General features: G+C 44.4%; 1 protein-coding gene across 1 annotated transcript; it reads right to left on the bottom strand.

The window, feature by feature from the left end:
• Window positions 1-16,538: 16,538 nt before the first annotated feature.
• Window positions 16,539-55,846, bottom strand: LOC126456298 (uncharacterized). The gene is made up of 12 exons (XM_050092050.1): window positions 55,699-55,846; window positions 24,241-24,494; window positions 23,551-24,120; window positions 23,118-23,490; window positions 22,220-22,980; window positions 22,054-22,178; window positions 21,325-21,960; window positions 19,093-21,034; window positions 18,724-18,918; window positions 18,210-18,652; window positions 17,588-18,155; window positions 16,539-17,480 (listed from the first exon to the last, which is right to left on the bottom strand). The coding sequence occupies exons 1-12, from the start codon at window positions 55,844-55,846 to the stop codon at window positions 16,539-16,541; spliced, it is 6,957 nt and encodes a 2,318-aa protein (XP_049948007.1).
• Window positions 55,847-72,089: the final 16,243 nt, after the last annotated feature.

Genomic DNA, 72,089 nt, shown 5'->3' with positions numbered 1-72,089 from the left:
GAAACACGACAATAAAAAAAATAATAAAGAACAAAACAATTAGAAGTAAAGTAACAGAGTGAAGTACGTACTGCATGAATAAAAGAGTGATAGACCTACAAGCATAAGTTACGCAAGAGAATGAATACAATAGGACATTGTGTTTTTTGAGGGTGTGTTTGTCCAAGACGTTTAGAAATTTTGAAAGAAAGAGATTTTTTAATTGATTCAGTTTGTTCATCAAGGATATTTCGACGTGATGTTAGCTTCTGAATGGACATCTGTTACTCTTCAAGCGAGGAAATGGAAATGAGCGTATATCGCTAGCCGGTAGACCCCATTTGGGCAATTTCGGCCGCTAAGTGCAAGTCTTATTTCAATTGACGAGGCACTGGACGACCTGAGCGCTGGTGATGAGGATGAAATGACGATGAGAACAACACGACACATAGTCCCTGAGCAGAAAGAATTTCCGACCCAGCCAGGAATACAACCCGGCCCCGTTCGCATAGGAGGCGAGCACGTTACCACACAGCTAAGCTGGCGGACAGTGTTCAACCATATCCACCAGTAAATCTTTGGGGGCAATGGGTAGCGTAGTAAGGTTGACACTGATAACGTCCACAGTGTTCATGGTGGGGATCTGCGACGAAAAGCTGGACTTGTTTAGCTCTTCGGAGTTGGCTTCCGTTAACTTGTGCCTAAATCTCCTTTTTTTCGCCAGGATCACGGCCGCAGCGTCTAGCTGGACATGGTCCGGAAAATAATGTTCCTGCAGTGGTCAGAAAACTAGTTAAAGATACATTAAAAAGGATTTAATTAATAAAGCGAACTGATGCATAGCATACCTATCTAAATCTCCACGTTACGTTGCGTTCAAAACTAAAATCAGTGCGGATCAACTTACAATTAGAATACGGCTCGGTACCAAGAGGATTCCCGACCATTCAGTAGAGAAAATGTAATTACACGTAAGAGTCACATGAGTTTCGGACTGAAAAATCTGAAAAATGAAAGAAGAAAGAAAAAGTTCGCAGAGAGAATAAAGGAGTTCATAGCAAGATGAAACTTACAAGCACAAACTTTTCCAAAACGAGATACGGAGTTCAGTGTCTGAGTTTTAAGTGGGCTATGATTGATAACGTCTAATGTAAGTGACATGCTGCTAACAGCATTTTTGTTAAATTGTTAAGGAAATGATTTCATTCAAAATAGGCGGATGACTGTGGTAACAGAATAGCCAAACAATTCTCTCCTATTAATATTATCACTCCTTAGATATATTTGCGCCAGCTCTTGATAGAAACTGCTGAACTTTATCTGTCACGTCATCTGCATATTTTCTTTTCACAGTTGTGATCGACTGGCTTTCTTATGCTCTCCTCGCTTTGAAAGTGGGCCCAGAACTCCGTGCTTCTTTCCGCAGTATAACCTGTTTGGTGCTCAATTGCTGTAACTATCAGATTGAGCAAACGTGACCGCGCCTCCGGCACCTATGCACGATCGCTTGCTATCTCTAATTGCGATATCACTTTCGATGTCTGTTTACAGTCGCCATCAGTTCCCAGATACCAGCTGCCAAGCGTTTCCGAACTGATTTCACCGCACGTGCGTTTCACCGACACACAAACCTAGACCAGTGAAGTCTATCTTGTGTAGTTCCCGAATGCAGATGTTAGTCAGGAGACCTATCAAGCAGTTTCCCAGATTTTTATGCTGTTCTGTTCTAAGGAAAACGCGACATTACGCATTGACTTTCGAAACATCCCATGATGATATTTCATCTCGTTCACAATATTTCCCACGCAGCATTCATGGAAGCATCGTAAGGAACAACACATGGAAGGCGGCAACAGTCGGGCTATTTTCTAGCTTAGTGATGTATGGGACAATTATTTGAGGCAAAATGTTTCTGCTACTCTGACACATGCTCGTTGCATGTTCATGAGTGTGATTACGATGGCACAGTAATCAGTAGCAAAGACGATGCTGCGACGTTTGTAATAATGTAAAACAATCCAGAGCGTGAAGGGGAAGTTTGCTGTTCTGTTGCTCTCCTTTTGACACCATTCTCGGTCGTATAAATAATTAAGATATTCCGTTGACCACGCATTTCGCGTATGTCCTCGTCAACACTTCAAGATAATGATGACGCTTCTAATGTGTTTTATTCTTCCAACTATTCGAACTACAGATTCTAAACTGACATTTGATAAATAAATTATCAGTCTGTTTGGTGCTGACATGATTTAAATAAAATGGACTGTTTGCAGAAACAGTCTGAAAAGCATGTAAGGGTTTTGCATGGTAGGTTGTTCTTATAAATATCTGTTAAGAAAAAAATTTGGTATGTTGCGCCGTTGCCGAGTTAATTAGCACTGAAGTTAGCCATTCATGTCGATGCGCGTTCAAATGCAAGGGTCCCGCCAGAGACTATGTCGCCAAATGTGTTCATCCTTTGGTTTCCTAAAACCGAATAAGAGAGCGATTCTAACACCGATCATAGAAATATAGCGAGTATTGAACTAGGTCTCGTACGATATCATCTACGCTATGAAAACAACTGAAACTAATTATTGTATCTGCATGGCCGCTTGAATTTGCAAGCGCAACGGCCTAATTCGCGAACTTCAATGAAAATTAATTCGGGAACAGCGCAGTACATCGAATTTGTTTCTCAGGGGACCATTATTGCTCCGAAATACAGACTGATATCTGAGATAACCTGTAGAAATTGAGAGAAGGGTTATTATTATGGTGGAGTTAATAATGCTTGTTCGTGTCTTTTAATCTGAATATGAGTAACAACAAGAACACGGTATATACCGTGTATACCGTAGACAATATAAGCTGATGGAAGATTTAAAAACACGGTTTCAGCGCTGCGGATATCATACACGGTCCCGGCACAGTAATGTGACCAGCGCCTAGGTTCGCTGTCAATGTGGAGTAATCCATTATAGATGGTACGTGGCAGCACTAGCAGTGGAGGGTATATGAAGTGTGTCGGGGGAACGAGGTAAACAGTGCCGCCGTTGTCGTAATGTGCAAACGGAGCGCTTTATCTGTCGTCCACAAGGTCATGATTAGTAGCTTTCGGGGCAAGAGTAGAAGCATTTCCGAAACGGCTAAATTTTGAAATTGTTCGCGCGCCACCGTGGTTAAAATATACCGTATATTGCAAAATGGTGCTATCGAGAATCGATGACGAGGCAACTGTGGTCCACGACGGGCAATATGTCAAAGGGGAGAACGACGGCTGCGGTGATGTGTACGGGCGAATAGACGTGCAACTGTTGAGCAACTGACGTTTGATAAAGCAAGGGACTACCGACAGCGTCATCTCAACGATCTTCAGCGAACTTTGCTGCGTATGGGCCTCCGCAGCAGGCGCCTGGTTAATGCACCATCGTGACTACTGTTGTTCAGCGACGAAGGCCTAATTCACGCGCCAGTACTACAACTTGACTTTTGCTGAGTGGCGACAGGTCTCCTTTTCAGATTAATCACGTTTTTTGCTCCATCGCGCAGATGGCTTTTGTCTTGTACGGCATGTAACGCCTGTAAACAAAACACCTAGAGACAGTCGTCGGAAGGGTACAGGGCGAAGGAGGGAGCTTTATGGTCTGTGGAATGTTTTCGTGGTACTCTGGAAGGCACAAGTATGAATCTATCCTTGAGGACCATGTCTACCCCCACACGCAGATCTGGGGGTATTCCACGGCACGATGTCACTTACCAGCAGGACAATGCAACGCCTCCCAAATCTCGCAGTGTACGCGCTTGGTTCGAAGAGCACCAGGATGAACTAACCGTACTCTCCTGGCCACGAAACTCCCCCGGGTTTAAACTCAGACGAAGTTCGATCAGGCTGTTCGTCTCATTGATTCTCAACTGAGAAACCTAGCACAGCTGGTCAGTGGAGTCGATATGACTCCATATCACTGTTGGTACCTTCCAGAACCTCAATGATTCTCTTCCTGCCCGTCTCGCAGCGGTCGGCGCTGCTAAAGGTGGTTATTCATGTTTCTCACAGGTGGTCGCATCAATGTGACTGGACCGTATAGACGCGTTGCAAACAGCTGTGGGAAGGCAACGGGCACAGGCAGCAGATGAACTTGCTACCAGTTTTATTAATAATGTGTAGCTTCTTGGTATTGCCACTCGTTTGTTAGCACTCATTATAAGAAATGACTGCATTGTTTTAGCAAAATTTTTATATTTATTTCTTAGAAATGGATTTACAGACCAATGTTCATCCGAAACACATATCACTTAATAATTTCAACCACTAAGTTTTGAAATGTTTGTTAAGTTATATGTTACTAAAATGTACTACACCTTATTGATTCTCATCATGTATAACAATTTGTACTTGCTGATTAATTCATGAAGAACTTTTAATTTTTGATAAGACTTTACACTAATATTCGTATCTTAAGATCTACGGATGAATAAAGCTATAGCTACTACTACTACTACTACTACTACTACTTAATTACTGAAACTCTGCTTTGAAAATACTAATGATGAATCCGTAACAGTCTGCAGCACTAAATCCCCCGCAACAGAAGACAAGACAAATCCTCATTTCCTTAAATATTTCTCCTAACGTCATTCTCCAATCCTGTGTGACTTTTTCCAGAACACAATTAATAGCACCGGGAAAACACCATGTCCTTGCCTGACTAGTTTTAACCTCAAAACTTTGAGGAATTTCACAAAAAAATTTCACGTTGTAATGGAAACTTATTAGTGTTTGATTAATTAGAGCTTTGTTTACGCTACCTAAGACACGTTCTCTGAATAACTCATTGTCTTCCTACCGATTGAGTCATAGACTTTTCTAAAGCCAACAGCAAAGATCGTGAAATTCTTAGATCTTCTTTTCAGATACATTATTCTTGACTTTAAGATGAGACGCTGCTATGGGTATGACCATCTTTTTCTAAGACCAAACTAATATTCGCAAATTTGATGGCCGAGTTGTCGTTCTGCACTAGTTAAAATTCCAATAATAAGATTTTGTAGGTAGCAGGTAGGAGAGAAATGCCTCTGTAGTTGTTCAGATAGTTTTTATCACTTGCTTTGTGGAATGAGTGTAACGAGGCTTTGTTCTAGTTGTCGAGAATCTCTTCTGGTAATCAGATGTTTCGGACGATTTCGGTTAGCTTGTCCATAAATTTATTATTTGATTATTTTCAAATCATTGCAATTGTGGAATCTGTCCTAGGTATTCATTATTTTTCAGGCATTTGATGATTTCCTTAATTTCTCCTTTCCTTCGAAGATATGAATTCGGGTAATGTTTTCTTCTGTAAAGTTAAATTTTGATTTAGGACATTCACAATTCAGCAATTTTTTCAGTATCCTTGGTTCGTATGTGCTGTTTTCTCATTTTCGTTTTGAATTATGTGTTCATTGATTTTTAAGTCGTGATTTTATGTTTTAATTGGTTTTTATCACAATTTCGTGTAGCATTCCTGATCAGTTTGGCTCTTCCTTTCCTAGTTTCAGGGAATCTTGCATTCTCTTTTCTTGCCGTCATGCCATTTTTACCAAACATTTTGTTTTCATGTGACTGCTTCATTATGTTTCATATTTGACCACTCACGCTTTTTCATTTTCGACAAGAAAAGTGTTTTTTGCTGTTTGAAAAAGTGATTGATTACAGTTGCTTCCAAATTTATAAATTTTTGGTTTCAGATTATCGCTGGTGTGTCTTCATTGTTTGACTTTTCAGTGTCATGTTTCAAGGTCCCTGGTTTGGCTTATCTCTTGGTATTACTAGGTTGGAATTTAGCTTTGATTTAAGATAGGTAGTGATCACAGTCAGGCAGTAGCACCTGGCCGAGACACAAGCAGCAACAGGAAAGTAACTGATTCTCTGACACTTTACGAGTTCCTAACCAGAAGCGAATTATGTAGTTTCATCTCACTCCTTTGGTATTTTAGTTTCTGAATTTCTGTGTGTTAATTTAATATCTAATAGACTCAGTTCTCTTGTTTCCGCTAGTTTCGGAAAGTAAACCTATTTTGTGACATATTAAAATTCCTGATCAGGAGCGAATTATTTAGTCTCAATTGTGTGGTCTGGTAATTTAAATTTCGAGCATCTACGTGTTAATCTAATTTAGTAGACACGCTTCTGGCTTTTCTGTCAGTGTTTACAGTAGAGTTCCGTAACGCGTGTCAGTGGTCCTTTGCTTCTCTGTATAGCGTATTTTTCCATGGTCGTTAGTATGGATAGGAACTGTGATTGCTGTGAGTGGATGCGAGCCGAATTGGTGATACTTCGCTCCCAGCTGTAGGCTGTGGTGGCTTGTTACACAGGTTAAGGTTGCAGTGGATGGACATCACTGTTTTAGGCTGGCCGTCAGGATCCAAAGGACGACCAGAACGACCCACGAGTTCGCCGATCGGTCCGCTCCGGTGGCCAGCTCAGTTACTGCTCGCATTTCGGTTGACCCGTCACCCGTCGTCGAATGGGAGGTGGCCTCGGAGCGTAGCAGACAACGAAAGATTTCCTGGGTGGCCGAATATGAGATCTCCCCGGTTAGTCTCTCAAACAGGTTCCAGGTGTTGAGTGTGGCTGACACTGTCCATCAGCCAGATGCAGTCGCCTTCCTGTTTCAGAGAAAACTTCTCAGCCTGCAAGTTCCGGGCAGTCACACAGGGTGGGATTATTAGTATTTGGTAGCACCAATATTATGCCCCTTATGGGGCCACATAGGAACATCGCTGCTTGCAAGGGGAAAAAGCCAATATGCACTCCGTGTGCATACTGTATTGAGTCATTCCATACGTGGAACGGGTCCATCCAAATGCCGTGAAGAACACAGGTTGCAGCCAACTGCAGGTAGTGGCTCACGTCGTTTACAATGATGTGTGTCGCTTTGTTAGGAAGAAATTCTCTCTGGTTTAGAAAGGGTATTAGGAGTGGTAAAGGTTGCCAGTCTTATAAGCGTGATGAATGCAGAGCACACATTTGCAGCACAGTCGACAGGATCGACTGTGGACTTCTGGTATAGAGCTGAGCCGAGCATAGGGTCTAAATCAAATGCTGAGACGGTTCTACGACCGTGTAGGCTGCAGATTCCTCGACTAGCGCCACAAGGTGGTGGGGTTTCGGATTCCGCTAAATACGCCAAGAGTCCATTACGCGCGGGAGTCGGCTACACGGGTAGCAGAGGCTGTGCGGCGTAGACTGGAGGTTTTTTAGGTTACAGGGTGTCGGTGAAATACAAAAAGGGCTTCAGTCTCAAAGGGTGCAGGTCGCACGCAGGGAGAACGTATATTTAGAAACCATTGGTATATCAGCTGTAAATTCCAGAACGAAATTTTCACTCTGCAGCGGAGCGTGCGCTAATATGAAGTTTCAGCTGTAAAAATTGTCGTAGCTATGCTGGGAATGTACCAAAGCTCCAAGCGCTAACAGAAAGCACTAATGCTCAAATAATTATAGGCAATTAAAAGCTGGCTAAAGCTGGAAATAAGTTCAGCGAAATTAAAGGACCTAACGGTGTTCAGCAAACATAGGTTAAATACACTTGGCGGTGGCTTGTTTTTTGTTGTTAGTAGTTTATCTTGTAGCGAAAGTAAAGTAGATGGTTCCTATGAATTAATGTGGGACGTCATTTATTGGAAACCGGAAAAAAATATAACTGGATCTTAGGTGATACAGTTGCTGAAAAGTTCAAAGAAAACTTGAGTCTAATTTCAAAACCTACACGAGTCATACAATTATAGTTGGTGGTGACTTCATTTTACTCTCGATATGTTGGCGAAAACACATTTAAATCCGAAAATGTACTAAAAGCATTCTCTGAAAATTATTTCGTGCCATTAGTTTATGAACCCATTGAAACAGCAACAAATAATTGTGGGTTAATAACGAGAATCAAAACGGGCACAGTGATTAGTGAACGCAAGGTTGTCGTAGCGAGACTGAACACCGTAACTCCGAAATCCTCAAAAAATAAACAAGAAGTATAGAAATTAAAGAAAAAAGATAAAAATTTGCTTGCCTCATTCCTGAGACACAATCTCCACTCTTTCCAAATTAACAGTATAAGTGTGGATCAGATGTGGTTTGAATTCAAGGAAATAATATTGACAGCAATTGAGAGATTGATACCAAATAAATTAACAAGCGATGAAGCTGTTACCCCTTGGAACACAAAACATAGCAGAAACAATAAAAAGCATGCCAACTTCAAACGAATGCTAAATCCGCAAGATCGACGATTTTTTACAGAATCTCTAAATTTAGCCCAGACTTCAATGCGAAATGCTTATAATAGCTCCCACATGAAACTTTGTCTCGAAACATGGCAGAAAATCCAAAGAGATTCTGGTCGTATGTAAATTATGCTAGCGGCAAGACACAATCAATGTCTTCTCTGCACGTTAGCAATGGTAATACACACATCAAAAAAAGTTTTGCATCACCTCTGTTCCGAGACTTCCGGAATCTGTACAGAAAATTGGAATAGAGATCAACATAAACATCATTTCCGTCCTGTTTATTGCTCGTGAACATCACACATTGCACTTTGTACCACCGTACAGCGAGACCTTCAGAGGTGGTGATCCAGATTGCTATACACACCAGTACCTCTAATACCCAGTAAAACGTCCTCTTGCACTGATGCATACCTGTATTCGTCATGGCATACTATCCACAAGTTCATCAAGGCACTGTAGATCCAAATTGTCCACTCCTCAAAGGCGATTCGGCGCAGATCCCTCAGAGTGGATGGTGGGTCACGTTGTCCATAAACAGCCCTTTTCAATCAATCTCAGGCATGTTCGATAGGGTTCATGTCTTGAGAACATGCTGGACATTAGTCGAGTGATGTCGTTATCCTGAAGGAAGTTATTAACAAGATGTGCACGATGGGAGTGCAAATTGTCGTCCATGAAGACGAATGCCTCTCCAATATGCTGCCGATACGGTTGCACCATCGGTCGGAGGATGTCATTTACGTATCGTACAGACGTTACGGCGCCTTTCATGATCACGATCGGCCCCACATAAAGCCACCCCAAAACAGCAGGGAACCTCCACCTTGCTGCAGTGGCTGGATGGTGTGCCTAAGGCGTTCAGCCTGACCGGATTGAGGGCATACGCAACACTCACCGGTGAAGAGAACGTGATGCCAATCCTGAGCGGTCCATTCTGCGTGTTGTTGGACCCATCTGTACCGCGCTCATGAAGTCGTGGTTGCGGAGATGGACCTCGCCATGTTCGTCGGGAGTGAAGTTGCGCATCATGCAGTCCATTGCGCACAGTTTGAGTCTAAACACGACGTCCTGTGGCTGCACGAAAAGCACTGTTCAACACGATGGCGTCTAATACTCGTTCTGATGCATGGTTGTTTACATCATTGGGCGGGTTTAGTGACATCTCTGAACAGTCAAAGCGACTGTGTCTGTGAGACAGTATCCACAGTAAACGTCTGTCTTCAGGAGTTCTGGGAACCAGGGTGAGAATAAAGTTTTTTTTTATGTGTGTAATATCGATGACTGTGAGGCTAAAGCAGAGTCACTAAACATAGCCTTCCGAAATTTCTTCACCAAAGAAGGCGAAGTAAATATTTCGGAATTCGAATCAAGAACAGCTAACCAAAAAGTAACTTAGAAGTAGATATACTCGGAAGAGTGACGCAAAGAAAGTCACTCAATAAAAGCAAGTCTTCCGGTCGAGACTATATACCAATTAGGTATGCCGATGTAATAGCTACATGCTTAACAGTCATATACAACCACTCTCTCAACTAGTGATTCGTGTCCAAAGACCGGCAAGTTACACAGGCCACACCACTATTCAAGAAGGGCAATAGGAGTAATTCACTCAATTACAGGCCCATAACATTAACGTCGATATGTAGCAGTATCATTGAACATATACTGTGTTCGAACGTATGAATTACCTCGAGAAGAACGGTCTACTGACACACAGTCAATATGGACATAGGAAGCACCATTCTTGTGAAATACAACTAGTTCTTTACTCGCACGACGTGTTGAGTACTTTGAGAAAGGATTTCAAATTGACGCCGTATTTCTTGATTTCCAGCAGGCTGGTAGTGAAATTGCTTGTTTATGGAATATCGTCTCAGTTATGCAATTTGATTCATCATTTCCTGTCACAGAGGTCACAGTTCTTTGTAATTGACGGAAATTCATCGAGTAAAACAGAAATGGTATCTGGCGTTCCCCGAGATAGTGTTATAGGGTCTCTGTTGTTCCTTACGTGTATAAACGATTTAGGAGAAAATCTGAGCAGTCATCTTAGGTTGTATGCCGATTATGCTATTATTTATCGTTTTGTAAAGTCATCAGAAGATCAGAAAAAACTGAAAAACGATGTCGAAAATGTACCTGTATGGTGCGAAAATTGGCAATTGACACTAAATAAAGTAAGCGCGAGTTCATCCTTATGAATGGCGAAAATAATCCATTAAAACCCGGTCACACGATAAATCAGTCAAATCTAAAGGCTCTAAATTCCACTAAATATCTAGGAATTGTAGTTACCAACCAAAGACTGCGTTTTATTGGCAGAACAGAAGATGCAACAGATCTTCTAAAGAGATTGCCTACGCTTGTTTGTCCTCTTTTGGACTATTGCTGCACGCTGTGGGATACTTACCAGAAAGGATTAACTGAGTCAATTGAGAAAGTTCAGAGAAGAGCATCACGTTTAGTATTATCGAGAAATAGGGGAGAGAGTATCACAGGAATGGGGCGGACATCATTAAAACAATGGGGTTTATCCTTGCGACGGGATCTTCTCACGAAATTTCAGTCATCAACTTTCTCCCCCGGATGCGAAATATATTTTGTTGACGCCGTTCTGCTTAGAGAGACAGACGATCATCATAATAAAATAAGAAAAGTTAGAGCTTGCACGGAAAGATATAGTTGATCTTTTTTCCCGCGCGCTGTTCGAGAGTGGACCAATAGAGAATTATCGTTTAGGTGGTTCGATGAACCCTCTGCCACGGACTTAGTGCGATTTGCAGAGTTTGAGTTGGATAGCCTTTAACAATGTCCCTGAATGTTATCTCTGTCCCTCAGCAGTATTATAATGTACTTCGTTGGAATATTTTTGATAATTTCTTCACGTTATTCCCAAATTTTTTTGTTTCTTCACTGTTTTAATGGTCTACTTGACTGGTGCTTGGGCATCAACTACTGTACATATGAAGTGGAATATGAGTACTGTACCATTAGGCGACTGAAAATCTATTACGGAATCTAAAATTTTGCAGCTGAGAATGAAGACTGTTTTTCACGACTTGCCCTGCTTTTCATATAAGAATTCTATAAGCCTCTGATTTATAAGTATATTTGTCGGTAAACTTTATTTATTGTGTTTTTTTATAAGGTCTGTCACCTGTTTAACTGCGTCTGCTTCATTTTGTTCTGCCTGTTACCAGGAAGCTCCAACTCTTTCCAGCATGTTGGTGTAAGTTCCCAGATTCCGACGAATAGCTTGTGCTGTTCATGCAGCAGTGGATTGGATTCCATTTGGAGTAGTTTTCCATATTTGACTTTCTATTATGCTTTCCAGCTGACAGTTTCGTTATGAGGTTAGCATTGTTTCAGATAATCCAAAATAACTTCTGGGTTTTTAGCCGTGGACGTTTATGTCACTGGCCTTCATTAGGTCCTCCGCCTATAGGGAAAATTTGTTACCTCAAGGGAATATTCGTGAAAAGCCGCTGCCACTTAGTAGACGATAACTCCCCATCCCAGAAGTCATTCGATCCCCATCCACTTTGTGTACGGGTGCGTTGCCCGCTCTCCGCAACAGGGGGCGGGGATTTCCGTTCATCGAGGCTTTACACATTCGTCTTCAGTACTTTCACCATTTATATTTTACTGATTTATTTGTTTTCAAAATGTTGTCCAGTTGATTTAGTTCACAGCTGAATGTTCTGCAAGACAATTATTTCTTCCAGAAAAATTTTGAGTAATTTAAACGTGAATCGTAACGCGTTGGTTTGGATAGCTCGAAGGTAGGCGCATTTGCCAAGTTGGCAAGGTTTCATTTCTGCGTCCACATTAGCACGTTTCCATCCTCTAATGCACACAACTGCATTTGAATACGAGGGGAGTGTAGAGCCGTGATTTTGTTAACGATGAGGATCGAGGATGGTAGACAGGCATGTTGCCGGACAGTCTGGCGATCGAGAAAAGCACGCTCCCACATCTCCTCTAGCTCGCCCTATGTTGACGTTGGTAGTTTCTCCTATCACAAAACAATCTTCACTGGCTGCTGCAGAATCGAGCGTCACCGGAATATCGTTCTACAGATTTGATTGTGGGTTTCTGTCTGTGCACGCATGCTACAGGAGTTTCCTATCCAGCCTGATCATCACGGTTGGCTTTATTTAAACCATTCTAAATGAATACAAATCAGCAGCCGATGCGATCACAGGTAAATGATAGGTTTTTTCCACAATGATTAGAGACAAACAAAAAAATCACTTTTTAAGCTGGGAAATTATATGTCCATTTTAACTTACAGCGATGGGAGAAAAGATTATGACCACTAACTGCAGCAAGATGGAATGCCTCCTAGTGGTGTTCTGGACACATAACATGTGTTAAGAAAAGTATGAGAGAGAGCAGATATTAACTGGGTATATCCCAAACCATACTTCGACATGAAACCTCCATTAACTCACATGTATCACCTTCAGTCTCAATGTTTATAACAACACAGTTCTAATTACAGCATGCCCCACCACCCCACCCACATCTTCCGCCTCTCACTGCTATGATCACAAAGGTCGACGAGATCACAGATGAGAAGGTAACATCAGATATTCCATACCGGCACCGAGCTGTATAAAGCACTCCAAGTCAAGAATGATCATGGTCTCAAGCTCCTCATCTGAATTTCCACCGAATCTGCCCACACAATGGATCTCCAATTTCGAGAGGGAGACATTATTTACCTCCTCAATATCCTAAACTCAACCTCAGTCCTACCTTTCTCAAGAGGCCAAGAATGCATGGATCACCTCACTGCCATCTGTATAAAACCATCCACCAACTCCCACTGCAAAGTCCCTAAAGTCCTAAAACAGACCCCCAGTCTTGTCTCACCTCTCACCTTTAGCAACTGTGACCAGACCTAAAAATTGGGGTAAAGAGAGTTCTGGTACATCTTATTTGTGCAGGCTGCTTATATCCAGGGGCAAGCAGATATTCTGCAGTAAATTACACCCTACCCCTTACCTTAACCTATTGTTCTGCTAAGTGGCTTGCAACACCCAGAGGTCGGTTTATGACCCCTTGGGGATACTTTGACCTTCTGAGAAACCCACCTCCTTCTTCTCCCCTACCTCTCTGGAAAAAGGGACAGTTTTTGTGACCCCACCCAGGTTCATTTCTGAGCCTATTTCCCCCTCCTGTAAAATCCCTTAGTCGTTCCCTCCCCTCCCTACCACCCCCCATCTGTAAATTGACAGGAAAAGAGTGCTGTCTGTGCCTGACAGGCAGGATCTGATGATACAAAATTCAAATCAATGTCAATAATATGTTGTTCAGTTCAAACTGCAAACTCTTTATTTAACCAGTTTGCCAGAAACAGGCTCCGCAACTTGGGTAGAGCTCACCTCTGAAGCCCCCTCAACCACTTCCCATGATGTAATAGCTGTAAGCACCAAGGAATAGAATGAAATGTGGCATATCATCCGCCATTTTCTGTCTCATGCGCGTGTGTGTGCTGTTAGAGCGCCATGAGGCGCTGGGCAAAATACCAAGCACGTGCATGTGCATGCAATGGTGGTAAAAAATTGCCCAATGTGATAATTACAGACCACAGTACTAAATACCACCGACCAAAGACAGGAAGTCAGCGTCCTTTAATATTTGAAACCTGGGAAACTACCTCTGCTCTCTCTCAAGTGGCTGCAACTCCATTTGCACTACCCTATCAAGTTAATTGTTTAACAATTTACAAGAGGCAAATAGATCGCTTGAAACACTCACCGCCACCTTATGATTCTTCTTCTTAATAAAACATATTTTCATTGTTTGAGAATCACACATATACGCGTTTTGAAAATCAAGGAATCAAATTTCCATCACAAAAAGATCATAGTGCTAAATATACGTTTGAGGACATAAGCACCCTCCTCCACCACAATATTTCCAACCTACACTAAACATATTTGGCAAAAGTAACCTTCTCATAGCATACACTTGTTATCTCAAAGCATATGCTTTCCGCTACCTGTAGAGTGCAGAGAACAACGGTCACGTTGGTCACGCCAGCAGACTGTGGCCATCTCGAGATATCCTCATAGCAGCCATCCCAGGTGCTCAGACGCCATGAAGACTGTCACTATGACCGCCAAGGAGTCAATCGCCCAACTGACATGGGAGGAATGATCATACAATGCAAGCACTCACCATAGTTAGTCTTCTGACTCTGTTGGCACTGAACCAGGATACGAGTTACTTCACTATTCAGCCATACAGAAGGTGCCGTGAGCACCACTGTCGGTACTTGTCCCCGCATCTGCGGGCAAGAGCTGACATGTTGAAGCGTTCCTTGTACCCACCAGTTGTGCGAGGCAGAGTGTGGCTACCAGTCGGCTGAAGTTGTCGTCCATACACCTTGAATTTATCATGTGAATTGTAGGTTCCTCCCTTTTATGCGGGTCACTTTTGAAGACAGAAGAAATCGGAGCATACAAGCTTCACCTTGCTAAAGTATCATTACCTGTTGTGAATACCTTGTGTGATAGTACGGCATAGGCTACATTTCCTCTAACTATTCTCTCACCAGGTAAAATAATCTGTGTATCTGTTATGTCCTGCATCACCAGACAGGAATATTAAACTCATTTTTGGATCATGATGGAGTGCTAAGAGCATACTCTTCGTCTGTTACAGGTTGCCTCCTCAATTTCGATTTCTCTTAAGGTACCCGGATGCCTTGTCACATACGAAGACTCTTGAGGTAGCAGCACAGCTTAATACCACATATCAGTTAGCAAATTCGTTAATATAGCAGAATTTATTACGATGGTCATTGTCCCTATGTAGGTACAAGACTTAAATTTCGTGTCAAGATCTCGTCGCAATGAAAAAACGCCTGATTACTGCTCCAGCACGCAAATCGTATCTGTGGTGCTGTCACGCCTGGCTTCCACCCACTTGGCAGCATGTCATTAATATCAAATTAACTGAATAATTAATTAAATTGGTCATGAGAGTGCCTTTGCATGATGACTAATTTTTTTCCTGCAGTCGCATTTTACTCGTCAGGTAACCTTTACAGACGCTTCTGTGACGTCTCTAGGGGCTCTCTGTAGGCTAGGTAGTCATGTCCTCCGATAACACAATTGGCGGTTATCCTCTTAAACGAGCTGAACGTATCCAGTGCTAATCACGTGCTGTCTGTCAGTTGCCTTGTCAAGCTAGTGCAGGTAAGTCATTTAGAATTCCGGTGCGATCAGCATACATTTTAAGTAAGGACCACGAAGATAAGTTATGAGAAATTAGCACTCATAGAGAGGTGTACAGACAGTCTTTATTCCCTCGCTCTACGCCACACACCGTAAGATAGCTTGCGAAGTAAGCATGTCTGTGATGGTATAAATTTCGACTACCTATTAAGATGTTACTCCATTTATTCATAGGCACATAAAACACACGGAAGTTGTCTCTTATTTATCGAGAAAAGATGGAGCTTCTGCTACTGATTGTATCTCGGCAAAAATCTTCGTGTTAGCCCCTAGTGTTATCATAGCAGTCACTTCGTCAGACGCATGTGAGGGATTGTAATATGTTTGCGCACAACACTTAGAAGCAGCGTATAGAGTTCACTTCTCAACACCCCTTTAGTCAGAGTATCGCTTACCTGCCACATTCTCACGAATCTTTCTGTCTTCGATATGTATCATTTGAACCCACTTGATTTCGACTAGTAGGAGATGTCCCCCGCCAAGCTGCAGACCCATGCTAATTCTCTCGAAATCCACTGCACTGTTCCAATAGAAGAATTTATAGTCCTCTAGCCCTCCACGCTTCACTGACAAGGTAGATAGCTATCACAATGAGAGAAATAGCACATTAACGTGCAGGAGGAAAGTCACTACCATGCAAAGTATAAGTGGACTGCACAAAGAAATTCAGAAGCATTACACCTACAATTCATCGCTACTCAATGACTGTCTACAAATATCCCCCGGGTTGCCTCCTAATCTTAAACTATCTGCTTTATGGATTTAACAATTAGTTCTGTCCGCTGTTGAAATTATACTACCTGGGAGCACATGAGAATTTTAATTTGATCTCTTATTTCCTGCACAACGAAGTTATTAAAACACTCCACGTCAGCCTAGGGACATGCTGACATACCATCAGCTAAACATTCTTGAGGAATTTCCATACAGAATTATAGCGTTACAAGTTTGGCAAACGAATTACCATTAAATGTTTTCACTTCTTCAGTTTTAAACTCTGCAAACTGTTGTTCTGTTGCTATGTGCACAACACTGAGTCCACAACATTTAAAAACAATGTAATCATCCTGCTGCTGGCTGGATTGCTGCAGCTGCCTGGACCGCTGCCGCTGGCTGGATCGCTGCTGCATGCTGGATCGCTGTTGCTGGCTGGACTGCTGCTGCTGGCTGGACCGCTGCTGCTGGCTGGACCACCGCTGCTGGCTGGTTCACTGCTTCTGGCTGGACTGCTGCTGCTGGCTGGATCGCTGTTGCTGGCTGGATCGCTGCTGCTGGCTTGACCGCTGTTGCTGGCTGGACTGCTGCTGCTGGCTGGACCACCGCTGCTGGCTGGTTCACTGCTTCTGGCTGGACTGCTGCTGCTGGCTGGATCGCTGTTGCTGGCTGGATCGCTGCTGCTGGCTTGACCGCTGCTGCTGGCTGGACCGCTGCTGCTGGCTGAACCACCGCTGCTGGCTGGATCACTGCTGTTGGCTGGCTGGCTGGACCTCTGTGACCGCAACTGCTGATGCTGTTGCTGCTGCTGCTGCTACTGCTGTTGCTGCTGCTGGCTGAACCACTGCTGCTAGCTGGATTGCTGTCGCCGGCTGGATCACTGCTGCTGGCTGGACCGTTGCTGCTGGCTGGAATGCTGCTGCTCGCTGCACCGCTGCTGTTGGCTGGACTGCTCCTGCAGGCTAGATCGCTGCTGCTGGCTGGATCGCTGCTGCTTGTGGGATCGCTGCTGCTGGCTGCAGCGCTGCTGCTGGCAGGACCACTGCTGCTGGCTGGATCGCTGCCACTGGCTGTACCACTGCTGCTGGCTGGATCGCTGCTACTGGCTGGACCGCTGCCGCTGGCTGGATCACTTCTGCTGGCTGGACCACTGCTGCTGGCTGTATTGCTGCTGCTGGCTGGACCGCTGCCACAGGCTGGATCGCTGCTGAAGGCTGGATGGCTGCTGCTAGCTGGACCGCTGCTGCTGGCTGGACTGCCACTGCTGGCTAGATCACTGCTGCTGGATAGCTGGTTGGACCTCTACGACTGCTACTGCTGCTACTGGTGGTGCTGCTGCTGCTGCTGTAGCTGCTGCTGTCTGGACCACTGCTGCTAGCTGGATCGCTGCTGCTGACTGGACCACTGCTACTGGCTGGATCGCTGCAGCTGGCTGGACCGCTGCTGCTGGCTGGAACTTTGCAGCTGACTGGTTCGCTGCTGTTGGCTAGACGGCTCCTGCTGGCTGGATCGCTGCTGGTGGCTGGACCGCTGCTGCTTGTGGGATCGCTGCTGCTGGCTGCAGCGCTGCTGCTGGCTGGACCACTGCTGCTGGCTGGATTGCTGCCACTGGCTGTACCACTGCTGCTGGCTGGATCGCTGCTGCTAGCTGGACCACTGCTGCTGGCTGGATCGCTGCTGCTGGCTGGACCACTGCTGTTGGCTAGATCGCTGCTGCTGGCTGGGCCGCTAACACTGGCTGGATCGCTGCTGCAGGCTGGATCGCTGCTGCTGGCTGGACCGCTGCTGCTCGCTGAACCGCTACCGCTGGCTGGACTGCTGCTGCTGGCCGGTTCGCTGCTGCTGGCTGGACCACTGCTGCTGGCTGAACCGCTACTGCTGGCTGGACCGCTGCTGCTGGCTGGTTCGCTGCTGCTGGCTGGTTCGCTGCTGCTGGCTGGACCGCTGCTGCTGGCTGCACCGCCACTGCTGGATGGATCACTGCTGCCGCCTGGCTGACTGGACCGCTGTGATCGCTACCACTGCTGCTGCTGCTGTTGCTGCTGCTGGCTGGGCGGCTGATGATGGCTGGACCGCTGCTGCTGGCTGGACCACTGTTGGCTGGCTAGAATCTGCTGGCTGGCTGGACCACTGCTGCTGGCTGGACCGCTGCTGCTGGCTGGACCACTCCTGCTGGCTGGATCGCTGCTGCTGGCTGGACAACTGGTGCTAGTTGGATTGCTGCAGCTGGATGGACCACTGTCGCTGGCTGGATCACTGCTGCTGGCTGGATCGCTGCTGCTGGCTGGACTGCTCCTACTGGCTGGTTCGCTGCTGCTGGCTGGACCGCTGCTGCTGGCTGTATGGCTGCTACTGTCTGGACTGCTCCTGCCAGCTGGAGTGCTACTGCTGGCTGGACTGCTGCTTCTGGCTGGACTGCCACTGCTGGCTGGAGCACTGCTGCTTGCTGGCCGGCTGAACCTCTGCGACCGCTACCACTGCTGCTGCTGCTGCTAGCTGGACCAGTCCAGCCTGCTGTATCGCTGCAGCTGACTGGACTGCTGTTGATGGGTGGATCGCTGCTGCTGGCTGGACCGCTGCTGCTGGTGGGATCGATGCTGTTGGCTGCGGCGCTGCTGCTAGCTGGACTGCTGCCGCTGGCTGGATTGCTGCTACTAGCTGGACCGCTGCCGCTGGCTGGATCGCTGCTGCTGGCTGCACCACTGCTGCTGGCTGTCTGTCTGGATATCTGCGACCACTACGGCTGCTGCTGCTGTTGCTACTGTTGGCTGGACCACTGCTGCTGGCTGGATAGCTGCTGCTGGCTGGACCACTGCTGCAGGATGGATCGCTGCTGCTGGCTGGATCACTGCCACTGGCTGGATCACTGCTGGATCGCTGCTGCTGGCTGGACTGCTGCTACTGGCTGGGCTGCTGCTCCATGCTGGATTGCCGCTGCTGGCTGGTTCACTGCTGCTGGCTGGACCGCTGCTGCTGGCTGGACCGCTGTTGCTGGATGGATCGCTGCAGCTGGCTGGACAACTGATGCTGGTTGGATCGCTTCTGCTGGATGGACTACTGCCGCTGAATGGATCGCTGCTGCTGGCTGGATCGCTGCTTCTGGCTGGACAGCTGCTGCTAAATGGACCGCTGCTGCTGCCTGGTTTGCTGCTGCTGGCTGGACCGCTGCTGCTGGCTGAATGGCTGCTGCTGGCTGGACCACTGCTGCTGGCTGGCTGGCTGGCTGGCTGGCCTCTGCGACTGCTGCTGCTGCTGCTGTTTCTGCTGCTGGGTGGACCACTGCTGCTAGCTGGATCGCTAATGCTGGCTGGACCACTGCTTCTGACTGGAACGCTGCTGCTGGCTGGGTCGCTGCTTCTGGCTGGACTGCTGCTGCTGGCTGGACCGCTGCTGCTAAATGGACCGCTGCTGCTGGCTGTTTTGCTGCTGCTGGCTGGAATGCTCCTGCTGGCTGGATTGCCGCTGCCGGATGGACAGCTGCTTCTGGCTGGATCGCTGATGCTGGCTGGACTGCTGCTGCTGGTGGGATCGCTGCTTCTGGGTGGAGCGCACCATCTGGCTGGACAACTGCTGCTGGCTTGATTGCTGCTGCTGGCTGTATGGCTTCTGCCGGATGGACTACTGCCGCTGAATGGATCGCTGCTGCTGGCTGGATCGCTGCTTCTGGCTGTACCACATCTGTTAGCCGGACCACTGCTGCTGGATGGACTGCTGCTGCTGGCTGGTCTGCTGCTGCTGGCTGGACTGCCGCTGCTGGCTGGATCACTACAGCTGGCTGGCTGGCTGGACCTCTGCGACTGCTACCACTGCTGCTGCTGCTGCTGCTGCTGCTGTTGCTGCTGTTTCTGTTGCTGGCTGGATCGCTGATGCTGGCTGGATTGCTGCTGCTGGCTGGACCGCTGCTACTGGCTGGGCCACTGCTGCTGTTTGGGTCGCTGCTGTTGGCTGGTTGGCTGCTGCTGGCTGTACTGCTATTGCTGGCTGGATCGCTGCTGCTGGCTGGATCGCTGCTGCTGGCTGGACAACTGATGCTGGTTGGATCGCTTCTGCTGGATGGACTACTGCCGCTGAATGGATCGCTGCTGCTGGCTGGATCGCTGCTTCTGGCTGGACAGCTGCTGCTAAATGGACCGCTGCTGCTGCCTGGTTTGCTGCTGCTGGCTGGACCGCTGCTGCTGGCTGAATGGCTGCTGCTGGCTGGACCACTGCTGCTGGCTGGCTGGCTGGCTGGCTGGCCTCTGCGACTGCTGCTGCTGCTGCTGTTTCTGCTGCTGGGTGGACCACTGCTGCTGGCTGGATCGCTAATGCTGGCTGGACCACTGCTTCTGACTGGAACGCTGCTGCTGGCTGGGTCGCTGCTGCTGGCTGGACTGCTGCTGCTAGCTGGACCGCTGCTGCTAAATGGACCGCTGCTGCTGGCTGTTTTGCTGCTGCTGGCTGGAATGCTCCTGCTGGCTGGATTGCCGCTGCCGGATGGACAGCTGCTGCTGGCTGGATCGCTGATGCTGGCTGGACTGCTGCTGGTGGTGGGATCGCTGCTTCTGGCTGGAGCGCTGCAGGTGGCTGGACCACTGCTGCTGGCTTGATTGCTGCTGCTGGCTGTATCGCTGCTGCTGGCTGGACAACTGATGCTGGTTGGATCGCTTCTGGTGGATGGACTACTGCCGCTGAATGGATCGCTGCTGCTGGCTGGATCGCTGCTTCTGGCTGTACCACTTCTGTTGGCTAGACCACTGCTGCTGGATGGACTGCTGCTGCTGGCTGGTCTGCTGCTGCTGGCTGGACTGCTGCTGCTGGCTGGATCGCTGCTGCAGTCTGTACCGCTGCTGCTGGCTGGACCGCCACTGCTGGCAGGATCACTGCTGCTGGATGGCTGGCTGGAACTCTACGATTGCTAACGCTGCTGCTGCTGTTGCTGCTGCTGGCTGGACCACTGCTGCTGGCTGGGTCGCTGGTGCTCGCTGGACCGCTGCTGCTGGCTGGATCGCTTCTGCTGGCTGTACCGCTATTGCTGGCTGGATCGCTGCTGTGGCTGGATCTCTGCTGCTGGCCGGACGGCTGCTGCTGGCTGGACCGCTGGTGCTAAATAGACAGCTGCTGCAGGCTGGTTTGCTGCTGCTGGCTGGACCGCTACTGGTGGCTAGACTGCTCCTGCTGGCTGGACCGCAGCTGCTGGCTGGACCACTGCTGCTGGCTGGCTGGCTGGACCTCTGCGACTGCTACCACTGCTGCTGCTGCTGATGTTTCTGCTGCTGGCTGGACCACTGCTGCTTGCTGTATCACTGCAGTTGACTGGACCGCTGTTGCTCGCTGGATCGCTGCTGCTGGCTGGACCTCTGCTGTAGGCCCAACTGCTGCTGCTGGCTGGAACGCTGCTGCTGGCTGGTTCGCTGCTGCTGGCTGGACCACTCCTGCTGGCTGGATTGCTGCTGCTGGCTCGACCGCTGCTGCTGGTGGGATCGCTGCTGCTGGCTGCACCACTGCTGCTGGCTGTCTGTTTGGATATCTGCGACCACTACGGCTGCTGCTGCTGTTGCTACTGCTGTCTGGACCACTGCTGCTGGCTGGATAGCTGCTGCTGGCTGGACCACTGCTCCAGGATGGATCGCTGCTGCAGCCTGGATCGCTGCCGCTGGCTGGATCGCTGCTGCTGGCTGGATCGCTGCTGCTGGCTGGACTGCTGCTACTGGCTGGGCTGCTGCTCCATGCTGGATTGCTGCTGCTGGCTGGTTCACTGCTGCTGGCTGGACCGCTGCTGCTGGCTGGACCGCTGTTGCTGGATGGATCGCTGCAGCTGGCTGGACTGCCGCTGCTGGCTGGATCACTACAGCGGGCTGGCTGGCTGGACCTCTGCGACTGCTACCACTGCTGCTGCTGCTGCTGCTGCTGCTGCTGCTGTTGCTGCTGTTTCTGTTGCTGGCTGGATCGCTGATGCTGGCTGGATTGCTGCTGCTGGCTGGACTGCTGCTGCTGGCTGGGCCACTGCTGCTGTTTGGATCGCTGCTGTTGGCTGGTTCGCTGCTGCTGGCTGTACTGCTATTGCTGGCTGGATCGCTGCTGCTGGCTGGATCGCTGCTGCTGGCTGGACAACTGATGCTGGTTGGATCGCTTCTGCTGGATGGACTACTGCCGCTGAATGGATCGCTGCTGCTGGCTGGATCGCTGCTTCTGGCTGGACCGCTGCTGCTAAATGGACCGCTGCTGCTGCCTGGTTTGCTGCTGCTGGCTGGAACGCTGCTGCTGGCTGAATTGCTGCTGTTGGCTGGACCACTGCTGCTGGCTGGCTGGCTGGCTGGCTGGCCTCTGCGACTGCTGCTGCTGCTGCTGTTTCTGCTGCTGGGTGGACCACTGCTGCTAGCTGGATCGCTAATGCTGGCTGGACCACTGCTTCTGACTGGAACGCTGCTGCTGGCTGGGTCGCTGCTGCTGGCTGGACTGCTGCTGCTGGCTGGACCGCTGCTGCTAAATGGACCGCTGCTGCTGGCTGTTTTGCTGCTGCTGGCTGGAATGCTCCTGCTGGCTGGATTGCCGCTGCCGGATGGACAGCTGCTTCTGGCTGGATCGCTGATGCTGGCTGGACTGCTGCTGCTGGTGGGATCGCTGCTTCTGGGTGGAGCGCTGCATCTGGCTGGACAACTGCTGCTGGCTTGATTGCTGCTGCTGGCTGTATGGCTTCTGCCGGATGGACTACTGCCGCTGAATGGATCACTGCTGCTGGCTGGATCGCTGCTTCTGGCTGTACCACTTCTGTTAGCTGGACCACTGCTGCTGGATGGACTGCTGCTGCTGGCTGGTCTGCTGCTGCTGGCTGGACTGCTGCTGCTGGCTGGATCGCTGCTGCAGTCTGTACCGCTGCTGCTGGCTGGACCGCCACTGCTGGCTGGATCACTGCTGCTGGATGGCTGGCTGGAACTCTACGAGTGCTACCGCTGCTGCTGCTGTTGCTGCTGCTGGCTGGACCACTGCTGCTGGCTGGGTCGCTGGTGCTCGCTGGACCGCTGCTGCTGGCTGGATCGCTTCTGCTGGCTGTACCGCTATTGCTGGCTGGTTCGCTGCTGCTGGCTGGATCTCTGCTGCTGGCCGGACAGCTGCTGCTGGCTGGACCGCTGGTGCTAAATAGATAGCTGCTGCAGGCTGGTTTGCTGCTGCTGGCTGGACCGCTGCTGCTGGCTGGATTGCTGCTGCTGGCTGGCTGGGCCGCTGCTGCTGGCTGGACCGCTGCTGCTGGCTGGACCGCTGCTTCTGGCTGAATCGCTGCTGCTGGCTGGATCGCTGTTGCTGGCTGGACAGCTGCTGCTGGCTGGACCGCATCTGCTGACTGGACCGCTACTGGTGGCTAGACTGGTCCTGCTGGCTGGACCGCAGCTGCTGGCTGGACCACTGCTGCTGGCTGGCTGGCTGGACCTCTGCGACTGCTACCACTGCTGCTGCTGCTGATGTTTCTCCTGCTGGCTGGACCACTGCTGCTTGCTGTATCACTGCAGCTGACTGGACCGCTGTTGCTCGCTGGATCGCTGCTGCTGGCTGGATCACTGCTGCTGGCTGGACCTCTGCTGTCGGCCCAACTGCTGCTGCTGGCTGGAACGCTGCTGCTGGCTGGTTCGCTGCTGCTGGCTGGACCACTCTTGCTGGCTGGATTGCTGCTGCTGGCTCGACCGCTGCTGCTGGTGGGATCGCTGCTGCTGGCTGCAGCGCTGCTGCTGGCCGGACTGGCGCCGCTGGCTGGATTGCTGCTGTTGGCTGGACCATGGCTCCTGGCTGGATCGCTGCTGCTGGCTGGATCACTCCTGCTGGCTGAATCGCTGCTGCTGGCTGGACCGCTGCTGCTGGCTGGACCGCTGCTGCTGGTTGGACCACTGCTGCTGGTTGGTTTGCTGCTGCTTGCTGGACCTCTGCTGCTGGCTGGATGCTGCTGCTGGCTGGACGCCTGCTGCTGGCCGGATCACTGCTGCTTCCTGGATCGCTGCTAGTGGCTGGATTGCTGCTGCTGGCTGGACCACTGCTCCTGGTTGGACCGCCGCTGCTGGCTGGATCCTGCTGCTGGCTGCACCGCTGCTGCTGGCTGGTTCGCTGCTGCTGACTGGACCGCTTGTGCTGGCTGTATCGCTACTGCTGGCTGGACCGCTGCTGCTGGCTGGACCACTGCTTCTGCGGGCTGGCTGGCTGGAATGCTACTGGCTGTCCTGAATGCTGCTGCAGGTTGCAGGCTGGACTGCTCCTGCTGGCTGGACCACTGCTGCTTGCTGGACCGTTGCTGCTGGCTTGCTTGCTGGAAAGCTGCGACCGCTTTTGGTGCTGCTGCTGCTGCGGCTTGGCTGAACGTTTGCTGGCTTGCTGCCACGTACAACCATAACACTTCGATTAGTGTCAGGCACGAATCGAAGGGTGGTACTCATTTCGAGGTATCACCGGAGATGTATGTGGTAAGAGCCTCTACGTATGCATTTTTATTCCAGGTTATTTAGACGATGACCGATTACAGTCTGTAATGACCATCTTCAGATCTCATATATATACAAATATGTACATCTAGTGAGCAGTGTGTCTTTTAACATAAAACAACAATATGTATCACAAGATATCATCGTCACATAGTTTTAAAATATGTTGTAGAATAGGCCACATCGTCCACATATTGATTATTGCTAACTAGCTACTGAGGTACAGTATTATCCAGAAACCTGTTTGCCTAAACCCTCCCTAGATGTCGCTTCTGTGGGCTTGCTTACATATGTAGCCATGATTTACGCAAAAACATGATGTTATAAAAACACATTAGATATAATGTATGTAGCAGACTTACTAAAATTAATGACTATCATAGAAACTAATTGTGATACATTTAAAGATGAATGCAGTTACCCATGTAAAAATATTAAAAAACAACATACGAAGAGTGTAGGACCGACCCTTTTTTATGGGGAATTTACGGTCAACAGTTAATATAGCGTAATGCATTGCCTATGGCAACCTATAAATTGCTTATGAAAGATAAAATGTCTATATGACAGCTGAAAAAGAGACAGATCAATGAACGGCGCTCTCTGTTGGGTCGGCCGCTAGGATCTTATGTAGGTGTGCACCAATCGTAAGAACTTCACCAACAGAGGGCTTTTACATACATCGTGACATGTCTTAAACGACATATAAGCATTCAATAAATAAAATTATATAGTTTGGCTATATATTGCATGAGTAGGTAGGATATAATCAGTTACAGGATTAGAGCTACTACTGTGTGGAAGTAAGGGAAATGCCTACTGTTTTCAACATAACTCATCAAGTAAGGCTGGGTATAAATACGCGAGGCATTATTTGCTTATTATAGTATATTGTCAAACAAAGCAAAGTAGGCGTTGTGAATTTCTAACTACTCCAACAAGTCAAGAGCCCGACCCTTCTCTGCCCTGTGTGAAATACGCATACAACTCTCGATATTGTCTACAGTGTGGGCGGTTTCTGCTAAATGCATTCCTAATGTAGTTTTGTTATGTGCTTGCAAAGGCTCCCTGAATCTAATTCTAAAAGAGTGACCAGTTTGACCGATGTAAAATTTGTCACAACTACTACAAATGATTTTATAAACCCCAGAACCGTCAAATTTATCAGAGTCTTTGCTGCGTTTTAAACGGAGTTTCAGAGTGTTGTTAACTTGAAAACCACATCTAACCTTACATTTATTCAAACACTTTACTATTTGTTGGGACATTTTTCCGTAAAATTTCATTGGAATAGTTTTTAGGTGTTCTTTATTCTTCCTTTTTTCTAGATGATTGTGGGTCGACCTATTATTTACTTTCTTTTTTTTATCGTATTGTATGGACGCATAACATCTTAAGCTTAAAAACCGTTGTCTACTGCAATTTGCTTTAATATGCTAAGTTCTTGGCGCATTTCACTGTCGGCCAATGCTAATCTAAAAAGTCGGTGGATCATAGTGGTGAAAAAAGCCCTTTTATATCGAGGCGGATGGCATGAACTGGCTCCAATAATAATATCTGTACATGCAGGTTTTCTGGAAATCGAAAATTTATGTCTGTTATCAATCTTCTTAATCGTAAGATCTAAATAGTTAATTGAGCCCGCGTCTTCTATTTCTGTAGTAAACGCTATTTCTTGGTGCATGTTGCCTATGGCTGGAGCAAATGCGATAACTTCATTCTCGTCCCCCTCTAACAGTAACAAAATGTCATCGCCATAACGTTTATAATATATGGTCTTGTCTTTCAGTCGTGGAAACTTAGCAAAGAACTTACATTCTAAGTCGTCCATGAAAATGTCTGCTAACGTACCAGCCAAACTGTTACCCATCCCAAGGCCATCTTTTTGTTGATTCTAAAAGTTCCATTAATTCCGTGTATTCTGCAGTACTAATCTTGTTACGAGTTCGCTGATTACGTTTAACAATCTGAATAGTTTCCTTTATGGGGACACTACTGTAGAGGTTTCTTAGATCTAGGGAAGTAATGTTGCATTATTTGGAATATGTATGTCCTTAATCGCATTAGCAAGGTCAGAACTGTTTTTCACCCCGAAATTGGTAGAGAAAGTGTACACCGCTTTAAGTTTGTTGTTAAGAAACTTATTTAGTTTACAACATGGCGATGACAAATTGTTAACAATTGGACGGACTGGGTTTCCTTTCTTATGTATCTTAACGTGCGATCTCAGTTGGGGGAGCTTAGGATTCATCATTTTTAGCGATTTCTTTTCATAATCGTTAATCAGAAATTGGGAGCTGTCTATCTTTTTCCGTAGATCTACACTCCTGGAAATGGAAAAAAGAACACATTGACACCGGTGTGTCAGACCCACCATACTTGCTCCGGACACTGCGAGAGGGCTGTACAAGCAACGATCACACGAACGGCACAGCGGACACACCAGGAACCGCGGTGTTGGCCGTCGAATGGCGCTAGGTGCGCAGCATTTGTGCACCGCCGCCGTCAGTGTCAGCCAGTTTGCCGTGGCATACGAAACTCCATCGCAGTCTTTAACACTGGTAGCATGCCGCGACAGCGTGGACGTGAACCGTATGTGCAGTTGACGGACTTTGAGCGAGGGCGTATAGTGGGCATGAGGGAGGCCGGGTGGATGTACCACCGAATTGCTCAACACGTGGGGCGTGAGGTCTCCACAGTACATCGATGTTGTCGCCAGTGGTCGGCGGAAGGTGCACGTGCCCGTCGACCTGGGACCGGACCGCAGCGACGCACGGATGCACGCCAAGACCGTAGGATCCTACGCAGTGCCGTAGGGGACCGCACCGCCACTTCCCAGCAAATTAGGGACACTGTTGCTCCTGGGGTATCGGCGAGGACCATTCGCAACCGTCTCCATGAAGCTGGGCTACGGTCCCGCACACCGTTAGGCCGTCTTCCGCTCACGCCCCAACATCGTGCAGCCCGCCTCCAGTGGTGTCGCGACAGGCGTGAATGGAGGGACGAATGGAGACGTGTCGTCTTCAGCGATGAGAGTCGCTTCTGCCTTGGTGCCAATGATGGTCGTATGCGTGGCGCCGTGCAGGTGAGCGCCACAATCAGGACTGCATTCGACCGAGGCACACAGGGCCAACACCCGGCATCATGGTGTGGGGAGCGATCTCCTACACTGGCCGTACACCACTGGTGATCGTCGAGGGGACACTGAATAGTGCACGGTACATCCAAACCGTCATCGAACCCATCGTTCTACCATTCCTAGACCGGCAAGGGAACTTGCTGTTCCAACAGGACAATGCACGTCCGCATGTATCCCGTGCCACCCAGCGTGCTCTAGAAGGTGTAAGTCAACTACCCTGGCCAGCAAGATCTCCGGATCTGTCCCCCATTGAGCATGTTTGGGACTGGATGAAGCGTCGTCTCACGCGGTCTGCACGTCCAGCACGAACGCTGGTCCAACTGAGGCGCCAGGTGGAAATGGCATGGCAAGCCGTTCCACAGGACTACATCAAGCATCTCTACGATCGTCTCCATGGGAGAATAGCAGCCTGCATTGCTGCGAAAGGTGGATATACACTGTACTAGTGCCGACATTGTGCATGCTCTGTTGCCTGTGTCTATGTGCCTGTGGTTCTGTCAGTGTGATCATGTGACGTATCTGACCCCAGGAATGTGTCAATAAAGTTTCCCCTTCCTGGGACAATGAATTCACGGTGTTCTTATTTCAATTTCCAGGAGTGTATTTGGAACTTCTGTCTCGGGTCTTTGTGAACTTCTATTATCTCATTTTCAGAGAAGAATTCCTCCGTTTTCTTAATATAGTCCTCTTCACATATAATGACCGCTGTATTACCCTTATCTGCGCGAATGACCATTGCCTTCTCTATTTTTAACTTAGTATTAAGGTTTTTTAAGATGCGACTCTCATGATTGCCGGCATTAGGAGATTTACACTGACTAGATAAAGCTTTATTAACTTTAACGGCTGTGTCCGCAACTTTTAGTTTCGTCATCTTAGCTGCTTCACACGCCATTTTAGTTTCGACTATGACTCTTGTAATGGTTCGATTATTATGATTAGGAGTTATATTGTGTTGTAAACCTTTATTCAGCAGATAATTTTAATCCTCATTCAATTAGATATTTTTCAGGTTAGCTACTCTACCATAAAAGTGATGTTGTCCCACGCCATTCTTACTTTTTGAAACATTAGCTTTCTGACGCTTTAGCAATACGCCTAACTTTTTGTTATGCCTCTTTTCTATTCTTTCAACATTACTCCTTATTCTGTTAGAAATTTCTGGCCAAACAAACTGAAACTGAGTGCTAGACAGTTCGTTACTTAGTTTCAAATGTAAATCGAAAGCCTCTTTACTTAGCAAGTCTTTATGTTTGCACGATTCACGTAATTGGGCCCTAATCCATTTCTTCTCACTTTTGGCTTTGATTACCAAGGCGGGGGCTGACCGTTGTTTAATGTTCACTTTCGCATAATTCGGTGTGACACCTGCTGCAAGACACTGCTTATTGAATCTAATATTCATTACCTCGGTACTAATTTTCTGCTTCACTTTACACAGCCTTTTGACTCTGTCGTACCCCAGACAAACAGTGATCCAATACTGTAAAATGCTCTTTTATTCCAGTCTCTGATCACAAATGAATTGTTTAGACGATGACCGGTTTCAGTCTTTAATGACCATCTTCAGATCAAAAATATACAAATATATACATCTAGTGAGCAGTGTGTCTTTTAACATAAAACAGCAACATGTATCACAACATACCGTCATACACCAGGGAAATATACAGATAAAATATGGTATAGCGTACCTTTTTTACACCATGTCCTAAAGTGATACGGCCATAATGGCATCGTAAAAACATATAAATATAATTTTTTTTGTTTAAAATATGGTGTAGCATAGGCCACATCGTCCACATAGCGATTATTGCCAACTAGCTACTGAGATACAGTAGCATCCAGAAACCTGTTTGCAATTTATAGGTTGCCACAGGCAATGTATTACGCTATATTAATTGTTGACCGTAAATTCACCATAAAAAAAGGGTCGACCTATACCCTTCATATATTTTCTTTTAATAATTTTACATGGGTAACTGCATTCATCTTTTAATGTGTCACAATTGGTTTCTATGATAGTCATTAATCATAATAAGTCTGCTCCATGAATTTTATCTAATGTGCTTTTATCAGATTTTGTTTTTGCGTAAATGATGACTACATATAAGCAAGCCCACAGTAGCGACATTATAGGGAGGGTTTAGGCAAACAGGTTTCTGGATGCTACTGTATCTCAGTGGCTAGTTGGCAATAATCACTATGTGGACGATGTGGCCTATTCTACATCATATTTTAAATTATATTTATATGTTTCGACGATGCCATTATGGCCGTATCCCTCTAGGACATGGTGTAAAAAAGTTACGTTGTACCATATTTTATATGTACATTTCCCTGGTGTATGACAGTATGTTGTGATACACATTGCTGTTTTATGTTAAAAGACACACTGCTCACTAGATGTATATATTTATATATTTTTGATCTGAAGATGGTCATTACAGACTGCAACCGGTCATAGTCTAAAGAATTCATTTGTGATCAGAGAATGGAATAAAAAAGCATTTTACAGTATTGAATCACTGTTTGTACACGCGATTATGCCGCAGTTGGTGAATCTCTAACTAAAATTGTATACAGACAGAGAATAACTTGTGAGCTTTTCTCGGTCTTGAGAATCTGGGAGACATACTTGCAGACCCGTCAGTCTTTGGGTATTCTTATTACCCTAGTAGACAAACTGTAGAACGTTATTAAACACTACACAGCAGCTGTTCTGTAAGTTATTAGTCAGCTAACACGACATGGATTTGATTGACACAGAAAACTGTGGAACACTTTGTGAACACTATTTGCTAGAGTTTAAAACACTTATACAGTTTTCTACAGGGTCAAACAAGCGATACATTTTGTAGTTGTATGTTGTAGCCTCCAGTCTAATAATACCATGCTGTTTAGCCAAGAAGGACGTAAAAGTTTCTTGAAGTCGCTTGGTTTGACACTTTATAAAATCTATAAGGCGTTACTGGTAACTTGTTCACACCTGGTTTGTGATTTAAGATATAAATTTCTTACGAATCTTTACTGTTGGAGGTCACATAAAAATAGCCTATTCCAACTGTCTTATCGTTATTCACAATCACTTGCGGGTTTCCTGGCTGTCTCCTCCATGCAGAAGTCGTGGTTTGATATTAAGTAGTCGCATATCTCGATTTTATTAAAAATCGGAGCGAAATCTTGCCTTAGGTCCAAATCCAAAATTTAATGGTCGTCTACAAGTAGCTGCGGCAATATTCAATTTTAAATTTAGGTAATTCCACTTTATATGGCATAGCTATAGTATTTTTATATCTATTCGACATGGTTGCAATTGCTTCCTTTCCGTTTTTACCTAAAATTCCTCTTGCTGTAACATTGCTGTTTCCATGTTAGGGAAACTGTAGCTTAGAATTTACACAATGTCTTGCGGCACAAATTTAGAGAAATTACTACCGAGATTACAATTAAATGAACGACACGTTTCCTTCTTTAACATTACTGTACGTCCCTTCTCCAACTGCTCCTCTAAGTCCACTTGATCACAGACTTTAACTACCAGAGTACAATCACAAAACAGTGCCGTAATAGTAGGAAGCATATTTAACTTCTTCTTGCCAAGGTGCGTACCATTTTCAGCGTAATTTATGTTACCAGTGTCAGAAACAAGCTGTCCAGGTGCTCCAATAGCAATCATAAACCAAAGCGTTAGTCAGTTGATCTCATTCTCCTCCACAATAGCTGAGGCATGTTAAGTGCTTTGGAGGAATGCATATTGACATCTTCAATTACCACAGAAGACTGATGGTTGTGGCTGCCGAGCCTCTTTTTATACTTTAAAGGTGAAAGAGGGCGGTACTTCTGGTCACGTGATTTTCCGGTCATACAATATAAATTTGGATGTACTAGCAATCCAGTTGTAAACTCCTAGCTCAACTGCGCTATTTTGTGTGCTAAGTGTCTGTGGGATGGAGGGAAGCTGCCCCTCACGAAATTGCTACTTTAAGAGAGTTCGAGAGTGAAGAGGCATCTTGTGACAAAAGTAGAGCATGCTCTTAGCACTCTGTCACGTGTCAAAAATGAGTTTAATATTACAGCCCGGTGAAGCAGCACGTAACAGATTTACAGTTTTTTACTAGCTGAGAGTAACTATAATTTAGCGATGTCAGGACATGTGTATGCTACAATTCCTTCTGTCTTCGAAAATAACTTTTATGAAAGGGAGGAATCACCAATTTGCATGAGAAATTCGAGCTGCATGGAAGACAGCATCCATGTCTGAGATCGGGCAAAGTGGATTTTTTAAACTAGGGAACTATGTCGGGGGTGGAATTATAACTGTATGTTCAAGCTACACCTCCTTCTCTCGCAGTGTGCTACGGCCAGCAGCAGGAGTGGGCAGGAAGCTTTTGCCGACCGGAAGCCGCGGCTTAGCCGTGCACAACTGGCAGGTACAAAGAATGCTCCGACTTGTCTCTTGGCCGCAGCTACAGCTATTACGCTAGTTGAGCGGCGACAGAAATGGATGTGTGTGTTGCGTGAAAAGATTCAATACGGCAAATGAGTGCACTGGACGATTATTGCAACTTGATCAGTTGCCCACTTGGCACTCACGGTGACAGTCTCTCTAGCCTCTGAGCGTCTGGTATGGCCAGAGTGTGGACACCTGGAGATGGCCACGCAACTACCACTGTACCTGGCGTGGCCGCTCTTTCCTGCCCTCCTGCAGTTTGTGATCGCGAGAGTGAGTGATCAGAGGGTTCTTTACACGAGATATGTTTACTGCAAGGTGTAAACATTGCGGTAGAGGATGGTGCTTGTGTTCTCAAACATAGGTGGAAAGAAAACCTCAGGCATATTCAATGCTATAATCTATTTGTGATGGAAATCTATTTGGTTTGCAAGATATATGTGTGTGTCTGATTCTCAAACGTTGAAAATATGTTTTAGTCTGAATAAGAATCATTGTAAGGCGATGGTGAGTGTTGTAATTGATCTATTTGACTATTGTAAATTGATAAACAATTAATTTTATTGGGTAGTATAAATGGACTCTTCTGCACAATTTTTTATATCGCAATTATGCCAGCTCTCCTTTCTTAGCCAATAGGAATAGAGTATTCTGAGGAGGAAAGTGTGTTTGGACATGTTGGTTCATGTATGTGTTCACAGAAACAGGAAGCGAGTCTGGAATTCCCTGATCAAAAGATTGTCGCCACCTAATTCTTTGTTTGGGGGGGTCACGAGAACAAATTAAGGCCCCTTGGGCAGGTAGACACTTCCCATTGGTTTACAGGTTTGAGGCACAGGTGTTACAAAGAAAGTAGCCACTTGAGAGAGAGCAGAGGTGGTTTCTCCAGTATCGAATATCAAAGCACGCCAATTTCCAGTCTGTGGTCCATGGTATTTAATATTATGATCTGTAATCAGGACGCATGATGGGTTTTGACCTCCATGGTGCGCAAATGGGTGTGCTTGGCCTCAGACAGGTGCCCAGTGGAGCCAGGATAACAGACACACATCCAAAGACCCAAAATGGCGGTTAGTATACCGCAATTCATTCCATTCCTCAGTGCTTGTAGTTATTACATAATGGGAAGTTGGGACAGGGGCTACAGATGTGAACTGTCTCTAACTGATTAAATAAAGGGAATGCAAACTGAGTTTTTTGTTGACATCATTTTGAATTTTGTGTCTTGAATCCTTCCTCTCCCTCTCCAGCACGGACTGTCTTTTTCCTAGCAATTTCCAGGTTGTGTGGTGTGGTGGGGGGAGGGAGTAAGTTAGGGAGGTGAGAGGATGCCAGGGCTGGGGGGAGGGGGGTGCTCAGAACTGAACTGGATGTGGGTGACAGAAAAATTGCCCTTTTTCTGAGAGTGGTAGGGGAGAAGGATGGTAGTGGGAGCGATGGGGGTTTCCCAGAAGGTTGGATTATTTTCAGGTCATAACCTCCAGGGGTTCATAAACCACTTAACTGAACAATAGGTTAAGTGGAGGAGAGGGTGATCAGTTGGATCTTAATGTATACTTACCCATGAGTATGTACAACCCACTCAAACAAAATGCACCAGGACTCTGTTTGTGCTACTACTGACCTATCAAACCTATTTCCCCAAGTGCAAAGCCAAGCACCAGCCACAAAACTAGTGTTAACTATAGCTTTTCATCATATTAATAAAACCCTCTAACTTAAAAATTCCCTTCACCCACATCCCATCGCCAAAGACAAAGATTCGTAACCACTGTTTTACAAAGTATTCGCGTCTTCCAAAGGCCACGCACCCTCTAAGAAACTTCCCTTGCAGCCCAGTCTATATTCCACCTAAACACTCAAGTCATCTATTCCCCCAAACCAGGATACTATGTTTCTAATCAACCCGACACCATTGTTTAAACTCTTCCCACTCCTCGACACTCCCTAAACGTTTGCCATGGTGTGGCAATGGGACATCGTACTCCACACTAACCACCGCTTGCCAGCAAACCATTATTTATGCATACCCTTTGAGCTGCTTTGCGGCTCGATTTGATTCTGTCAACGATCAGTGGTACTTGATGTCTTTGCTACAAATACAATAATGGTTGAACTGTGTAAGCATTCACTTGAGCACGAAGAACTGCTACAATTCCGCACTACATTGATAATGACCTGACACAGGTCGAAATCTGATCTGCGTTGTGACTATTAATGTCATATTAAAGCAACTTAATTCCAAGACTGATTGCTGCTCTATCTAACACAATACATTTTGTGCCGTCACCCTGTGGACACCAGGAGCGAGGCGGTAAGTGTGTACATAGCACAAGCCGTGCTTACGTGGTGGGAGAGTCGGCCGCTTCCTATTTACGGTAGGACACCGGGGTGGCAATTGGTGGATGGAAATACGGCTGGACAGCATTGCGCAGCTAGCAGCGCTACTGCCTTGATGTGAGACGAACGATTTCTTGGACGACTAAGTAGGAGTTCCCGGCACGAATCGCTCCTGAGTGCTCTGTACGTTACGTTACAGCTCATCCATTGTCGCTGTCAAGAGAGTGCTTTGGAGTATTACGTATTGGATTTGTGCAGCCATAATTGAAACTGATGAGCATCTGCGTGTGGGAAAATCTTGTGACTGTGTTCAGACATGCGTTTTCTTGTAATGCGGTCCTAGGCGCTTCAGTCTGGAACCGCGCGACCCCTACGGTCGCAGGTTCCAATCCTGCCTCGGGCATGGATGTGTGTGTTGTCGTTAGTTAGATTTAAGTAGTTCTAAGTCTAGGTGACTGATGACCTCAGATGTTAAGTCCCATAGTGCTTAGCGCCATTTGAACCATTTGAACCATCTTGTAAAGCGCCTGCCCATGCTGTAACATTTATATCCTCCATGCTAGTCTGCTTACTCAGTGAAATACGAGTAGTATATACATTTGAAGGCTGGCAAGCAATTGGTTACTACTTTTATTTGACTGTTTTATGGTAGTACCTGCAGCAGACATTTTAGGATCTCCTGTTCTGCTTCAGATACCTCTTAATGCCCTCCAATGCATTTCCGTCAATATTCGGCACCATTCTCATCCCGAAAGTGGTTTCACGTGTGCCTTCACCGCAACATCAGCAAGGTCTTTGAATCCATCCTCTCTCAACGCATCCATCTGCACCTAAACCGGTACCTATTCCTATCTATAATCACTGTAGCTTACATTTCAATTTCTCTACCGATTACAAGCTTTTGTAACTAATCCATCTTTTGCACCATAAGTGTAAAAGTCCTTAATCCGTCATTTCGGTATCCCTTGACCTACAATAAGGCTAAACCAAGGTATGGCACTTCGGCCACCTCCTCAAACTCCAGACGTATGAACTTTCAATTAACTATGCCCGCCGAATGAGTTCCTTTCTGAAACTTCCTGGCAGATTAAAACTGTGTGTCCGACCGAGACTCGAACTCGGGACCTTTGCCTTTCGCGGGCAAGTGCTCTACCAACTGAGCTACCGAAGCACGACTGACGCCCGGTACTCACAGCTTTACTTCTACCAGTACCTCGTCTCCTACCTTCCAAACTTTACAGAAGCTCTCCTGCGAACCTTGCAGAACTAGCACTCCTATCAGCGCACACTCCGCTGCAGAGTGAAAATCTCATTCTGAGTTCCTTTCTATCTAACCATTAACCTTTCGTCACTATTATCTTCTGTATTACCGCAGATATGCCCTAAGAAACTCCGATACGTCCTTTACTCTCTTGACATGCATAAACCACCAAATCCTGTCCACTTCCTCCACAATGTCGATAGTACCACATATCTGTACCAATCAGTTCACTTCTTCTACATCTACATCTATACCTACATCTACATGATTACTCTGCTGTTTACGATAGAATGCTTGGCAGAGTGTTCAATGAATTTTCTTCAAGCTGTCTCTCTACCGTTCCACTCTCGCACGTCGCGCGGTAAAAACGAGCACTTAAATTTTTCTGTGCGAGCCCTGATATCTCTTATTTTATCGTGATGATCGTTTCTCTCTATTTAGGTGGGTGCCAACAGAATGTTTTCGCAATCGGAGGAGAAAACTGGTGATTGAAATTTGATGAAAAGATCTCCTCGCAATGAAAAACGTCTTTGTTTTAATGATTGCCGCTCTAATTCACGTACCATGTCTGTGGCACTATCTCTCCTATTTCCTGCTAATATGAAACGAGCTGCGCTTCTTTGTACTTTATCGATGTCATCCGTCAGTCCCATCCAATGCGGATACCACACCGCTCAGCAACACTCCAGATTAAATCGGACAAGCGTGGTGTAAGCAGTCTCTTTAGTAGACCTGTTGCACCTCCTAAGTGTTCCGCCAATGAATCGCAGTCTTAGGTTTGCTCTACCCACAACATTATCTAGCTGATCGTTCCAATTTAGGTTATTTGTAATTGTAGTCCTTAAGTATTTAGTTGAATTTACAGCCTTCAGATTTGTGTGACTTATTGCGTAATCGAAATTTAGTGAATTTCTTCTAGTACTCATGTGAATTACTTCACACTTTTCTTTATTCAGAGTCAATTGCCAATTTCCACACCATGTTGTTGTTGTTGTTGTGGTCTTCAGTCCTGAGACTGGTTTGATGCAGCTCTCCATGCTACTCTATCCTGTGCAAGCTTTTTCATCTCCCAGTACCTACTGCAACCTACATCCTTCTGAATCTGCTTAGTGTATTCATCTCTTGGTCTCCCTCTACGATTTTTACCCTCCACGCTGCCCTCCAATACTAAATTGGTGATCCCTTGATGCCTCAGAACATGTCCTACCAACCGATCCCTTCTTCTGGTCAAGTTGTGCCACAAACTTCTCTTCTCCCCAATCCTATTCAATACTTCCTCATTAGTTATGTGATCTACCCATCTAATCTTCAGCATTCTTCTGTAGCACCACATTTCGAAAGCTTCTATTCTCTTCTTGTCCAAACTATTTATCGTCCATGTTTCACTTCCATACATGGCTACACTCCATACGAATACTTTCAGAAATGACTTCCTGACGCTTAAATCAATACTGGATGTTAACAAATTTCTCTTCTTCAGAAACGCTTTCCTTGCCATTGCCAGCCTACATTTTATGTCCTCTCTACTTCGACCATCATCAGTTATTTTGCTCCCCAAATAGCAAAACACCTTTACTACTTTAAGTGCCTCATTTCCTAATCTAATTCCCTCAGCATCACCCGACTTAATTAGACTACATTCCATTATCCTTGTTTTGCTTTTGTTGATGTTCATCTTATATCCTCCTTTCAAGACACTGTCCATTCCATTCAACTGCTCTTCCAAGTCCTTTGCTGTCTCTGACAGAATTACAATGTCATCGGCGAACCTCAAAGATTTTATTTCTTCTCCATGAATTTTAATACCTACTCCGAATTTTTCTTTTGTTTCCTTTACTGCTTGCTCAATATACAGATTGAACAACATCGGGGAGAGGCTACAACCCTGTCTTACTCCCTTCCCAACCACTGCTTCCCTTTCATGTCCCTCGACTCTTATAACTGCCATCTGCTTTCTGTACAAATTGTAAATAGCCTTTCGCTCCCTGTATTTTACCCCTGCCACCTTTAGAATTTGAAAGAGAGTATTCCAGTCAACGTTGTCAAAAGCTTTCTGTAAGTCTACAAATGCTAGAAACGTAGGTTTGCCTTTCCTTAATCTTTCTTCTAAGATAAGTCGTAAGGTCAGTATTGCCTCACGTGTTCCAGTGTTTCTACGGAATCCAAACTGATCTTCCCCGAGGTTGGCTTCTACCAGTTTTTCCATTCGTCTGTAAAGAAATCGTGTTAGTATTTTGCAGCTGTGACTTATTAAGCTGATAGTTCGGTAATTTTCACATCTGTCAACACCTGCTTTCTTTGGGATTGGAATTATTATATTCTTCTTGAAGTCTGAGGGTATTTCGCCTGTTTCATACATCTTGCTCACCAGATGGTAGAGTTTTGTCAGGACTGGCTCTCCCACGGCCGTCAGTAGTTCCAATGGAATATTGTCTACTCCGGGGGCCTTGTTTCGACTCAGGTCTTTCAGTGCTCTGTCAAACTCTTCACGCAGTATCATATCTCCCATTTCATCTTCATCTACATCCTCTTCCATTTCCATAATATTGTCCTCAAGTACATCGCCCTTGTATAGACCCTCTATATACTCCTTCCACCTTTCTGCTTTCCCTTCTTTGCTTAGAACTGGGTTTCCATCTGAGCTCTTGATATTCATACAAGTCATTCTCTTATCTCCAAAAGTCTCTTTAATTTTCCTGTAGGCGGTATCTATCTTACCCCTAGTGAGATAGGCCTCTACATCCTTACATTTGTCCTCTAGCCATCCCTGCTTAGCCATTTTGCACTTCCTGTCAATCTCATTTTTGAGACGTTTGTATTCCTTTTTGCCTGTTTCATTTACTGCATTTTTATATTTTCTCCTTTCATCAATTAAATTCAATATTTCTTCTGTTACCCAAGGATTTCTACTAGCCCTCGTCTTTTTACCTACTTGATCCTCTGCTGCCTTCACTACTTCATCCCTCAAAGCTACCCATTCTTCTTCTACTGTATTTATTTCCCCCATTCCTGTCAATTGCTCCCTTATGCTCTCCCTGAATCTCTGTACAACCTCTGGTTCTTTTAGTTTATCCAGGTCCCATCTCCTTAAATTCCCACCTTTTTGCAGTTTCTTCAGTTTTAATCTACAGGTCATAACCAATAGATTGTGGTCAGAGTCCACATCTGCCCCTGGAAATGTCTTACAATTTAAAACCTGGTTCCTAAATCTCTGTCTTACCATTATATAATCTATCTGATACCTTTTAGTATCTCCAGGGTTCTTCCATGTATACAACCTTCTTTCATGATTCTTAAACCAAGTGTTAGTTATGATTATGTTGTGCTCTGTGCAAAATTCTACCAGGCGGCTTCCTCTTTCATTTCTGTCCCCCAATCCATATTCACCTACTATGTTTCCTTCTCTCCCTTTTCCTACACTCGAATTCCAGTCACCCATGACTATTAAATTTTCGTCTCCCTTCACAATCTGAATAATTTCTTTTATTTCATCATACATTTCTTCAATTTCTTCGTCATCTGCAGAGCTAGTTGGCATATAAACTTGTACTACTGTAGTAGGTGTGGGCTTCGTATCTATCTTGGCCAAAATAATGCGTTCACTATGCTGTTTGTAGTAGCTTACCCGCATTCCTATTTTCCTATTCATTATTAAACCTACTCCTGCATTACCCCTATTTGATTTTGTGTTTATAACCCTGTATTCACCTGCCACCGAACTTCACTAATTCCCACTATATCTAACTTCAACCTATCCATTTCCCTTTTTAAATTTTCTAACCTACCTGCCCGATTAAGGGATCTGACATTCCACGCTCCGATCCGTAGAACGCCAGTTTTCTTTCTCCTGATAACGACATCCTCTTGAGTAGTCCCCGCCCGGAGATCCGAATGGGGGACTATTTTACCTCCGGAATATTTTACACAAGAGGACGCCGTCATCATGTAATCATACAGTAAAGCTGCATGCCCTCGGGAAAAATTACGGCTGTAGTTTCCCCTTGCTTTCAGCCGTTCGCAGTACCAGCACAGCAAGGCCGTTTTGGTTATTGTTACAAGGCCAGATCAGTCAATCATCCAGACTGTTGCCCTTGCAACTACTGAAAAAGCTGCTGCCCCTCTTCAGGAACCACACGTTTGTCTGGCCTCTCAACAGATACCCCTCCGTTGTGGTTGCACCTACGGTACGGCTATCTGTATCGCTGAGGCACGCAAGCCTCCCCACCAACGGCAAGGTCCATGGTCCATGGTTCCACACCATACAGAAACCTTATCTAAATCATTTTGCAATTCGTTTTGGTCATCTGATAACTTTACAAAACGGTACATGACAGCATCATCTGCAAAAAATCTAAGACGGCTGCTAAGATTGTCGCCTATATCGTTAATATAGATGAGGAACCATAGAGGGCCTATAACACTTCCTTGGGGAACGCCGGATATTACTTCTGTTTTACTCGATAACTTTCCGCCTGTTACTACGAACTGTGACTTTTCTGACAGAAAATCACGAATCCAGTCGTACAACTGAGGCGATATTCCATAGGCACGCAGTTTGGTTAGAAGATGTTTGTGAGGAACGGTGTCGAAAGCCTCCTGGAAATCTAAAACTATGGAATCAATTTGACACCCATGTCGATAGCACTCATTACTTCATGAGAATAAAGAACTAGTTGTGTTCCGCAAGAACGATATTTTCTGAATCCATGCTATCTGTCAATAAATCGTTTTCTTCGAGGTACTTCTTAATTTTCAAATTCAGTATATGTTCCAAAACCATGCTGCAAGTCGACGTTAGTGATATGGGATTGTAATTCAACGGATTACCCCTACTTCCCTTTTTGGGTATTGGCGTGACCTGAACATTTTTCCAGTTTTTAGGTACGGATCTTTCTGTGATCGAGCGGTTGTATATAATTGCTAAATGTGGAGCTATTGTATCAGCACGCTCTGGGGGGAACCTGACTGGTATACAATCTGGACCAGAAGCCTTGCCTTCATTAAGTGATTTAAGGTGCTTTGCGACACCGAGGATATCTATTTCTATGTTTCTCAACTTGGCAGTTGTTCTTGATTGGAATTCAAGAATATTTACTTCGTCTTCTTTGGTGAAGGAGTTTCGGAAAGCTGTGTTTAATAACTCTTTTTTATTTGCCCTGTCATCAGTGACTTCACCATTGTTATCGCGCAGTGAAGGTATTGATTGCGTCTTGCCACGGGTGTGCTCTACGTGTGACCAGAATCTCTTTGTGTTTCCTGCCAGATTTCGAGACAGAGTTTCGTTGTGGAAATTATTAAAAGCGATATATTTCGAACTTCTGTAAAACTCTGAGAGGATTTTGCGTTCTTTTAAATTTGGCATGCTTTTTTCGCTCCTTCTGCAACAGCGATGTGACCCGTTTTGTATACCATGGGGGATCAGTACCATCACTTATTAATTTATCTGGTATATATCTCTCAATTACTGTCGATCCTATCTTTTTGAAATCATTCCACAACTTTTCTACGCTTACATGACCAGATCGGAAGGAGTGAAGACTGTCTCTTAAAACGATCTTAAGAGCATTTTTATCAGCTTTTTTAAATAGATATACTTTGCGTTTCTTTTTTATGTTTGTAGGTGTTACGGTATTCTGCGTAGCAGCAACTGCCTTGTGGTCGCTAATCCCTGTATTTGTCACGATACTCACTATTTGTCCAGGATTACTTGTTGCTAAGAAGTCAAGTATGCTTTCGCACCCATTTACGCTTCGTCTTCGTACATCCACATTTAAACTGGATGATCGTGGGACATCAGCTGGTATAATTTTCATTAAAAATGGAGCTCTTCCAGCTGTACTTAAGATTTCATATTTATTTGGCTACTAGTTTCGACGTTGCGTCAACACCATCTTCAGTAACTGCCAGCCATTCGTGTGGAGCACGTATTGGTCTCACCGCGGACTTGTAGTACTCAGCCACACACAATTGATATCATCAAAGTGTACGGGCTTAAAGATGGCGTTGACGCAACGTCGAACCTAGTAGCCAGATAAATATGAAATCTTAAGTGGAGCTGGAGGTGTTTCGTTTTTAATAAAAATTTACTCTTTGAGTGGGCTCATGAACTAATTGCCCAAAATAATTTTCTGAGAAAGCATTCAGTACAATTTCGCATGACGTTTTATGCCTGTCGCCGGCTTTAAATGTATAATTTTTCCAGCGTATCGAGGGTAGATTGAAGTCACCACCGACTATAATTGTATGAATGGGATATCTATTTGAAATAAGAGTCATTTTCTTTGAACCGTTCAGCAAGTATATCTTCTGAGTCGGGGGATCGGTAAAACGATCCAATTAATAATTTAGTCCGATTGTCAAGTATAACCTCTACCCATAATATTCCGCAGGAACTATCTACTTCAATTTCAATTCAAGGCAAACTACTTCTGACAGCAATAAGTACACCACCACCAACTGTATTTAACCTATACTTTCTCAACACTGTTAGATCGCTTGAAACTGATGCAAAAAGTGGCCCCACATGCTTAATCCCATCGAAACCTGAACAATAATTACGTAAGAACCATCCGCAGTTTCCACCTCCCTGACTTTTATCTTACCATTTCTCCACGTCCTATCCAATTAGCAAACACACTACAATGTTTTAGACTAACCCTTGAACGTGAACTGATGTGGAAACCCCAGCTACTAAGCGTTCACTGTAAGCCCACAGTAGACCATAACCATTGCAACGAACATTGGCATTGCATACCAACATACTCCACAGCCAGAAAAGGCTTGATTTGACCCATCCTCATCCACGCAAATGTCAGCTGAATATCTGAATACCAGCATAATGTTTTTATTTTCTTCAATCTTCTGACTGGTTTGATGCGGCTTGCCGCGAGTTCCTCTCCTGTGGCAATCTCTTCATCTCAGAGTAGGAATTTCAACCTACATGCTAAAGTATTTACTGGATGTATTCCAATCTATGTCTTCCTCTGCATTTTTTACCCTGTTCTCCGTATATCCCTTCCTTGCCAATTTTGCGGAGAACCTTCTCATTCCTTACCTTATCAGATCAGTCCACTTAATTTTCAACGTTCTTCTGTAGCATCACATCTAAAATGCTTCGACGCCTCTTCTGTTTGGATTTTCCCACAAACAACATTTCACTACCACATGCTGTATTCCAAGCGTACATTCTCCGAAATTTATTCCTCAAATTAGGGCCTATATTTCATACAAGTAGACTTCTCTTTGTCAGGAAAGCCCCTTTTGCCAGCGCTAGGCTGCTTTTTATGTCCCTTTCCTCAATCCATCATGGATTCTTTTGGTACCTAAGAGCAGAAATCCTCAACTTCTTCTACTCCGTGAGCCCCATTTCTTATGTTACGTTTCTCATTGTTTTCATCTATGCTACTTCTCATTGTTTCCGTCTTCCTTCGATTTATTCTCAGTCCATGTGCTGAACTCATTAGGTTATTCATTCCATCGGACAGTTCCTGTAATTCTTCTTCTTTTTCACTGAGTATAGCAATGTCATCAATGAGTTTTATCACTGATATCCTTTCACCCTGAATTTTAATCCCATTCTTGAAAGTCTGATTTATTTCGGCCGTTGTTACTTCAATGCACAGATTGAACAGTAGCAGCGAAAGGCTATATCTCAGTCCTACACTTTTTTTAATCGGGTCACACCGTTCTTGGTCTTCAACTGTTATTGCTACCTGTTGGCTGTTGTACGTTTTATATGCTGCTGTACTTGTTAAGCTTAACGTGTAATTTTCGCACGTGTCGGCTCTTACTATCTTCAGCATTCTGTGCTTTTCCGAACGTCTGATAGTATATTGTCAGTCATACATTCTACACACCAACGTGAATAGTTTTTTTGTTGCCACTTCCCTCAATGATTTTAGAAATTCTGATGAAATGTAACTGTCCCTTCTCCCTTATTTGAATTTAAGATGTCCACTGCTCTTTTAACTTATGATTGTAATGCAGGATTCCCTATGTCTTCTACTCATGTATCGACTCCTATTCGTCTTCTATCACGTCACCAGACTAGTCTCTCCCTCATAGAGGCATGTACTCTTTCCACCTATCCGCTCTCTCCTTTGCATTTAACAGTGAAATTCCCACTACATTCTTAATGTTACCGTCCCTGCTTTTAATTTCACCAAAGTTTGTTTTGACTTTTGTGTGTGCTTAGTCAGTCTTTCCAACAATCGTTTCCTTTTCGGCCTTCTCATGTTATTGATACAGCCATTTCGTCTTAGCATTCTTCCACTTGCTGTTTATTTCATTCCTACGGGACTTGTATTTCTGTATTCCTGAATTTTTCTGAACATTTTTATGCTACCTTCTTTCGTCAATCAACTTCTGTTTTCCATGGTTTCTATACAGATACGTTCCTTGTACCTAAGTTTATCTTTCCAAGTTCTCCGATTGCCCCTTTCACAGATGTCCATTCCACTATAACTACGCTGTCTGCAGAGCTATTCATTATCGCAATATCTACAGCCTCAGAGAGCTTCAATCTTACCTCTTCATTCCTTTGTATTTACATATCCCATTTCTTTGCGCACTGATTCCTCCTGACTAGTCCCTTAAACTTTAGCCTACTCTTCATCATTACTGAATTGCGATATGAATCTATATCTGCCAATGGGTGTGCCTTACAAACTGTTACCTGATTTCGGAATCCGTGCCTGACCATGATGTAATCTAACTGGAATCTTGCCCTGTCTCCGGACCTATTCCAGATTTACCTCCTCCTCTTGTGATTATTGAACAGAGTATTCGCTATTTTTAACTGATATCTCATGCAGAACTCAAATAGTCTTTTCCTCTCTCATCCGTATGACCAGGTCCATATTCTGCCGTAGCCTTTCTTCTATACCCCCCCCCCCCTACAACCGAATTCTAATCCCCCATGAGTATTAGACTTCATCTCCCTTTACGTACTGAATTGTCCGTTCAATATTCACTTGTACTTACTTTATATCTTCTTCCTCTGCTAGCGACGTCGACATTTATACCTGGAATATTGTTGCCAGTCTTGGTTTGCTGTCATTACTTATAAGAACAACCCTATCACTGAGCTATTCACTGTAGCTACTTTCCTATTCATAACGAATCCAACTCTCATTTTCTGCTGCTGTTGATATTACCCTATGCTCGGTAGACCAGAAATCCTCGTCTTTCTTCCATTTCACTTCACTGATCCCCATTATTTCTAGATTGATCTTTTATATTTCCCTTTTCAGGTTTTCTAACCTTCCTACCACATTCAAACTTCTGACATTCCATGCCCCTGCTCGTACAACATTGCCATAAGTTGGATATTCAATCTTTTCCTCACAGTCAGATCCCCATCGGCACTTCTCTTCTACAGATCCGAATTGGGGCAAGTCCGAAATATTTTTCCAATGGAGAGATCAACAAGAAAATTTTTTCAGTTACAGGCCACATGCCTTGTGGATATGAATTATGTGTCTTAAATTCAGTGTTTTCTATTGCCTTCTCCATCTTCATGCCGTTGATCATCGTTGATTCTTCCGCCTTTTAGGGGCATTTCCCTCCTGAAAGCAAGAGTGTGCCCTGAACCACTGTCCACTCCTCCGCCATCTTTGACAAGGCCGTTGGCAGAACGAGGGTTACATTTTAGGCTGGAAGTCTTCGACCGTCATTGTTGACGATTTTAATTCTAAGTTTAAGCAGTGGCGAAGGCGGAATCTGCGACCGAGGGTGTTTTGATTATCAGTGAAAGACACTACCCTTTTTTTTAATTATTAGATTGACTTGCTTCGTTCATGAACATTCAGACGACCATAATCAAAATCATCATGTAATATGAGCGGCAAATTGAGAGAACAAATGATTATTGGACAAAACGAAAGATAAATATTCTGAGTAATTAGGAAACTAACTCTCAACCTATTGTTTTTAATTAATTAATTAATTTATTTATTATTTTCTTTGTATGTTTTATGTGTATAAAGGAGAAAAGGGAACTAAAGGCGGCTTCACGTGACTGGGCACCGGAGAAAGGGAGAAATGAAAGACCACGGGGGAACCAGCACCTTGTATAATTCTAGAAAAAGCGAGGGTCCCGATATTTTAGTGGTCACAGCCACCGAATTGATATCTCGACAATCGGTAACAGAAGTTAGTAGCGTGTGTCCTGGCGCACAAGTTCGATGAACGGAAATGAATTTATCAAGCAACTTAGAGAGACGGGTGTTTATAGCTCGAGTGACGTCTTTATAACCGAAATGTAGGAGAGTAAACGGGCGAAGTGAGTCAAGATTAGGTCGACCCTAGGTTTACGGAATGAGGGCCACTTTACCTTCCTTGTAAGGAGTAGGAAAGGAGAGATCCCGTATCACTTCATTGACCATCGATGAGAGGAGAAAAATGAGGATAAAATTATTTAGGAACACCACCCAATCCAGGTGACCTGTGTGATTGAGATCCAGTAACAACATCAAATGTATCGTCCTTGTTGACAGTCGACAATCGGCGTTAGTGAGGGATGCAATGTAAACGCGTGTCCCTATCTCATACGGATAAGATGGTATAGTTAAGTCAGTTCATCTTGTAAAATAGAATGTGTTTGAGATTTTTTTCCTGGAGTTCTCCCGTCTGAATTTATATTAAGTGTAGCAGTTCGGCTTTAATTTCGCGTGCATCCGTAATCCGTAGAGGAGCTTGCCTAGCGGTATTGTAAACTAAATGCGGAGCAGCAGAATTCTTGGTTCCGCCGGACGTCTGCCGTCCTTATGACATCAAAATACATTACAGCATTATGAATTTTTGGCTGGGTATGGAGTGTTCTCTATTCCATAACAGACGCGTACCGATATATTGCACGAGATCAAAGGGCTCATACTTCCTAAATGACAGGATCATTGGAATGGCGTAGGTAAGCTACATTGAGAATCCAAGGAAGACAGTACAGTTTCATCGGCTACTGGAGATAATAAAATGTGACGCCTACAGCACAATGATCAGTGAAACAGGCGGGTATCACATCAACATCCAAAAGCTGCCCGCGCAAGAACAGAAACGTCGGGATGACGTCGGCTACTAAAGATGATAGTAAAATAAGTGCATCGGACAAGTGTAAGAGACCGACAAATCCATGCTTCAAATAAACATAAGTAGCGTACCATATCATCGAGTTCTTTACTAAAACTAAAATTAGGAAAGATCCAACGGCCAGAGAACACAATTAAAAACACCACTCAATAGGATCCATGTAGAGGATTTACGAACTAGATAAATGATTTCCTCTTCATAGAAACGCGAGTGATCCATCGAACAAAATGGTTCAAATGGCTCTGAGCAGTATGGAACTTAACATCTGTGGTCATCAGTCCCCTAGAACTTAGAACTACTTAAACCTAACTAACCTAAGGACATCACACACATCCATGCCCTAGGCAGGATTCGAACCTGCGACCGTAGCGGTCACGCGGTTCCAGACTGAAGCGCCTAGAACCGCACGGCCACACCGGCCGGCCGATCCATCGAACAACCACAGCCATAAGGGGCATAGAGAATAAGTAAAGTGAGACCACAAAAGGTGCATCCTATAACCGTACCATCAGCGTGAACTTCGAGCAGAAGGAGATTAATGTTTAACGTTCCGTTCATAACGAGGTGTTTAGAGACGGAGCACAAGCTCGGATTAGGGAAGGATGAGGAAAGAAATCGGCCGTGTCCTATCAAAAGAAACATGCTGGAATTTGCCTGAAGGAATTTAGGGAAACCACGGAAAACCTAAATCAGGATGGCCGGACGTAGATTTGAGCCATTACGTTCCCGGACGCGAGTCCAGTGTGCTAACCCTTGCTCCACCTCGCTCGGTCAGAACTTTGAAATCTGGTGATGGAATTACTTCACTATAAAACAAGGCAGTGCCTACCACCACATTAAAAAGACGTCGAGAACCCAGAAACTGAAAACTCATCAAATAATACTTCCTATTCATAAAAGTACGTCTGCCACAAAGTCATGTTAACTGTCGCAAAGCGTCCAGCCGGAGATCAGAACCACTCCTGTCAACATTCAAAATGAGGAAAGTATATGCTTGCATAGGCAATTGAACTGGAACAAAAACTGCAGAATTACAAAATCATCATCTTACAGAGCTATGTACCAGTATCTAAGGCAGAATCAATGGGCGAAACGGAGGGAGAAGAAGGATGAGCATCTCCCCCGCTTCCCACTGGTTTTTCTTCTTTCGTAATGCTACACTCTCAGGCTGGATACGTTGTTTACTACGGCTCCTCAGAACGGCCACCAGCTCATGCAGTAACGTGGGTGGGTCATGCAAAATATGTTTCAGACCGAGAGGGAGAGGCTTACGCATCCCACTCGCCATCGGGCAGGGGCTTGCGTATTTAGATTTGTTTAGTAACGACGGGTCCTCCTGCGCTTGGGAATCATTTAAGTTATGCTCATCACGAGATTGTGACGTGGAGACTGCGGCAGAAGGTGCGGAAGTAGTTTGAGTAGCCGAGACGACCGGAGAGGTAATCAATAAAGTCGGGGGAGACAAGTGGGGTACTGAAACAATCCTTTAGCAGGCGGCGCCGATGAGGCGGCCTGCATGACGGGAGAATCGTCAGTAACTGCCTCATTGTCCACAGAACTCAGGCCAGAGAAGAGTGTCCTTCTACGGAGGGCTATCGGCGTTAAGTCCCTAAACGTGGTCAGCGGGCGCAAATCAAAATTATCTCAAAGAGATCAACTTTGATGCTGAATAACCAGGATCGCCTCATCTGCAAAATCCTATGGGTGAACATTCAATAAAGTCAGTTTCTTCCGCTGTTCGTAAGCGGGTTTTTATACCACCATACAGCGCGGACAACTCGTATGGAGGTAGCCGCTCAGATTTCAAATAAAGCATGTTCCGTCCTAGCTGATACAAGTAGTATGAACCTGATAGCCACATACCTATATATATATATATATATATATATATATATATATATATATATATATATATATATATATATATATATATATATATATATACAGGGTGTTTCAAAAATGACCGGTATATTTGAAACGGCAATAAAAACTAAACGAGCAGCGATAGAAATACACCGTTTGTTGCAATATGCTTGGGACAACAGTACATTTTCAGGCAGACAAACTTTCGAAATTACAGTAGTTACAATTTTCAACAACAGATGGCGCTGCGGTCTGGGAAACTCTATAGTACGATATTTCCACATATCCACCATGCGTAGCAATAATATGGCGTAGTCTCTGAATGAAATTACCCGAAACCTTTGACAACGTGTCTGGCGGAATGGCTTCATATGCAGATGAGATGTACTGCTTCAGCTGTTCAATTGTTTCTGGATTCTGGCGGTACACCTGGTCTTTCAAGTGTCCCCACAGAAAGAAGTCACAGGGGTTCATGTCTGGCGAATAGGGAGGCCAATCCACGCCGCCTCCTGTATGTTTCGGATAGCCCAAAACAATAACACGATCATCGAAATATTTATTCAGGAAATTAAAGACGTCGGCCGTGCGATGTGGTCGGGCACCATCTTGCATAAACCACGAGGTGCTCGCAGTGTCGTCTAAGGCAGTTTGTACCGCCACAAATTCACGAAGAATGTCCAGACAGCGTGATGCAGTAATCGTTTCGGATCATAAAAATGGGCCAATGATTCCTTTGGAAGAAATGGCGGCCCAGACCAGTACTTTTTGAGGATGCAGGGACGATGGGACTGCAACATGGGGCTTTTCGGTTCCCCATATGCGCCAGTTCTGTTTATTGACGAAGCCATCCAGGTAAAAATAAGCTTCGTCAGTAAACCAAATGTTGCCCACATGCATATCGCCGTCATCAATCCTGTGCACTATATCGTTAGCGAATGTCTCTTGTGCAGCAATGGTAGCGGCGCTGAGGGGTTGCCGCGTTTGAATTTTGTATGAACAGAGGTGTAAACTCTGGCGCATGGGACGATACATTGACGTTGGCGTCATTTGGACCGCAGCTACAACACGGCGAACGGAAACCCCAGGCCGCTGTTGGATCACCTGCTGCACTAGCTGCGCGTTGCCCTCTGTGGTTGCCGTACGCGGTCGCCCTACCTTTCCAGCACGTTCATCCGTCACGTTCCCAGTCCGTTGAAATTTTTCAAACAGATCCTTTATTGTATCGCTTTTCGGTCCTTTGGTTACATTAAAACTCCGTTGAAAACTTCGTCTTGTTGCAACAACACTGTTTTCTAGGCGGTGGAATTCCAACACCAGAAAAATCCTCTGTTCTAAGGAATAAACCATGTTGTCTACAGCACACTTGCACGTTGTGCACAGCACACGCTTACAGCAGAAAGACGACGTACAGAATGGCGCACCCACAGACTGCGTTGTCTTCTATATCTTTCACATCACTTGCAGCGCCATCTGTTGTTGAAAATTGTAACTACTGTAATTTCGAAAGTTTGTCTGCCTGAAAATGTACCGTTGTCCCAAGCATATTGCAACAAACGGTGTATTTCTACCGCTGCTCGTTTAGTTTTTATTGTCATTTCAAATACACCGGTCATTTTTGAAACACCCTGTATATATATATATATATATATATATATATATATATATATATATATATATATATATAGGGATAGGGTGAGGGGTGAGTCACTATGGCCACCATGAATAACTCAGAGCCGGCCGTTGTGACCGATCGGTTCTAGGCGCTTCAGTCTCGAACCGCGCGACCGCTACGGTCGCAGGTTCGAATTCTGCGTCAGGCATGATGGATGTGTGTGATGTCCTTAGTTAGTTTTAAGTAGTTCTAAGTTCTAAGGGACTGATGACCTCAGATGTTAAGTCCCATAGTGCTCAGAGCCATTTGAACCATTTTGAATAACTCCGAAAGTGTGTCAGGAGATGAATAGTTCGTGGGACAAAAGTTGCATGGGGCAACGGGGACGAAAACATGACCATCGTTTTTTATTGCTAGGTGGAGTTGCGTCAGAGATATGAAGGTCAACTTTTTTTTTATGGGATGGTATAGTTTGGTACTTACTTTTATTGAGACGAATCCAGTGATGTGTAACTTTAAGGTGTTGGAAGGAAGGTCAACGAAGGTCAAAAATGTGGCACGAACGTCCATTTACAGAAGGCGTTCGAAGTGATGACCGTTGATATCAATGCAGTGCTGCAATCTTCTTGAGTGAATTTGCCTTATTACTTGGGCACTTATCGAAGTACGTGCTCTGACAATTATCTCTCGTATATCTTCAGTTGTAGTTGGAACATCTTTATAAACAATGTCTTTTACGAGTCCCCACTAGGAAAAAACCAGAGGCGTCAAGTCTGGCCAACGAGCCGGCCACGATACATCTCCTCCGCGTCCAATTCAACGATTTGGGAATTGTCTTTGCAACTCATTTCTACACACCAGCGAAAAATGTGCCAGACTCCCATCGTGTTGATACCACTTTCTGTTCCTTGTTCCTAAAGGTATTTCTTCCAATAACGGACCTAATGTTTCTTGCAGGAATGTGGTGTACTTCCTACTATTAAGATTTTCTTCCATGAAATTTTTCTGTCTTCCAGAATCCTACACCATACATTCACCGACCACGAATTTTGGTGTGCAACTTGCCGCAGCCAACATGGATTTTCAGTTGCCCAATAATACTTGCTATGCAGATTAACATTTCCATGGTTCGTGAATGAAGCCTCGTCAGTAAATAAAATCAAATTAATAAATGTGTCATCCGTCTGAATCTGAAGTTAAGCCCATCGGCAGAATTCAATGTGACGCATACAATCCGTACCACTTACTTCTTGGTGGAGACGGATGTGGTAAGGATGATATTTATGGCGATGCAGAACACGAACAACAGTACTCTGGCTCATGCAAGATTCTCTTGCGATCTGACACGAACTAACACAAGGATCTCCAACCACAGAGGTAATAGTACCAATTTACGTTTCCCCGTTAATAAGTTTCTTTTGCCGGATATGTTTCCGATGCGTTAAAGATCCAGTTGTTCTCAATTTATCATACACATATTTAAATGTACGACGTGTAGGGTGAGTATGTTGAGGATATCTTTTAGCGTATAAGTCTTTAGCTCTCACTGAATTTTGTTGGCATTCTCCGTAAATGAGAAGCATATCGACTTGTTCTTCGAAGGAATACATCATTCACATTCGTTTGATTCGACGATACTAGTCTTACCGTTTCTATTAGTGTCGTATTGCAAAATCGTCGAAAGGTGGCACGTTATGTGGATACTCCGTATTCGGAGAATATATAATGTTTGCATCATATGCGAGAGAGAATTGTCAGAACATGTGCTTCGATAAGTACCGAAGTGATAAGGAATATCACTCAATCCATCAGTCCATGATAAGAAGATTGCAGCACTGCATTGATACCAATGGTCATCACTTCGAACACCTTCTGTGAATGGTGGTTCATGCCACCTTTTTGATCTTCGTTGACCTTCGAAGACCTTAATGTTACACATCATTGCATTCGTTTCAACAGCCGCTATCAGAAAATAAGTATCAAACTATAGCATAACGTTTAAAAAAACAAAGTTGCCCTTCATATCTCTGACGCGACCCTACCTAGCATCAAAAACCAACGTCGTATTATGGCTCTTGTTGCCCCATGCAACTTTTGTCCCACGAACTTTTCAGCTCCTATCATACTTTCGAAGTTATTCTTGGTGGCCTTAGTTTGTGATTCACCCACAGACGGAGCACCACTAGTCTTATACGAGTGCTGAGCAGACCAGCGTCCCCTTCGAATAAGTCGTCTTCTGTCATCCATCACCATATCACGGATTTTATCAATGATTTCTGGAGTCATAACTTCCACAGGGCGTCCAGAACGTTCAGCATCACTTGTGCCCATTTGGTCAGTCCGAAAATTTTGAAACCACTTATAAACTGTGCTAATCGAAGGTGCAGAGCCACCGTAATATTTATCAAGCTTCTCTTTAGTCTCCAGAGGCGTTTTGCCTTTCATAAAGTAACGTTTAATCACCACACGAAATTCTTTTTCGTCCATTTTTTGACAATCACTCGACTTTCTTAATTCACACGAATGCCAAACACAAGGAAATAGACCAATATGGCTGAAATGTGGTGTGCGTTCTTTTCAAAGATGCCACTATCTAAAAATGACCTCGATACGTGCCAGTGGTGGCATCTCTCGGACTTTGCAGGGACTTCTCAAACGCCCCTCATACGTGGAATAGACGTAGGAAACATGTTGGACATTACCGCTCGAGACAACGCCACGTCAGAAAGGGCTGCATGAACACCGGAAACTAGACAGCAAACAGAAATGTGTTGCACACGAAACTCACACCGCACTGAAAGGAAACCAAGTAAGACACGTGGTGCAAGGGTAAGAGGTGGAACGAGAGCAACCTCCTATACCACTTCCGTATATCCAGCGTGAGACGCCTAGCTTAACCCGCAGGACAGAACAGGTAGTTTAAACTGTGGAAAGGGGCCAAAATAAGGGACTGTCAGTTACACTCAAACATACAACTTTATTATTAGATTAAACATTACAAGAGCCCAAAAAAACTTTGTTTTCAAACACACAGCTTTAATCTTTTGGACTTTAATTTAAAAATGTCTGAAGGCCAATAACTTAAAAAGCAAGCAAAATCAGAAATTTAAAAGGCAAGCCTTATCTTAAAACAGTTCTTTAGTTAGGCTGAAGACCTAAGGAATCAGACACTTCAAGATAAAACAAGTTAAATTCATATCGGCTGAAGGCCTAACAATTAAAACTCCATAACATTAATTTTTTTAAATACCAAAGGCCTTACGTGAAACAGTTCTTTAATTTAGGCTGAAGACCTTAAGAACAAAACAACTCAATGTCAAAATCTTCTGAAGGCCCAAATTTTTAAAATGCCAAAAGCCTTACGTTAAACAGTTCTTTGAACTAGGCTGAAGGCCCTAAGATCAAAACAACTCAAACTCAAAATCGGCTGAAGGCTTAACACTTAAAATTCAACAATATTAAAACCTTTAAAATGCCAAAGGTCTTAGGTGAAACAGTTCTTTAAATTAGGCTGAATGCCTAAAGAATCTTACGCCTTAAGGGCAAAACAACCCTAATTTAAAAAAAATTGGCTAGAAGCCATACAAGTACGAACAACGACAAAATAAAAAAAGGCAGTACACCCACGGGCACTCAGATGTTCGACGGTCGGCCTGGAATTCATCCCACGACAACCCAACCAACCGACAGTCAACGGACCCACCGAAAACATAACTTCCATTTCACCTAACCAGGGCACAACAGGGAGTTCAACAGAACATCGTAGAAGATATTCACGCCCACAACCAATCATACGTGGAGCTGTCAGACTACACACTGTGCTGGACAGCAACAACACGATGAGGAAACTACACTGCCTGAAATTTACGTCAACGCCCAGGACAGGTAACCGGAACGTTAACGGCAACAAGGCAGAAGATTCAGCTGCTGCACTTCAATTCAAATAACCAAATACAGTGAAACTCCACTGGAGGGTTGCTAGAATTTTCCAACTTGAAAACCACGTTGTTGCTCGCAGGAATATCCCAAAAGCCGACAACGAACTCCAAACGACACAATGTGAACAGTCTTTACTTGCTGGTAGATTAAATCACAACTCAACTTTCGTGCCCAGGGTCGGTGAACCACGTACCTCGTAGTAATGGGAACAGCCTCACACACTCCGACATCCGACACCGCGTAGAGACCACAAGCGGCCCCGGCCAAACAAGGTGCTGCGGAGAATTCCTCGCTGCTCCATGCCAACCGACCGGCTTCCCAGGATCGGAAACGATGAAAGGACCAAATATACGTCGGCCGATGAGACGACCAACCAAACGACGAAACAACGGTCGTCCCACTCCAGTCTCCCTCTGTCGGACTGTTCATGTGTGTCGCCAGCGGTCAGCGAGCACTGGCTGTCGGCGCCTCACTGACGCTTCGTCCCCAACTTCACTGCTGCTGCGTCCCGACTGGACTGCTGGTCCATCTCCAACAGACTGGCAGACATATGAAGACCTAAAAATACTATCGATCGCTCCAGATATGGTACGACAGTTCACTTATCGATAAGCGCTGCCGCTACCGCTCACGGGCAAGTAAGGCAGGAAGTTAGTGACGCCAGTAAATGGATTAAGAAAACGAGGCAGCAGTACCGTAATAGAAGACGGCCAACAATAAATGGGATAAATGCGAGCCGTGCATGGCTCACAGCACAATTCCAGAACGCCGTGGTCTCAACCTGTTCACAAGGCCTGGTGCACTGCCGCGCATTTACCAATACAATGACCGAGCCAGGTGGCGCAGTGGTTCGACACTGGACTCGCATTCGGGAGGACGACGGTTCAATCCCGCGTCCGGCCATCCTGATTTAGGTTTTCCGTGATTTCCCTCAATCACTCCAGGCAAATGCCGGGATGGTTCCTCTGAAAGGGCACGGCCGACTTCCTTCCCCATCCTTCCCTAATCCGATGAGACCCATGACCACGCTGTCTGGTCTCCTTCCCCAAAACAACCAACCAACCAATACAATGCACCGGCTCACTAAGTCTCCGTATCCTCTCCCAGTAGTGATGGGACAACGGACAGGTTTCAACAAGTGATTGGGGAGTCGAATGAAACAAGCGAATGAAACTTGTCTGCTATATAAATGATTTTTACTCACTCTTCAGATATGTGTGGTTTCACTCAGTGCGAGTGACGAGACTCCCTAATCCCCTCCTCCTCCTGCCGTGGCAACAAAATCCACCCTGACCGTGACATCTACGCCTTGCATCAGATTATATCTGCTCATCCCCATCCCTATCCGATTTCAGTGCTCTCCTCCATTCCCTACCATCCATTATCTTTTCTCCTCTTATGGAGGCGTGGCGCCAATCCCAGCTATCTGCATCCCAGACCCATGTTTCCCTGTCAACAACAATCCACCACCAACCCATCACTACATTTCCATCACCGTGAACCCAGTAGCTGTATGTTGACATGTTGACTACCCAAAAAGATGCAGTCCATCGTCCCTCTCCCATTTGTCCTCCTAAGCACACCCCTCTGCCCGCTCCCCCTCCCTATCAATTTATAGTGATGTGTAATACAGTGCAGTTATTACCTTACCTTTCTCGCTACCCATTATTTTTAAGTGTCTTAGAAATTTTGTGCTTTATTTTAAACGTCATCGGTGAAAAGCGTCCTTTATGTATTTTAATAATCTGAATATAGTAGAATCTTTCAAAATTTCTGTTCTATATTTCTACATATTTTTCTTTTGTTTCAATACTATTCTGATGTTGGACCAACTGCGTCCTTCTGTCACGAGGGAATGAAACTGTTGTTATTGTTGTGGTGTTCTTCATTCCGAGACTGGTTTGGTGCAGCTCTTCATGACACACTATCCTGTGCCTCTTCATCTCCGAATAACTACTGCAACCAACATCCTTTTGAATCTGCTTACCGTATTCAAATCTTGGTCTCCTTCTACTTTTTTTACCTCCCTTATTTTCCTCCAATATTAAGTGGGTGATCCCTTTATGTCTCAGAATGTGTCATGTCATCAGATTCCCTCTTTTAGTCAAGTTGTCCCACAAATTTCTTTCCTTCCCAATTCTCCTGAGTACCTCCCCATTAATTATGTGTCCCTCCTCATTATTTACGTGATCTACCCACCTAATCTTCAGTATTTTTCTGTAACACCGCGATTTCAAAAACTTTGGTTCTCTTCTTGTGTAAAGTGTTTAACGTCCATACAGATGATTCCAGAGAAGACTTCACAGCACATAAATATGTATTCGATGCTAACAAATTTCTCTTCTTCGGAAATACTTTTCTCGCCATTGCCAATCCACATTTTATATCCTCCCTAATTCGGACATCATCAGTCATATTACTGCCCAAGTAACAAACTCATCTACTACTTTAAGTGTCTCATTTCCTAAGCTAATTTCCTCAGCGTCATCTGATTAATTCGACTACATTCCATTATCCTTGTTTTGCTTTCGTTGAGATTGATCTTATATCGTCCTTTCAAGACATTGTCAGTTTCATTCAAATGATCTTATAAGTCCTTTGCTTATCTGACAGAATTTAAGTGCCTTCGATCAAACTCAGAGTTCTTATTTATGCTCTGTGAACCTTAATTCCTAATCCAAGTTTTTGTTTGGTTTCCTTTACTACTTGTTCAATGTACAGACAGAATAACATCTGGGATCGGCTGTAACCAAGTAACACTCCCTTCTCAACCACTGCTTCCCTTTCATGCCCTTCGACTCTTATAACTGCCGTCTGGTTTCTGTACAAGTTGTAAATAGCCCTTCGCTCCCTGTATTTTCCCCTTCCTACCTTCAGAATTTCAAAGAGAGTACTCTAGACAACATTGTCAAAAGCTTTCTCTAAGTCTACAAAAGCTATGAACGTAGGTTTGCATTTTCTGAACCCATCTTCTACTATACGTCGCAGTGTCTGTATTACCTCGCGTGTTCCTACAACTAATCTTCCCCGAGGTCGGCTTCCACCAGTTTTTTCCATTCTTCTGTAAGTAATTCATGTTAATATTTTGCAAACATGTCTTATTAAACTGATAGTTCGGTAATAGTCACACCTGTCAGCACCTGCTTTCTTTGGAATTGGAATTATTACACTCATCTTGAAGTCCGAAAGCCGGCTGGTGTGGCCGAGCGGTTCTAGGCGCTTCAGTCTGGAACCGCGCGACCGCTACGGTCGCAAGTTCGAATCCTGCCTCGGGCATGGACGTGTGTGATGTCCTTAGGTTAGTTAGGTTTAAGTAGTTCTAGGGGACTGATGACCTCAGATGTTAAGTCCCATAGTGCTCAGAGCCATTTGAACCATTTTTTTGAAGTCCGAAGGTATTTCGCCTGTCTCATACATCTTGCACACCAGATGGAAGAGTTTTCTTATGGCTGGTTCTCCGAAACCTGTTAGTAGCTCTGACGGAATGCCGTATACACCTGGGGCTTTGTTTCGGCTAAGGTCTTTCAGTGCTCTGTCAAATTCTTCTCGCACTATCATATCTCCCATCTCATCTTCATCTACGTCCTCTTCCATTTCTGTAATATTGTCTTCATTCCCTTGCATATATATTCTACATAATGCTTCCACCTTTCCGCTTTCCCTTCGTTGCTTAGAATTGGTTTTCCACCTGAGCTCTTGATTTTCATACTTCTGCTTCTCTTGCCTCCAAAGGCCCCTTTAATTTTCAGTAGGCTGTATCTATATTTCACTTATTGAAATATGATTCTAAATTATTACAATTGTCCCCTAGGCATTCCTACTTATGATTAAGATAGATCCGCTTCAGTTGTACTAATATTTATTTAAACCACGATAGGTTACAGGATTTTAAAATCCCATCTTCAGTTGTATGAGTCTGTAACACACAAAGGAGAGGAAGGAAGAAATACAATGAAAACTATGTGTAAAACCTAAAAGAGCAGACTGCCGAAACAAGGCGACTTACTTACACCATTTGGCAATACATAACATGCGCTCAGGCCAGTCAGTGCCAGTAGGTCCAATGACTGCATTTTGGCGGAACTAGAAAAAAAGAAATATGGGGGACCCAATAATAAAACTGGCCTAAAAATGTAAAGTCCGGGTGGATGGGTCGAAGTAACCAGGAGAAGAGAATAAACACAGTACTCACACTGTTCGCTACTGGGCAACCGCACGGTAGGAACGCCAACCACAGCTGTGCGGTGGGCCACGCCGGAGGTCTGGAAACGGGGTGAGGCGCAGGTGGCAAACATGTACAAGCAAGTAAACTGACCTTATAAGAGATGATACAGAGAATCTGGACTGACTGATCCGAGAGCTTACAGTACTTCATTTAAGGATATAGTAGAATATGAACAAGTTGTGGTCCACCGATAGGCTAAATAACTCCCAAGTGTATTACAATATGTGACGTCTTTCGGCAAAACGGCAAAGCTACATAGATAAAATGAATGAACAAGGATAAAAACAGTGACAAGAGTGATAAAAGGTAATGGAATTAACGGTAATTTAAACCATATTAAGAAAGTCATCACATCTATAATACGTTAAGCGCTCTACTGACAGAAATAAAATAAAATGTACAAAAACAATCACAAATCTAAAATGTTGGTGTGGTAATGTAAGTATCGAAATAACACACAGTATACATTATACGGTGTACATTATACAAGGGAATAATGATATGGAAAGACGGCTAAGAAGGGAAGTAACTGAACGATTTTGAACAAGTAAGTCTGAACCCCACAGAGTAGTAAAAATATGTGCATTAATAGGCAACAAAGCATTGGTAGACAGACCAAATGAGTGAAGAAAGGAATATACAGTAAAAGTCATGACACAAACAATGGTAAGATAAACTATATCAAGTGAGTCATCACAAATTTAGGACACATTATGGTGTCAAGTGATGTATTCATAAATATATAAACATAAATACTACCACGAAAATTCTAAAATGTAAATGTAGCGATGCTAGGAGCCAAATGGAAATCAACATGAGCCCACACTGCCTACTATACTAGGTGAAAAAATCTAATGCGGAAAGAGGATTAAGGCGAAACAAATAACAAACGAATGGTAGTTTAGAGAAATAGGCCTGAACTTGTGACACATTATTTTAGAAACATGTACTTATTTAGTAGAACCGATTGTTGCTACGTGGTTTGCTTTTTTATTGTATACAGTGGACTCTGGTTCAATCTGCATAAAGTTTCAGTTTCTTCCAAAAAGTTAAGGACTCGACTTTTCCGCTGTATATGGAGGACTCTTGAGTTACTACCTGCTTGTATGCTTGTAAGTGATTAGTAAACGCATATCTCGAAATATTGAAGTTTGGGTGTTCTTTGAACCGAATTATGAAAGGAGGTCCAGTTTGTCCAACATAAAGGCATTGACAGTCGTTACAGTTAACTGATACACCTGACAGTGCGTGTGGTTTGTGGTTACGGGTTTCGTACCATCTCATTTCTATGCACACTTGGTTCGATACTTTGAAGCGCAGGAGTTAAGTCGGCTTTTTTTAACCATTTGCCCACTTCGTCAGAAATAATTCCTACGTATGGTATTTTGCAATATACGTTGCTTGCCATATCCTTAACGGTAGGTGTGAGGGCGGTCCCCTGATTGTTACATTTTGCCACTTATGCAGTATCTGTTGATTAAGCATGTCTACTGTTTGAATAGAATACCTATTAGTATGTGCTATGTAACTAATAATTTTCAGTTCCTTTTCATAATCCTGTGTGCTGGGCGGTACTTGGTTGGCTAGTTGCAATATAGCCCGTAATGCCGCAGTCTTTCATTTGTGTGGTTGGTTGGATGAGCTGTCGATGATAGTATTAATAGTTCTTTCTTTCCTATTATTTTACAGTTTTATAAGGTAGCAAGGAGATCCAAATACGGCAAGGAGAACTTGTTGCGATGTTCGAGTGTAAACTATATATTCGGATGCATGTTGTTTAGCCACAAAGGACCAGCAGATAGTTCAGAACGTTAATAAGAAACTCAAAGACAACGAGGCACTTGTTATACCAGCCGATAGAGACTGCATTTCTGTCGCTAATTATGAGGCCGATTACATGCAGACAGCCAATCAAGTTCTTATTAGTAGCAACATACTGGCAGGCCCCTTTGATCTAACGTCCAAATTCGTAGCTGAAGCCAAAAAAACCATTCAGAAGTATACACAATGTTTTGACTCCACTTCAAGAAAAAGTTGTTAATGCGAGTGAATCCGAAAACTGCAATCCTAAGACCGAGCGAGGTGGCGCAGTGGTTAGACACTGGACTCGCATTCGGAAGGACGACGGTTCAATCCCGCGTCCGGCCATCCTGATTTAGGTTTTCCGTGATTTCCCTAAATCACTCCAGGCAAATGCCGGGATGGTTCCTCTGAAAGGGCACGGCCGATTTCCTTCCCCATCTTTCCCTAATCCTATGAGACCGATGACCACGCTGTCTGGTCTCCTTCCCCAAAACCAACCAACCAACCTGCAATCCTAAGAGGTACATTTAAGATATAAACTAAACTCACCTCTAAGAGTGAAAGTAAATGCCAATGACTTCCGGGATAGTTGGTTAGCTAAAGAGTCGACTAGCTCTCTCTGCATATATTACCAGTTTCCTACTACAGGCAGCACAAAAACAGGGATGAGCTCAGTGGCCGCTTAGATGAGTTCATGCAACCACCCACACAAGTATAAGATGGCGGCATGACGGCTGTTTTGCAACTAGCCAGCCAAGTACCACTCAGCGCACAGGATTATGGAAAGGAACTAAAAATTATTAGGTACATAGCACATACTAATGGATATTCTATGAAGACAGTAGGGACGCTTAACCAACAGATACGGCATTAGAGGCAAAAAGACAATCATCAAGGGATCACTTTCACACCTATCATTAAAGATAAGGCATACAGCGTATATATTGAAATGCTATAACTAGCAATTATCAATTTGTTTATGAAGAGAAGCAGAAGATAAGCTCTGACGTGGAAATAGTGTTTCTGGACCAATGTGCCTTTAAGACAGTTTGCTCCTCCATATGTGACGAATGTTTTCTGAGATTTCACTCACACCTTCTTTTTTCACCCTTCTTGTAACATATAGTTGTATAGGTTAGGCATCTGATAGTGGCACCATGCTGCCAAAACACATTGAGGCAGTATATATTGGAAACTAAATGTGACTGAGAGTTGTCTAACAAGTTTTGTATCTTGGAGTAATTAACTGAAATTTGTACCAGAGGGATTCCAACCCAGATCGCCTGCTTACATGGCAAATAAGATACCTGTTGCACCACACTATCACTCCAACTACCACATCTGCACAGACTACCCTAGCGTGTCTCCCTCCCCGAAACAAATTCCATTTCACGCCTCCGTGCAGATGTATTAGCCACAGTGCCAGTGTGGTGCAATGGGTAGCTTATCTTCCATATAAGCAAGCGACCTGGGTTCAAAAAAAATGGTTCAAATGGCTCTGAGCACTATGAGACTTAACACCTGAGGTCATCAGTCCCGTAGAACTTAGAATTATTTAACCTAACTAACCAAAGGATATCACACACATCTATGCACGAGGCAGGATCTGAACCTTCGACCGTAGCATTAGCGCGGTTCCGGACTGAAGTGCCTAGAACCGCTCGGCCACAACGGCTGGCGACCTGGTTTCTACTGCCGGCTGTGGTATAGTTTTGAGTTAATTGCTACAACCTACATCATTAATTTAGATAAATTTGAGACTCAGTGTGTGTCAGGAACATCACTGGATTTATATTAAATTTGCATATTTATTTGGTTAGCGAAACTAGTTCTTTGTTATCGTCCAGGTTAGTCACATATCGAACGTGAGCCTGTTCTTGTAACTAGAAGAGACAAGGAGAATTTTTATTTTTTTATTTTCGCGAAGGGTGTCCCCTGTTGGGAGGAGTCAGGTGGGTCGCGTGTTTCTCACCATCGGGCGCGGCGCTGACACATACATACACACACACATACATACACACACACCCTCACAGACCAGGCAGGCGGGAGGGCTCTTCACGCATCGGTGGCTGCCCCTCCTGTCCGATCTGGCGCCGGAGCGAGTCCGACGAGTTTTCGTCGCTGCTTCGTTCATATCTTTTCTTTTTTTTTTTTTTTTTGCCTGCCTCGGCGGCGTGCTAACGAGACAAGAGACGCTCGGTCTGCGACTTTCTTGCCCCACTCTTCTTCCTGCGTGGGAAGTTCTTCATGTTACACTTTAAAAGGTCTCGTAAATGTCACGGACAGTCCTGTCGTTAAGCTATCCATCAATAAATATTTACGTTTCTGCGAACACGACCTTCTTGAAAGACGCCGGTGGACGCACAAGCAAGGTCAGCCAAGTAATTTCCTGTGAATAGCGACAGTAAGTGAGGAAAGCATCGCTCCGATCATCTCGCCGGTACCCCGGCCGCCGAATAATACTTTAAAATTGAAAGGAACGGCAGTGTCGATGGGTTTAGCGCCAATAACTTATCCGTGTTTACTGACTCGTTTCGGCAGTAAACGAGTGTGTTGGTCGGCAGTAGCTTTGAGAAAGACGGCTGTTGGCTCTTCACTGAGAACTGAGCGGAATAAATTCAACAGCCAACAGAAGGTTGCCGCCAAATGTAGTTTTCAAGTATATCTGTGCCGAGATGATGTACGTTATTCGAATCCTTGATGAGGATACTGTTAGCAATGAAACTGAAAACCTTGCGAATCGAAGAGGGCTACTAACGTCCTTATCTCTTTCGGAAAATAATGGCTTTATTATTTCACGAGAAATACTGCATACCCAGAAAGCACTTTCCATCCGCTATATTTGCGAATATCGTTCACTTTTAATAACATTGCGTGTAACACAATTTTCGAAACGAGTACAACATGCTCCAGAAAAATTATTTTAACTGTCAAAAGGTCTAATGAGCTAAAATATATTCCCTTTCGCATAGCACAGTTTTCAGAACAGCATTGTTTTTAGTCCTTCTGCATAGAGTATATATGTTTGAGTTACGGTTGATGCATCTCCCGTTTTGTTTAGAATAGTGTGTTTGTTTGTTTGTTTGTGTGTGTGTGTGTGTGTGTGTGTGTGTGTGTGTGTGTGTGTGTGTTTGTGTGTGTGTGTGTGTGTGTGTGTGTGTGTGAGAGAGAGAGAGAGAGAGAGAGAGAGAGAGAGAGAGAACTGGAGGTGTTACTATAAAGGCTCTACAACACACGTAATTTTGTTTAGCTCGTTTCTGTTGTGTAAAGAGTTTGTTGATCTTTTCTCGTCTGAACGCAGTAATATTTTAATATTACTCCATATTTAACTATAAAATAGTCATGAGTCAATTCTAAGTGAAAGTGAATTATGTGATTGTACTGAAAAGCCCTGGGAATTCAAATATTGTGTGTACAGAGTATGCACTTCCTGTCAGAGTGAATTATCTTTTATTGCTGTCGGTGACTCACCAGCAGCTAAGCAGTAGAGATATACAAGACAGTTCTTGTGCTGGGCTGCCAGTTTTGGGGTGGATTAAAGACTGACCTTGTCTATCTCTTCAAGAGATCCACTACGATGAAGGGTCGTATTTTCAGGTGCGGATGCGGATGAATTAGCAATTATATCGTATCAACCATTGCTCCATCTACGGTACGAATCCGGCAATGCTGTGTTTGTTGACTGCTGTAAAACTGAGTCGTTGACTTAAATCTACTGGAAAGACTAACGAAACTGACTTAAAACGCTGGTGGTGTCAGCTCTGTGAATTTCCTCAAAATCACAATCCCTTCTCTGCTGATTGTCGTTGATTGAGATAGCCACAAAAGGAATTCTGTTCAATATTAATTAAATGAATAACACGACTCCTCGTTGGTTTTATTGAGATGAAATACATGCTGAAAGAGGCGTGCTTTAATTAGTTAATGAATTTGAAACGTTAATTGTAACTTAATAGCAAGTGTAGCCAAAACCTCGTATATATTTATTGTTTAATTGGTGTCATCTTGTAATAAGTATGGTATTTTTTGTAAACCAATGCGTGTGTAAATAGAATGTGAAAGTACTGACACTACCGTTTGAGGGGGATTTCTTTACTGAGCGGGGCAGCGCAGTGGTTAGCACACTGGACGATTGTTCAAACCCGCGACCGGCTATTCTGATTGAGGCTTTCCGTGATTTTTCCTAAATCGTTTAAGGCAAATGACGGGATGGTTCCTTCGAAAGGGTACGGCCGATTTCCTTCTCCATCCTTCCATAATCCGCGCTTGTGTTCAGTCTCTAATGACCTCGTGATCGACGGGACGTTAAACACTAACCTCCTCCTCCTCCTCCTCCTCCTGGACCTCTTTTACACTGTGCGATATGTTGGATTGCTGTTGCGAACTTGATGACGTCTGTTGCCCTGCTGTGTTCGTTCCAGCATTTTGGTGAAGTGTGTAACAGAAGTGTTTTGTCTGTAACCAGGTATAATATAGGGGTGCATAATTTATCTTCACAACTTAAGATTTTAATAACCTAAAAAATGGCATTAGGTGTGACAACTCATAAAAGTCCTGTTTCCTCATTCATACACATCAGTGTGTCACTCTTAGTGGCACGGATAATGCCTGGTCGGAATTCCACTTATCTCCACTTACGATTCAATATCTTCACGGCGACACGTGCAAATGCGTTGCGAAAGCTTGGCTTGAAGTCCAGTATGTCTCTAACCTTGATTCGGTACACCAGATCCTTTACAGAATCCCCCAGGAGGACGTCCAGTGGAGAGAAGTTCAGGGCATCGGAGTGTCTGTATAAACCAGGCCACTGACTGGAAGTTCTTCTGTGGTGTCCACATTTTATCAGATTCTCAAGTTCAGTTTTGTGTCAAAATTGCGTCACCTGGAAATTAAAAGAAAAAAAGAGCTATCTGGTAAATCGCGGTTGGGTCACGATACTCAAAAAAGTCGCTCCGGTGAAAATGCAGTAATTGCTATTCTCTTTCAGGTTACTAGTTAGCCCAACTGCCTTTCCTCTAAACCACTACTTCTTGGGATTAATTCTTAATTATTCATAGATGCGTATCACCTTTGACTGTTAGTCCTCGTGAGCCACTGACTTTGGGAATTCGGATTAGCCACAGTTCTCTATTCCGAAAGTTGATATCTTGCTTCTTCATTGCAGTCTTCTGAAGTTCCTCACCAATAACGAACCTGGCCCTATGAAATCAAGTCTGCGGAGCAATTGTTGAGTAAGATGGCTAACGGAAATTCTAGCCTTTAGAAGGAAAGTAAGTAACCTGTTGTCAGATGGTTGAGTTTAGAGAAGCTCGCGTTGACACTTCATGTGGATTTCTACTGATTGTCGTTCTGTGGTAAGTTCGTATTGACAACACGAAGTCTCGCCACCCGTGATGACTTTTCTATCAAACCGCAGCAGGAGTTCACGATCGTTTTCTGTTAGGGAGTCAAGATGTGTGGGACAAACATTGCGTACACTTTGCATTCTCTTCTTCAAACGACTCTCGAAAATATATTAATAACCTGATTTAGAAATGTTTCTCCACTGCGATTTATGGTTCAAATGGCTCTGAGAACTATGGGACTTAACATCTATGGTCATCAGTCCCCTAGAACTTAGAACTACGTAAGCCTAACTAACCTAAGGACAGCACACAACACCCAGCCATCACGAGGCAGAGAAAATCCCTGACCCCGCCGGGAATCGAACCCGGGAACCCGGGCGTGGGAAGCGAGAACGCTACCGCACGACCACGAGATGCGGGCGCGATTTATGACGTAACAAGTTACTCAATGGCAGCACGTCCACTATTTAACAATGACTGCTCACATAACCTGATTTAGAAATGTTTCTTCATTGCGATTTATGACACAACAAGTTACTCAATGGCAGCACGTCCACTATTTAACAATGACTGCTCACAAAAGATTGGTGTAATGCACTTCTGTTGTTTACAGTTGTTACTTTACCCGTCATCGTGGTTACTGCGCTAATGTCACTCGTGCTTCAGGAATAAAATCAGTCTCGGAACTATTAGGTTGTTGTAAGTATTTCATTTGCATGTTGCTACACCGGTTGCTAAGGGTTTTTTATCAATTGTCATTTTTATTTGTAGTTCATTATTGCTGTTTGAGATTATATATTGTCATTTGAAGAGAGAGTGAGTGGCGCTATTGTCGCTAGAAAATGGAGTGTCAAGTGGAGAACATATTCTTCTGTTTGAGTAGAGGGGTGACAGCAGCAGAGGCAGCCAGAAACATTTTGAGAATAATGTATCTGGATATAGCACGGGAAGAAAACGGTTTTATCGTTTTACGAAGAAACGGTTCGTCATTAGTGACTCTCCACGTTCAGGAAGACATTCCGGGTGTGATGAAGAGGATCGTTTAAACGAATTGATCCACAATGATCCGCGTCAGTGCAGCCGAAAACTGGCAAATGTGATGAAGTGTGATCATGCCACCATCGTGTGACATTTGCTTGCAATGAGAAAGGTTCAGAACTCGGGTGTATGGGTGCTGCATGCAGTGGGGAACATTCAGAACTCGGATGCATGAATGGCGCATGCTCTAAGTCATAATCATCACATTCACCAATAGCAGTGGGTGGCCGTATGTGCGTCTCTGCTTGCTCGTCATGAATTGGCTAGTGAGGAACACGGACCATTCCTGTCCTGTAGCATTACTTTTTGACGAGGATTGATGTGATTCCGATAACATAAGGAAAAGAATGGCTGAGGCCAAGCAATGCAGGAACTCCCCGTAGAAAGACCTTCGTGCATACACAAAAGATAATGTTATGTGTCAGGTGGAACAACGACGGTGTGGTGTACTACGAATTGCTTCCCCGAGGTGTAATCCTCACTGATGCCATTTGTTGTCAACAACTGAGACGTCTTGCAGACGCAATCCGAGAACAACGACCAGAAGACTGCCTGAAGTGATGCTACTCCACTGTAAGCCCACCGGTATCTACGTTTACAACTACATGGGTACTCTGGAAATCACACTTAAGTGCCTGGCAGACTGTTCATCGAACCAACCTCACAATAATTATCTATTATTCCAGTCCCGAACAGCGCGCGGAAGAAACGAACACCTATATCTTTTAGTGCAAGCTCTGATTCCCTTTATTTTATTGTGATGATCGTTTCTTCCTATGTAGGTCGGTGTCAACAAAATATTTTCACACTCGGAGGAGGAAGTTGGTGACTGAAATTTCGTAAGAAGATTCCGCCGCAATGAAAAGCGCCGTTGTTTTAATGACGTCCACCCCAAATCCTGTACCGTTTCGGTGGCGCTCTCTCCCATATTTGGTGACAATACAAAATGTGCCATCCTTTCTTGAACTTTCTCTATGTACTCCGTTAATCCTGTCTGGTAAGGATCCCAGATAATGCAGCAGTACTCCAAAAGAGGACTGAGAAGTGCAGTGTAGGCGTCCTCTTTAGTAGATCCGTTACATTTTCTAAGTGATCTGTCAATAAAATGCAGTATTTGGTTTGCCTTTCCCACAACATTTTCTGTGTGTTTTTTTCCAATTTAGGTTCTTCGTAATTGTAATTCATAGGTATTTAGTTGCTTATGCGAATTTTAGATTTGACTGATTTATCGTGTAACAGAACATCAACGAATTCCTTTTTGCACTTACGTGGATGAACTCACACTTTTCATTTTTTACGGTCAATTGCCAAATTTCCCCCAAAAGAGATAACTTTTCTAAATCGTTTTGCAATTTGTTTTGGTTTTCTGATGACTTTACCAAGACGATAAACGACAGCATCATGCGCAACAACCTAAGACGGCTGCTCAGATTGTCTCCTAAATCGTTTATACAGATAAGGAACAGCATAGGGCCTATGACACTACCTTGTGGAACGCCAGAAAATTGTTTTACTCGATGACCTTCCGTCAATTACTACGATGACCTTCCTGACAAGAAAACACTAACCCACTCACATACCTGAAAGGATATTCCATAAGCACGCAATGTCACTAAAAGGCACTTGTGAGGTGCACTGTGAAAAGCCTTCTGGAAATCTAGAAATACGGAATCATTTGAAATCCCTTGTTAACTGCACTCAACACTTCGTGTGAGTGAAGAGCTAGTTGTGTTTCACAAGAACGATGTTTTCGATGTGCGTGTTGATTGTGTGTCAGTACATCGTTCTTTTCGAGGTAATTGATCTTTTTCTAACACAATATATGATCCTAAATCCTGCTGCATATCGACGTTAATGTTATGAGCCCTGTAATTTAGTGGACTACTCTTATTGCTCTTCTTGAATATTGGTGTGACCTTTGCAACTTTTTAGTCTTTGGATACGATCTCGCGTCGAGAGAGCGGTTGCATATGATTGTGAAGTATGGAGCCATTGAATCTGCATACTCTGAAAGGAAGATAATTGGTATACAGTATGGAATAATTGTTATACAGTCTGGACCGGAAGACTTGTTTCTATTGAGTGTTTTAAGATGCTTCTCTCTTTCGAAGATATCTACTTCTAAGTTATTCATATTGTAGCTGTTCTTGATTAGAATTCTGAAATATTTACTTCGCCTTCTTTGTTGGAGGAATTTCGGAAGGCTGTGTTTAGTAAGACTGCTTTGGCAGCACTGTCGTCGGTAGTAATTCCGTTGCTATCGCGCAGAGAGGACGTTGATAGTGTCTTCGCTAGCGCACTTTATATACGACCAGAATCTCTTTGGATTTTCTGCCAGTTTTCGAGACAGAATGACGAAAAACACTTCGCAGGAGATGTGTAGGGAAGTCATTCTGCACCAACCTTATTCACCTTATCTTTGATCAGCAGATTTTGTCTATAGAACAACCTTCAAGGAACTTCTTTTCCGAACGAAAATGCGCTCCGAACATGGTTCGATGAGTTCTTCGTCTCAAACCACCTGATTTCTATAGTCGAGGTGTCGAGAATTTTCCCCAGCGTTCGCAGACTGCTGTCAATACTGAAAAAAAAATGGCTCTGAGCACTATGGGACTCAACTGCTGTGGTCATAAGTCCCCTAGAACTTAGAACTACTTAAACCTAACTAACCTAAGGACAGCACACAACACCCAGCCATCACGAGGCAGTGAAAATCCCTGATCCCGCCGGGAATCGAACCCGGGAACCCGGGCGTGGGAAGCGAGAACGCTACCGCACGACCACGAGATGCGGGCTGTCAATACTGAACGAGAGTATATTATTGGTCTCTGTTGAGTGTATCTGTTGTGTTTATTAAATTTATGGACAAACTCCAAGAACTCTTGCTCAAAACTAAAATATGGACGCCGGCCGGAGTGGCCGTGCGGTTCTAGGCGCTACAGTCTGGAACCGAGCGACCGCTACGGTCGCAGGTTCGAATCCTGCCTCGGGCATGGATGTGTGTGATGTCCTTACGTTAGTTAGGTTTATTTAGTTCTAAGTTCTAGGCGACTGATGACCTCAGAAGTTAAGTCGCATAGTGCTCAGAGCCATTTGAACCATTGAATAAATGGACGGACGGTGTCCTATAGGAGAATGTTTCACACTCAAGGATATGACATTTACGAACATTCGAAGCAAGAAAGTCTTGTAAATATGTGGTCTAAAATGTATATATTAAGAGCTACGAGCACTACGTCATCTTCCGTACTGTGAAATTTTGAGCATTTATTGCATTAATGTGGTATTTACTGGTAATCACGCTATAACAGCATGCGTTCTCAGAAATGATAAGTTCACAAAGGTACATGTATCACATTGGAACAACCGAAATAAAATGTTCAAACGTACCTACATTCTGTACTTTAATTTAAAAAAACCTACCTGTTATGAACTGTTCGTCTAAAATTGTGAGCCATATGTTTGTGACTCTTACAACGGAATCTATCACAAAGCGAAAAAAGTAGTCCAACTAAAACATTCATATTTCCTTACGTACTACACGAATATGTAATAAAATTTGGGGTTTCTAATTTAAAAAAAACGCATTTGATATCCGTTTGACCTATGGCAGCGCCATCTAGCGGGCCAACCGTAGCGAGTGTTTCGTAATGCGGCATTACTTTAGTAAAAAAAAAAAAAAAATTTCTTACGCCTGGTCAATGGTTTATTGTCAGAAGAAAGGAACTTATGAATATTTTTAATATATTGATCAACTGTGTTGTGGTACCAGAAGAAAGAAAATTATGAATATTTGTAATATATTGGCGAAGTGTATTGTGCTAATAAATTATGTCAAGATGTTATTTGAAAGAAACAAACGCTGCTCACTTGTTACCCAGTCCTTCCATTATGACCTGGTGATTGTGTCCTTTATTAATTAACGTACTTGTTCGGCTGTATGAACGTACTGAGTTCCTCAAAGCACTTCCTTCATCATACCAATTACAGTTTTACGTGTTGATTTCATAATGTGTTTCTTTACTGAACCGTCAATTTGGAAATATACGTAGAACGTTTGTAGATGGGAGAGACTTCAGCACATATAAAGTAACAGCAAGATAACGGTCGCCTGAATGGGTGTAACGTTCAAGTAGAAAATCCTAAAACAGTGGCATTAAAACGATCGTTACGACGGATAAGTTATTGAAATACGGATGCATCGCAATAGAGACGTCAGGTGTGCGATTATTAGCTGAGGAAAAACCTGCTCTGCCGCCTCGCACCTGTGCCCCCGTCAGTAGTACTGGCTGCTTGCGGGACAGGGTCGTAAACTATGGTTTATTGATGAATTAGAGCTTTGTACCAAATAAGGATGCAAGTATTTATGGATGTCGGAAAAACAACGACAGAAGTGAAGTAAAACCTCATAAAGGGAATAAGTGTAAGTGGGACAGAAATGAATGCTACAATTGGGAATTGATATCGTTTGGGCTAAATAAGTGGAAATCTTAAGGCAGCACACTAAGCATGGAATAAGGATGAAATATTAAAGAATTAAGACTCAAGTGAAGTAAACTAGCAGAAAGATAAAAATTAGGGTGGACACAGTGGTAACAGAAACGAATAGGCTTTTTCTAACAAAGGTGTTAGAGTGATATTAAACGTTGAAGATGAATTGAGGAAGAAAGGCCTACAATGCAGATCTAGAGCACACCACCCTATGCAAGTGACGTATGGACCACGATAAAAGTGGAGCCGGAAAAACTGTTTTGAAATATGGTTATTAAAAGTAGAGATCCCGTGTGAAGTATGAAACTCGTACAAATAAACACACCAACGTTTTTGAAGTTTGCGTCACCAGTAAAGATATATGTAACGTCGAAATCGGCCGATAGCACAGCTGAAAATAAAAGCAATCCACTCTACTATGGACCATACTTTTCTTCATGATATTTCTGGAGACTGTAGCCAGACACAGAAGCAAAATTAGGGGTCAGTTTAGGACAATATGTGCTGTGACATCCACGAATACTTAACGTCCCTTTATTTATTTATTTATTTATTGTTCCGTGGGACCAAGTTAAGGAGAAGTCTCCATGGTCATGGAACAAGTCAATACATGAAATTATAACTAGATAGTAGAAACAGATAAAATGAAATATAAAAAACATATTCAGGCGACAAGACGTAAGTTTAAATAAAGAAAATCAACAATGCAACACTGGAATTTGCTTAATTTTTCAGCTCTTCCAGGAGCTCCTCGACAAAATAGAAGGAGTGAGTCATGAGGAACCTCTTCAGTTTAGACTTAAAAGAGTTTGGGCTACTGCTAAGATTTTTGAGTTCTTGTGGTAGCTTATTGAAAATGGATGC

This window comes from Schistocerca serialis, chromosome 2 (genome assembly GCF_023864345.2).
Source record: "Schistocerca serialis cubense isolate TAMUIC-IGC-003099 chromosome 2, iqSchSeri2.2, whole genome shotgun sequence".
Taxonomy (NCBI): Eukaryota; Metazoa; Arthropoda; class Insecta; order Orthoptera; family Acrididae; genus Schistocerca; species Schistocerca serialis.
The sequence above is the reverse complement of the archived record's forward strand: the minus strand, read 5'-3'. Positions and strand labels throughout refer to the sequence as shown.

Excerpts from the sequence above, each read along its gene's own strand:
- LOC126456298 (XM_050092050.1), bottom strand. The coding sequence starts at position 55,846 with ATGTCAACATACAGCTACTGGGTTCACGGTGATGGAAATGTAGTGATG. Across the intron at positions 24,121-24,240 it reads CGAACCAGCCAGCAGCAGCG|CAGGCGTCCAGCCAGCAGCA; the intron begins GTGCAGCCAGCA and ends TCCGGCCAGCAG. Across the intron at positions 17,481-17,587 it reads CAGCCAGTAGCAGTGGTCCA|CTATCCAGCAGCAGTGATCT; the intron begins GTCAGCAGCAGC and ends AGGTCCAACCAG.